The sequence below is a fragment of the Acomys russatus genome, chromosome 10 (assembly GCF_903995435.1).
Source record: "Acomys russatus chromosome 10, mAcoRus1.1, whole genome shotgun sequence".
NCBI lineage: Eukaryota > Metazoa > Chordata > Mammalia > Rodentia > Muridae > Acomys > Acomys russatus.
Genome location: NC_067146.1, coordinates 63,962,340 through 64,034,428, shown reverse-complemented (window position 1 = coordinate 64,034,428; position 72,089 = coordinate 63,962,340). Strand labels below are relative to the sequence as shown.

General features: G+C 40.9%; 1 protein-coding gene and 1 pseudogene across 1 annotated transcript; one reads left to right on the top strand and one right to left on the bottom strand.

Annotated features, from left to right (window-relative positions):
• The first annotated feature begins 550 nt into the window (after positions 1-550).
• On the top strand, positions 551-6,793 carry LOC127194164 (60S ribosomal protein L15-like; annotated as a pseudogene).
• Positions 6,794-57,827: 51,034 nt separating this feature from the next.
• Positions 57,828-60,475, bottom strand: Gprin3 (GPRIN family member 3). Its single transcript, XM_051152262.1, has one exon. The coding sequence runs from the start codon at positions 60,436-60,438 to the stop codon at positions 58,132-58,134; it is 2,307 nt and encodes a 768-aa protein (XP_051008219.1). The 5' UTR covers positions 60,439-60,475; the 3' UTR covers positions 57,828-58,131.
• Positions 60,476-72,089: the final 11,614 nt, after the last annotated feature.

The following is a 72,089-nucleotide window of genomic DNA, read 5'->3' as shown; positions in this document are numbered from 1 at the left end:
TCTTTCAACATATTCTTATTTGATAATTTGAAGGTATTGTCTTATACTTCAGCCAAATTGCTTTTCTTAGCTAAATTTTCAGCAAGGATGATGGCTTCTGGAGGAAGCTTCTTGCTTGTTTTTGCAATAGGTATCTGTAGTTACAGCTTTTGGTGATGCTTCTTGGTATTGAAATCATCCCTTGTTGGGTGGGTGTTTGGGTCTTTGTTATCTATTGTCCGATTTTGACTTCAGTCTCAGAGTCACTCTGGATTTGAGATTTCAAACTCTTATCATGGCTTGGTAGGTGCTATGAGTAAAGTTGTGATGGGAACTTCAGCATCATACTCCATGCATCCCCAGATGAGATCAGTGGGAGCAATGAGAAGAGGCAGGCAAAGGATACTGACTCTGACGTTCTCTTAAGTGGGGTTTGTGATCAGGCTCTGTGTGGTTCTTCTCCCAGGGTCACTGAAGAGTGATCTAGCTGAAAGGGAAGGTTAGGTGGGAAACTCGACTCTGTGAATATCTAATTGAAGTTGTATTTGGAACTCTGGACTCGAATTCCAAGATGTTCTATGGAGAGAAGTCAGTGGTAGGTAAACAGGTAGAAAATTGTTACTTATCACTTATCTTCTATGTTGAGGGTTTTTAAACTTTTACCATTTAAAAAATTAACACATTTTAGTCTTTTTGATCAGTTAAAAAGAGTTTTAGAGGTTAGGAAAACAGCTCACTGGGTAAGACATTTCCTAGGCAAGCAGGGGGACCTAAGTTTGAATCACAAACACCCGTGTAAACTGTGTATGTGTTCATAAAGCCTTCTTCCAGATTCAGGGAGAGACTCTGCCTTAATGGAGTAAACTAGAAAGTGATAAAGCAGGACATGCAACTCTCTCACCTGGCTCATGGGCTCATGGGAATACCCATTTACATATATCTGCACATACACCATAATCTTACATACAAAATAATTTAAATGTATTTTTATGTCTTAAAATATGATTACTTGCTATTTCTTTTTACAAGTTTTTATTTTTACTTTTGAATTCACAATGATTTCATTTTTTAGAGGTTCGAGATGATCTTACCTTCAAGTGCTGATACAGTTACTCCTAAACAAATGAAATGTTTGGTAGATATTTTAATATTTTTCAATTTTGCCATGTATTAGATCATCTTGTGTAAGTGAAGGTTTTTCAGTGATAAACATCTTGATTAAACTTGAGGTTTGCTGTACTGGTTTGTGTTGGGGACAGGTCATATAGCCAATGTTCAGCCATCTTGTCAGAGCCTAGGTTCCTATTTCTCTAGCAGTCTGTCATTTACCAGAAACCAGCTGACCCTGTCATGGCTCGGCAGTTAGACTAACGATAAGATTTAGACAGAGCCACCCTGTTGTAGTTTAGCAGTCAGATTAGATAAAGATAGCAAAATATTTGGTGTGGCAGAACGTTGTGACCTGCTTGGAATTCCTCGCATCTTGAGATAGTCTGCAGCTGAGTTGCTATAGCAATATCCTTCCCTGCCCCCTGCCTTATAAAAACTCTGTGAAATTTTTCAATAAATGGGGCTCGATCAGAATCCAGACTTGCCCAAATTTCTTTGTGCCTCCTGTCCACCCACTTGTCTGCCCCCTCCACAGGTACCCATTGAAGACCCCACAGGCTGGGTCAGGTTTGCTCTTATATATTGTAATGTGTAGTATGGGAAGAACTTTCATCACTATTTTCTTTCAGAATAATGAAACTACATTTATTATGATTGATTATCAGGATTACAGGTTGGAATTCTAACTCTTGTGAGGTCAAGAAGGTGGAACCCTCATTATTGACATTAGTGGTTGTAGAAGAGACGAGTTCTCTTTTCTGCTGTGTGAGGTTAAGAGAAGTTTAGGGAAGCAGCATGTGCACAATAGCCCATTTCAAGACTTGACTGTGCTGGCCCCTGATTGCAGATTTCCACCTACCCACTACAAGAATCACATTTCTGATTCTATGCCTCACTAGGGTTCTTCTCAAAGTCATTCCCTGAAACTTTATTATTCTAACACTGTACCCCCTCTTTCTCAATTCTGCTGGACTTGCCACATGGATTATATTTATGCTTTTAGATTAAGCTGCATGAAACAAATCTTCAAAATCTGTCTTATATTCTTAGAACACGAGTCTCTCTATTCATTCAAGTTGTGTAGACTGTTTTAAGTATGTAGGAGTTACCATGGGTTTTGTTTTGCTTTGTTTGTTTGTTTGTTTTTCTATTTTCCCTTTATTTGTTCTTTAAATTTATTTTGATTCGGAAGAAGATTGCTGGAGCAGCTGTGCATTCATGTTTAAAGGACACCATGTCTTAGCACTTCTCCTCATCCTCTGTCTCTTACATTCTTTTCGCCTTTGTTCCAGGATGTTGTCTTAGCTTTTTGGAGTGGGGGGCAATATAGACATTGATCTAGTATTGAACACACACAGTTACTTATTCTCAGCATTGTGAACAGTAATGAGCCTCTATTAACTAATATCCATTGCAATAAGAAGCTTCTCTGTATTTTCAGTGGGAGTTGGTTATAACTTAGTATTGCCCTTATTCAGAGAGAAAACAAGGTTGGACTCAAGGATGTCTCTCTTGTCCTGTATCTTTCTTTCATAGGTTTGGAGGTAGGGGTTGAAAAGAAAGAAGAAATATATAGGCATGATAGGACAAAAAGTAGATTACTGAATCTACTCCTCAACTTAAGACCTTAATTGTTACTTACAAATAAAGTTACTTTTACTTCATTGGTATAGATTTTTGTATATTGATGTAAAATAAGTTTAATTTTGATACATTGGTATAGAATTCAAATTTAAGATTAGTCTTCCACATACATTATAGATATTTCTACTCTAGTGGGAAGTATTGTACCCATACAACTCAATTATAATACAATGTTTACTTCCAATACCTTGAAAGTGCTAATGCAGGCAGTTTAGGATAGTTAAGTAATACAAGCTAATTGTTAGTTGATCAAATATGGTCATGCCAATTACTAGTCCATTTTTTTTCACAAGAATATACATCCTAGGTTTAACAGATAGATATGATTCTATAGATAGATACAGTAAAACAGTTAGATAAGGTCCTCAAAAGTCTCAGAGACCTATGGAATCTGACATTTAAAGATATTTTTATTGTTTTAAAGATTCTTTGACAATAAACCAGGTTAATTCCTTGCAACACTGAGCCTACCTCAAATAAGATGATGAACATCAAAGAACCTCCTTATGGAGATGGCTTAAAATGTGGCAAACCAGGCACTGGGTGAAATGTCCTCATTTCTGCCACAGACAGAATTCTGCCTAAAAATAGGCAAGCTTGGATGCAGCAAAGTCCATGGCCAAACTCTGCCATGACAGAATAAGCAAGTCCTCAATAGTTCCTGCCTCACACATATATCTGTCAGATATACTAGGCCAGAAGGCTGAAGATGATGCTCCAACATTATAGAGAGTTTTGGGTGACTGATCAGGCAGTTAACTGTCTCTGTCATTTTTTTCATTTTGGAAGCAGCTAACCTGCACCTCCAGTTTACTCAGGTAATTAAGTTTTATTCTTTCTCAAGTCTCTGATGGAGTTAAAGACCAAATAGTTTAGTTTTACAATTAAGCTGAGTTGTTTAAGGGGTAAGTTAATTTTAGGTTTAGATAGATGTTTTAAGTTGATAGAGATGAAATATGCCAGATATTGATTTACATTTAAAAATTTAGACTCACCCAGATAGGAAAGATGCTTTCTTCAAGGTTGTCAAATACAAATAACCTAAACTTGATGAATGTAACATTTATATAATTCCTGGCTGTTTCATGGTTCTTCTTGTTGTATGTAGTGTATTGTATTTATGTGTAAAAAATTTTTAAATGTAAAAAAATATTATAAAATAAAAATGTCTACAGAAGAGAGAAAGAGAGAGAGAGAGAGAGAGAGAGAGAGAGAGAGAGAGAGAGAGAGAGAGAGAGAGAGAGAGAGAGAGAGAGAGAAGCTTCTCTGACCAAGTTTAAAGGAGCAGCACAGACATGGATTTAGACAAATATTTAGAATCTTACCATCAAGAAAAACAACCTCATTCCTTTCCTCTGGTGGCAGCCATCAGTGAGGCAAGATGGGTGCATCCAGGAGCTATGGAGGAAGAAACAGTCTAACGTGTTGTGCTTTCTTCTGAGGGCTCACTGCTGGAAATACTGACAGCTCTCTGTGCTGCACAGGGCTCTCCGCCCAACTTGGCCTAATAAGGCAAGAATGCTGGGATACAAGGCTAAGCAAGCTTTATGCCATAGGATTCTTGTCTGCTGTAGGGGCTGCAAAGGACCAGTTCCTAAGGGTGCAAGTTATGGCAAGCCTGTCCACCATGGTGTTTTTTAAAAATATTTTTAATTTTTTGCATATACATTTATATTATTACACATATATACAATAAATTACCTGTTGGTGTAAATGTTTATTATTAGGCCTATACTTATTATTACAGCAGTATTTTCTAACCTGCTAGCAATCAGTCAAGACACAGATACCTGTTATATTTTAAAACAGCCTTAGTTAACGTAGGGCAGGGCAGATATTAATCCCCTAAACTACTTCCCTCAGTGGGCCAGGAATGCAGTCCCTGCCTCAATCCCATGCCATCTGCTTCTAATAATTTCTATCACATTATCTCCCATCCATAATCCCATATACTTGCTAATGTTCTTCATCTGGGCAGAATCCTCCATCCATGCTGGCCATGTGCTTCTCCTTCACCTAACACATGATGGCAAGACCTCTCCTCTGGTATCTCTTCCCAAGCTTCTTTTTGTCTCCCCAAGCCTGGAAACCTTACCCATGCCTATCCCATTTGCCCTGCCCAGGTGTGAGAGGCCTTTTATTGGTCAAACAGGTAAGGCTCTTTGGCAAGGTGGGTCACAGAGACAGTAAGCAGTAATTAGCATCAAAATACGTCAGACCAATGCCCAACAACTACCTATTGCAAGAAGAACCATGAAACAATCAGGAATTATGTAAATGTTACATTCTTAGTGTTTTGGCTATTTGTATTTGACATCCTTAAAGAAAACATCTTTTCTAGCTTAGTGAGTCTAAAATTCTGAATGTAAGTCAATATCTATTATATTTCGTCATTGTCAACTTAAAACATCTATCTAGACCTAAAAACATATTTACCCCTAAACAACTAAGCTTAATTGTAGAACTAAACTATTTGGTCTTTAACTCCATTAGAGAGTTGAGAAGGAATAAAATTGCTTTCCTGAGTATACCAGGAGTGCAGGTTAGTAGCTTTCCAAATGAGAAGATGACAGACACAGTTTGCTACCTGAAGAATCACCCAAAACTCTCTATAACGTTGGAGCATCATCTTCAACCTCCTGGACCAATATATTTGACAGACATATTTGTTAGGCAGGAACTATTGAGGACTTGCTTACCCTGTCTTGACAGAGTTTGGCCCACAGGAAAAATCGAATCAGGATTCACCTGAAAGAGGGAGTGGGGATTGAAAGTAGGATACAGAGATGCGAGAAATAATGAATCAAGTCAGGACATTTCTGATCAAGATTCTCTTTAATGAGGACAAGTAAGACTTTATATAGTAAGGTCAATAGGATCTATTCTGATCCCTCTCTCCGTAGCTCCCAGGCAAGAAGAACACAATAGCCTGAATAGCTCCCATAGGGAGGAAGTCCCCCTCAGTCACAGTCATAGAGGAGGGGAGTAAGGGGAAAATGGGAGGGAGGGAAGAATGGAAGGATACAAGGGATGGGATAACCATTGAGATGTAACAAGAATAAATTAATTAAAAAAAAAAAAAAAAAAGAACTTCCTATTACTGAGTAGCTCTCTGAAAGAATTTCCTTAACCCTCCAGGTGTTTCTCAGTTTCTCAGTAGGGACTTCCCTACTTCTTTCAAAGGTAAATAGTCCAAGGATGGCCTGGAACACAAAGACCTCCTCTGGCAGAGCTCAACAACTAGAACTTCACAACATGCAGTCTAAGCAGAAGATTTCTGACAGCAGAGTTTGGCATGGCTCCTCACATTCTGCCTGCATCTAAGCTTGTCCTTTTTTAGGCAGAATTCTGTCTGTGGTAGAAATGAGGACATTTTTCCCAGTGGCTTGTTTACCACATTTGAAGCCATCTCCATAAGGAGGTTATTTGATGCTCATCATCCTCTTTGAGGTAGGCTGGGTGTTGCCAGGAGTTAATCTGACTTATTGTCAGTGAATCTTTCCATATTCTGTATGTCTCTGAGGTCTCTGAAGACCTTATCTAACTATTTTACTTTATCTTTCTATAGAATCATATCTATCTGTTGTGCCTAATATGAATATTCTTGTGATTAAAATAGACTAGTAATTGATATGACCATGATTTGATCAACTAGCAATTAACTTGTGAATCTTATTTATTATAAACAGCCTGCAATACCACCATGCTGTTAAATGGCTAAAATTTGCATGAAGGCTTCAGTCTGTTGCTGAGGAAAGAGCTGGATGCCATTGTGGGGCGTTGAGAGTCCTAAATTCTTACTGGGTTGGTGAAGATTTCACATATAAAATTTTTGAGGTTATCCTCATTGATCCATTCCATAAAGCTATCAGAAGAATTCCTGACACCCAGTGGATCAGCAAACCAGTCTACAAACACAGAGAAATGTGTGGGCTGACATCTACTGCTGGCAAAAGCTGTGGCCTTTGAAAGGGTCACAAGTCCCACCATACTATTTGGTGGCTCTTGACATGCAGCCTGGAGAAGACACAATACTCTCCAGCTCCACCATTATCACTAACAAATGAATGTTTGTAAAGTTCATATCCCATAAACAATTTAGGACCATAAAAAAAATTGAAGAGGAAGAAGAAGAAGAAGAAGAAGAAGAAGAAGAAGAAGAAGAAGAAGAAGAAGAAGAAGAAGAAGAAGAAGAAGAAGAAGAAGAAGAAGAAGAAGAAGAAGAAGAAGAAGAAGAAGAAGAAGAAGAAAAAGAAAAACACCAACAAAAACAAATCTTTTGTCTTTATAAGTTAGTGACTCCTAATTCTTTGTAGTAACATGAAGCTGAATAGTATATATAACCAGAGATGATATTGCAGAATTCTATTAGGCTCTATTTTAAAATTCTTTAAAAAACAAACAAACAAACAAAAAAACCATATTCTTCTTTGAAATGACTATACCAATGTAAGTGTCCATCAAAAGTATGTAAAGGCTTTCCTTTCTTAACATCTTTACTGGTCCTTTTATTAGTAATCATCATTGGAGTGTGGTAGCTAAGCTTGGCCGTTATCTTAGTCTTCTATTGCTGAAAGGAGACATGATGACATGGCATCTCCTACAAAAGAAAACATTTAATTGGGCTTTACTCACAGTTTCAGGGGCTTAATCCATTTTTATCATGGCTGGCAGCATGGTGGCATGCAGGCAGACATTGTGCAGGAGAAGTAGCTAAGAGTTCCACATCTAGACCCACAGGAAGCAAGGAACCTCAAAGCCCACCCCCACTGACACACTTCCTTCAAGAAGGTCACACCTACTTCACCATCTCCTAATCCCTCACAAACAATACCACTCCCTGATGACCAAAGGATTCAAATATATAGGCCTATGGGGCCCATACTTAATCAAATCACCACAGTCATTATCTTGACATACCTAAGAGAGACTATTTTCAGGAAAGGAGGGAGCCAACTGAACACTAGCAAACATGTACATATCCTCTTTGTGGATGTGACTACATGTTTCAATTCCTGCTGCTTTGACTAAAGTACAGTGCTTTGGACAGAGCCATTGTGTTGCATTCTCCTGTGTCAAAGGATAGAATTTAAACTGGTGGAAATCTGAAGATTACACATGATACAATCTGAGCTGCATTTAGAGTTCCTTCTGTTCCTGCTGAGATCAACAAAGCATCTTCAGTGATCTCCCAAATAGATGTTTCTCATCAGACAAGATATGGCCTAAGGCATTACTGTACCTTCTACCTCTGCTGTAAAGAAAATATCAGCATCTGTGCATATGAAACAAGAATGAAAGGGGTCCGTGACAGTGTAACTGTTTTAGCAAATGTTCTGTGTCACCTGCCCTTTTTGCACATTTAAATTCAGGATGCTGAGATGCTGTATTTCCCAGTACTGTTAATAAAATACAAGCATTTGATGATTTTAATTCTGTTTGAAAGCTTACAATATTAGCTGCTTTGCTTTTGGGAACATTTGGAAGAATGAGATCTTTCCATGAAGGCTTACTTACCCTTTTACATACAAAACTAGTTCCCAATCCACAGCAAACTTACTAAACACATGACAAGATTATCAATAATGGCAGTATATAACATCCCTTCTTGGTTTGAATATTTTCTTGTTACAACGTGTGTGTGTGTGTGTGTGTGTGTGTGTGTGTGTGTGTGTGTGTGTGTTATATAATTATTGAATAAGGAAATCCAAATGCAAATTGAATTAAGGTCCTAATAAAATACCACCCTGTAATGAATGTCTAAATGCTCTTGACATACTGATTTCAATTTTCTCTCTCTATAATTTTGCCCAATTTAAATACTTTGAGTTAGTAGTTCTCAACCTTTCTAATGCTATGACCCTCTAATACAGTTCCTTATGCTGTGATGGCCCCAACCATAACAGTTTTCTTTCTTTCTACTTTATAACTATAATTTGATAGTTATAAGTCAAATGTAAATATCTGATATGCAGGATATTTGATATGTGACACCTGTGAAAGAGTCTTTTGTCCCCCCAGAGGGGTTGCTACCCACAGATTGAGAACCACTGATGGAAATGAATATAATAACATAGCATTTAACATCTGTCTTTTCTGACTGGATTATTTCAGTTAGTATACGTTTGAGGTTCACACATGCTGTATCATCACAGTCTTTCTTTCTTTCTTTTTTTTTTTTTTTACAGGCTGTGTAGTAGTCCATTGCATGTGCATACCACATTTTATTTATTCTTTGTTCATGGATACCTTGGTTTGCTGATGGATACTTTTATCTCTTAGCTGTTGAAAATTACAGTGACTCGTACATGGCTGCGTAAATACTTTTTAGAGATATTTTGAATCGCTCAGGTTATATTCTAAGAAGTGAGATTTGCCTCCCCATTAAATGATACATTCTCTCTCCCAGCAGAATGTGAGTTCCAATAGCAAAGAGATTCTTCATTGATTCCACAGTGCTTGGCATTTACCAATCACCCAAATAATACATCCTCATTTCTGCTGGGATGCAAGCTCACTGAAGAGAGCACTCCTTTCTGAACTGGTCATGTCAATGATCTCAGTGCCAAGAATTGCTTTTGGACTTGGGTAAGCTCTCACATACTTTTATATGAATGAGTTAATTGTCTATAGTGAACAGAACAGAGGATAAACTCTAACCTGCTAGTAAAACTATAGATAAATCCATCCCTACAGCAAAGCAGGACTTTTGCCCTCCCAAACGTATCCAAACATGTTCTTTACATTTAGAAGTCACAAGAAGAATAAAAATATCTTGATAACCCTCTATTGTTTGTTCTTGAATGAATGTTTTCATATTTGCTTCTTTTTCTTTCTGTGTGTTTATGTTGCAAGATCATGTGAGCATTTGGGGCATTGGTCACAGTGCATCTCTTACATATTTCATTCTGTACCTTATAAGAAGGGAATTCTCTCCCTCAGTCACTATTCAAAACTCTACTCAGATAATTTACCATAAAATACAACCTTTAGGTAACATTGGCCCATATTTAAGCCCTCAACTTTCCCCAACATATTTTTAATTAATTTTCTTTATTTAATCACTTTACAGCATGATCCCAGGCCCTCTCTCCTTTCTTCCCAGTGCTGCCCTCACAACCCCTCCCTCATTCACCTTTTCTTTAGGAAAGGGGAGGCCCCCAAGGGGTACCAACCTACTTTGGACCTCATGTCACAGCAGGACTAAGTTCATCTTCTTCCACTGAGACCAGACAAGGAAGCCCAGCTAGGGGAAAGGGATCTGAAGTCAGAGAACAGAGTCAGAGACAGCGCCTAGTCCCCTTGTTAGGGGACACACATGATGACCATACTGCACATCTGCTACATATGTAGTGGCTCTAGGTCCAGCCACTGCAAGGTCTTTGGTTGGTGGTTCAGTCTCTGTTGGCCCCCATTGGCCCAGGTTAGTTTACCCTGTAGGTCTTGTGGTGTCCTTGACTTCTCTGGCTCCCTCAATTCTTTCCTCCACTCTTACATAAAACAACTCTGCATATAGTTTAAGGAGCATATTTAGCAGGTAGATTTTTTCTTTAGAAAGTAGTATGGAGAACTACCCTTCTGGGACAGGAGAAAGTGAAAAGTACCACGGGTATGCTAAAGGAAAGAAAAATGTCTAGGATTCTACACATTTCGGCAGTCTCTGGTCACCATGTTCCAGTCCCTAAGTAGTGTAATTCATATTTATTGCTTCCCTGGACCCAGCAAAAATTTCAAAGTGACAACAAATTTGTGATGTATATCAAAGACACATGGAGAGGCAGTTGCTAGTAGTCTATAGACTTTTCATAATTAGTTCAATAACATTCATTGGAAGATGCAATTTCAAGGCATTGTACATTTGCTCAAACTAATACAATGATTAAGGTTTGGACAAGCATGTCTTTGACAACAAAAACTTCTATATAGCTCTCAAATCTTACCTGCAACTAATATCCTACAATGTTTCATACCATGCCATGATTAAAACTGTTGGATTCTCTCTAGAGAAGCTCAGCTCCATTGAGCATGAAACTGGAAATATATGCACTGGAGTGGAAGAGGGTGAAGTGCAGGGTCAAAGGAGCTCAGGGCTCTGAAACCTGAGCCCGGCAGCAACGAAGGCCTGAGCAATCTGTAGCTGCTTCATGGACATCTGGTAATGGAGGCTAGCTTGTAGTTTCAAAACCTAGAAAAGCAGAGTCAGGAGCCCAGTTTTAACTGCTGCTTCGGCAACAGCTGGCCACTTCCTCCTGGCAGTCTGGGACTGTGGTGGGTGGAGCTGTGATAGAAAGATGGCCTTGCTGACCTGTAGATAGATGGTAGAAGCTCACAGTGGGCAGCAGCATGTAGCTGACTGACCACTAGCCAAGCCCCAGGGGTTCAATGATGAATTCATTGGGGGAAAAGGGGAGCCCATCCTTCCCCAGAATAAATGATGAGTCTTAGCCTGTCATGGTAAAATAGTTGATGCTGGTCTGTTTATTTCAAGTGAAACAGGGACTTATAAACCTTGGGCAGTGGGAGGAGTTTTGAAGGTGAATGTGTTTGATTCTCTGGGGCTAGAGGAGCCAGGGATACTTCATTTACATGCAATACCACAGCCCTATTATAAGAAGGGGAACACAGTACTTAATTACCCTATAGGTGGTAGAAGAACTCTAGGTATGGTTAAAGGTCATTGGTTGAAAGCCAAGACCTTTAGCATAGGGTGGGTGTTTCAACGAATCCCCAGGTGTACACCGAACAGGTTTCTTATCAGGGCTATGTGACCCTCTTTAGAGAATCTGGAGTTGCCCATATGGGGTGGAGAAGGAGACCAAGTGAGGAAAGGAGTCTGCCATCTTGAACCAAGCTAAAAAACTATCCAGAAATGCCAAACATTGGTCTTAACATCAGAGTCCCACAAAAAAGGGTATTTTTTATTAAGAGAATGAACTATCTTATATAGGAATGGATAATAAAGTGAATGAATCAAAGCCCATTAAGGGAGATACTCTTAGTCTCCAATGGCTGAGATTTGGGTAGATGTCAATGAAATCATTTTACCACTGCCAATGTAGAAACAGCCCGGAATAAAGAGCGTTAGCCACATATTAGACAGTTCCTTTTGTGGTAAAATCTTCATGTCTAGGTGAAAAAAGGCACAAAACTTTTCCTTTCCTATCACTTTGATTCAACTCTACTTCTCTATAGAGGTCACTGCTCTCTATGCAGGAACTTGCTTTCTATGTTCTCTTGTATTGGGGGCTATGGATGGGGCTATCACTTCTCTGGCTTTTTCTTCTGGTTGTTTATGATATGACACTGAAATGGAGCCTTCAAAGTCCCTGTTCTGTAAATTACCTGATATTCATACTTCTTCCCTTTATTTATTCTGCACCTGAAGGCCTAGCTGATAAATCATCATTGCTCTCATAATTAAAAATTTTAAAGTATATGTAAACCATCACATAGCCACTTTCCTGGACGTGTAACCCACGTAATCACAGAAAGTGCTTGGAAGAGCCTATGTTGATTGCTCTGCTGCCACCACCGTCTTGAAATTCTTTATTTCGGAATAAACACATTTTTGCTCTGTATTCCATTAACCACAGAGGAAATTCTGATTTTCTTTGAAATTGGCTTCCCAGGAAGCAGATTCTGAGCTGGAGATTATCATAGATTATTTGGACTGCTTGTGGTATCATCATGTGGGAAGGGGAGGAGCACTGAGCAGAAGGAGAAGTTCAATAGGCATCTCAAAAGTGCAGTGATACTATCATAGACTTTAACAGTTATTCCAAATTCAGGTATAGAGCCGTGGTGTTTTTCTACAAGTGCTTTGGATATGGTATTCCTCATGGAGTAAATATGGTTTGAGAAAGCTGACTGTATTCAGTCAAGGAAATTCCAGAATCATCTTACAGCTGAAACTTATTTTTCAGCAATTAAGGGAGTCTGGACTGCATAACAAATCATGAACAAAAGTCGTAAAGATAATAGCTAAGTGATTAGTTCTTTAAAAATCTTCCTGTAAGCTCTCTGGGTACTTTGTCATTGTGCCTTACATTAGTAATGTTTGTGTCCTCTTTTTTTTTTTTTTTTTTTTTTCTGGTATAGCTCAGCACACATTCCCTCTTTCTGGGAACAAAAGAAGGCAACATGGTCCTTATATTTAAATTGGCATTGATGCCCTATCAATAGAGATATGAATAATATGTATTTTCCTTTAGTAGAAAGTTTTTTAGTAGCAGGTGTTGAATGCTCTCTCTGTTCTTTTTCTTGATTACATGTATAGATCTCCAAGATGACAATTTATAATCTAGAAGCATTCTATCTGTGTGAGTCAGTTCTGGAAAAAAGTTTTGAGGGACAAGTGTCTTTCTGAGTTAGTATGTGATAAACATGATGGAGCAGTGGTTTCCAAGCCCAGCTCAACCCATCTCATTCAATATAAGGCAGCTCAACCCAACCAATTTTAATCTAGAAGAGTGAACTGAGAAATAAAAGAGGGAATCTGAGGAAGCAGAGTGTAAGTATTAGGCACCACTGGGTGGATAGGAAGAACTGCTTCTTTAATAATCCTGAAGTTCTAGGCCAGGTGGCAGGAACCATCAGGCTTTAGAACAAGCAAGATGGAGGTATTATATGGAAAGTGAATGGACTTGAGAATACTCTTACTGAGAAGGTGTTGAGTGATAGGTTTTAAGCCTTGTGTATATTTTAAAGATATATAGTATTGGTCTTAATACCATAGGGTCCCAGAAGAAGATTATAATGAGGGATGATGGGAAGGCACTGAAGGGGAAGAGGTGTCTCATACTTTTGGGTCAACAATGGAGTTTGGAAAAGAATAGGGTGAAGCACTAATGTCATCTAGTGGACAAGGAGAGAGAAAATTCTGGAAAGAGTTGTCTGCAATATATAAAAAGGAAAAGTATGATTTAGCCATGATATCTCTGCCTTGTAGTGAGGTTGTACAACTAGGCATGAGGAAGAAGGAGTGAGCAATCAGATGGATCCAGGAAGAACAGAGAAGAGGACCTGTAGCCCTGAATTGGCAGAGCTAGCAATCAAAACCCACTGCAGAGATCTGAGGAAGGAACTATAACCTAAGTAGGTCCTGAACCTACTAAAAATGGCAGAGACTTACTCATTATCTGGACAGTCACCCTATGCTCCTCTGTGGCTGGGGTGGTGGCAAGGACTCAGGAAAGCATTAGTCTTTGGGTGCCATATAAGGCACCCTCAAGCTTTCCCCACCACACAGGAAAATGCCAGGTTTTGGCCACCATGTCTAGAAGATCAAAGAGACTTTCCTATGGAGGAACATAGGGCACTGACCTATCAGGATGGAACAGTTGATCCTCTGGTATCCACATTTGGGCCCAGATTCTGGTGGCAGGCAGTGAAGTTGGGTAGTTCATTGCTGAGTGAACAGTGTTGTCACTCTTGAAGCAAACTCCAGGTGGAATGCGTTGGAGTCACATGTTCTTTGGAGGTAGCCTCAGGGCTGGTGTCAGAAGCTGGTATTCTATCTATCATAGTGTCTTATTTAAGGTTACTATTGCTGGGATGAAACACCATAACCAAAAGCAAGTTGGGAAGGAAAGTGTTTATTTGGCTTACACTTCCACACAGAAGTCCACCATTGAAGGAAGTCAGGGCAGGAACTCAAACAGGGCAGTAACCTGGGCACAGGAGGTGGAGTGCTACTTATTGGTTTACTTTCTATAGCTTGCTCAGCCTGTTTTCTTATAAAGCTAAGGACAACCTGTCCAGGGATGGCATCACGTACAATGGCTGGGCTTGCCCGAAATCAATAATTAAGAAAATACTGTATAGGTTTGCTTACAGCCCAATATTATTTTTCCTTTAAAATGTTTTAATATATTTTATTAATTTATTCATATTACATCTCAATTGTATCCTCTCTTGTATCATCTCATTCCTCCCTCCCTCCCACTTTCCCCTTACCCGCCCCCCCCCCCATGACTGTGACTGAGGGGGACTGCCTCCTCCTGTATATGCTCATAGGGTACCAAGTTTCTTCTTGATAGCCTGCTATCCTTCCTCTGAGTGCCACTAGGTCTCCCCATTCAAGGGACTTGGTCAAATATGAGGCACCAGAGTTCATGTGAAAGTCAGACCCCACTCTCCCCTCAACTGTGGAGAATGTCCTGTCCATTGGCTAGATCTGGGTAGGGGTTCGAAGTTTACTGCATGTATTGTCCTTGTTACAGCCCACTCTTATGGAGACACTTTTTGTTTGTTTGTTTGTTTTGTTTTGTTTTTAGTTTAGATTATCTCTTGTTGAATGACTTTAACTTGGATTAAGTTGACATCAAACTGTCTAGCACACATAGGAATCCCTTTCTGCTCCTTCCTGCTCCTCCCTTTCATTAAATGTCTTAAATTCCATAATCAACAGATCTTTCTGAGGGGTTTGAGGGGCATAATCTAGTACTTGATTTTGAATATTATTTTACTCTAAACAAACTTTAATTGCTTTCAGTTACTTGCTTCAGGCTTGACTTTGACAATGTATATAGAAAGCTAAAGCTTATTTTTGTAAATGAATTACATTTGTATTCATCATGACTACAAACATAGTTGTGAACACATTAAGGAATTTGATCATTTATAAGGATACTGGCCACTAATTTTCATGTGGTAATTATCTTTAGCAGTTTATAAATTTAGTAGCTTTTTAAGACTAAGATTTAAACTTAAAGAATTATAACTTTGAATTGAAAATTCTTTAGTATAAAATTAAACTTTAAACCATAAATGCAGTCAACAGAGACTAAGAACCTCATATTCTTCATCTTTTTACAGTGTACTTTTATAAAATATCACAAGATTTTAAAATATGACTCAGCTTCTGAAAATAGCTAAAGCTTAGCAAAATTATCAAAGATATAAGTAGTTATACACACATCTTTAAGTCAGTTTCTCTTAGCTTGAATATACCATTATAACCTTAGGAACATACAACTCTTAATCAGATATTTATTGTTAGTAAGTTCTATTTTAATACAGAAGAATTCAATCCATGTTATATGTAAGGTGTGCTGTAACATCCCTCCTTCAAGAAAGTCACATCTAATTTATCCAAATAGTACACCAACTTGGCACCAAGTATTGAAACACACGAGCCTCCAGGGGTCACTTAAACCACCATGTCACCTCAGCTCAATTCACACTCTAGTGTGCTGGCTAGTTTTATGTCAACTTGATACAAGCTAAAGTCACTTAAGTTGGTGAAGGGGATACCTCAATTAATAAAATGCCTCCATAAGACAACTGAAGACAAGCCTGTAGGGCATTTTCTTAATTAGTGATAAAGATGGACCCAAACTGGGAAGTACATTTCCCCCCTGAGCTAACACGGTACTGTTCTCTAACAAACCATCTGGATAGCCATTAAAATCAATGGCCACCAGAGCCACAAATGGCCTCAGCGCCTAAGGGTCACAAAGTTCTTTGAAGAAAACAGACTTAAAAGGTAGGAAAAGGAGACTTGAAAAAGTAAGGAAATTCAAACTCACAGCTGCAGGACAGAAGCCCCACCAGAGATCACATTACCTAGGCAACTAATCTGCCCCACAAGAGATAGGAAAACAGACTTTCCCTGGGCAAAGTGGTGAACAAATAGAACAAAGGAAGTTAAGCCATGGGTAGTCTTGGCACCTTTTTCTGTAGTCTGGCACCTTTTGGACATTAGACCCCCTTATGTTATTCAACCAATAGATGATTGCCAAACTAGGATTCCCCCTGCTTAGAGGCATTGGGAGGAAAGAACTTATAAAAAGTCCCCAGATCAATGCCCTAGGGTCGCTTCCTGATACTTTTGATTTGGTATCGGGTGCGATCCAGCTCAAGCTAAAACATTAAAGATTCCTCTTGTATTTACAGCAGTTTCGAGTCTTTCTTGTTCTTTTTGGGGATCTTGAGATCTGAACAACATCTGGCACAACGCTGCCAGGTTCCTGCTGTGTTGAGTTCCTGTCTTGACTTCCTTCAGTGATGAACAGTGATCTGGAAATATAAAACCCAAGTTGCTTTGGTTACGGTGTTTCATTACAGCAATAGAAACCCTCACTAAACCACCTATCCAACCCATCTCTGTCCAATATAACTCCTCAACTGATCCTATGTTACTCAACCCAGCACAACTTAAGCCAGTCCACTTCAACATACAACCCACACCAACCTACCTTGTCTCATCTCATTCCCCCATCAACCCAGTTCTGCCTTAACTCAGCTTCCTTCAGTCCAATATACCTCAACTAACTTTTCTCAAACCAACAAACACCCCAGCCCAACCTACCTTAAACCAAGTTTCTCTACCCAACCCAATTTAGCTCAGTCTACTTCCTTTTAACCTAAAGCATATCAACCCACCCAACCACAAAGCAACCAGTCTACCTCAGCTGAACCTTCCTCTGTCCAACCTACTTCAGTTCAGCCTCTGTGAACCCAACCCAAGGAATTCTCATCAAATCTCCAGAAAACTCCAGGATGCCATTTTCTTCATAAATTTTGGTCAGGGTTTTCTCTCTCAGTAATCTGCCTTCCTACAATGTGCAGGTTTCAAGCCACAGTCTTTTCCCTATACCATTATTTGCTCTGAATATTGGTTTTCTTTTGTCGTACCCTTGAATTAAAGCAATAGCTCAGGAGAAATCCAGCAATTCTTTTTAAACTGATGTTCTATAATCACTGCACTCTGCTAGGAACAATGTCATTTGTCTGCTAACACCACTATGAAGTAATGACTTCCATTCTCAAGTGAACCTTAAACTATTGTCTAATTTAAATGCTGGGTCAGAATCCCATCCAGTCACCTCATAAAGGTTCCTTTGCTTCACCTCTTCACAAATATCTTCAAAGCATCATTAAATCCCAAAGAAAATCTACTCCCCCCCAAATATGGTGCCTGTTTGTCTCTACCAATGGAACCTGTAGTGAATGTAAACATGTTTTTGTTTTGATCCCAAGTGTGGGATAGGTATTGGATATAAACATATTTTTGTTTTGATCCCAAGTATGAGATGGGTAACAGACTTGTGAAAGAACAGGGGTTGTTTATCCACTTAACCATCTCAGTGTGGGGTTGGGGGTGGGGGTGGGTGAGTGGGGGCTTGGTTTTTGCCAGCTGAAACACATCCTAGTACAGACTCTGACAAGGGATATGTATATGAGCTCAAAACAGAAGGCTGGGGCTTTTTGGATCTTGGTATTGTTTGGCTGTTCATCGCTCCACTTCATGACGCTCCTAGAGAGAACCACTCCAGTGAAGGCTTCGGTGCTGTGGGCTTCAGCTGCTGTTCCAGGTTCCAGCAGCAACATTGGTGGGTGGAATTGCTGCTCTGCTGAAATCCTGCTGACTATGGTAGAGAAATTGCTCCCAGGAACTGAATTCTAGAAGGTCTACTTCTCCTGTTCTCGTTAACCCCTTTTCTCTCCCATTTAGGGTAGGTGGGTTGGAAGGGAGACATAGGCATCAAAGAACCCCAAATAAAGTTGGTTTGGAAAAGGTGAAGCCTACAGGAACCATTTTTTTTTAATCTGTTGAATGGGACAAATGGCCATCTTTGGTGCCTGTTAGCATACCAAAAGTGCATGTTGACCTCCAGACTCACCCAAGTCGGGGCTTTCAGTTTTTTATTCCTTTATCAACCTGCCATTTTGGCTAAGTGCCAGCTTAGTTCTTTCTTTTGTCTTCCCCTCAGTCTCCTTTGGCTAAACAGTCTTCTTTGTCTCTATCATTCTCCCTCCCTCCCTCTTCTCACAATCCGGTTCCGTGTGCTGACCATATTCAATGTACTACATTCTCCCTCTGCTCTGGACTTTCCCAGGTAACTCTGGATATATTGTCCTTCATATCTACAACAAAAGCTTTCCTCTCCGCCATACTTTGAAATGATCAGGATCTCTTTTTATATACTCAGGTTTTTATCCTATTTAATCTTAGCAGAAGAACTGCATTTTTAATTTTTGTAAAAAATAAAAAGGGTCTATAGAGAAGTCCCCTCTGCCTTCCTTTACCTATAAACTCTTACATAGTTCTCAAAGTAGTTATGAATTTTTTTCTTTTCTTTTTTTTTTCAAATTATATTTCAAGTCAGCCTTTGAATGCCTATTCCTCAGAGCTGTGAGACTCACTTCCCTTATTGTCCTGAGGTTGTTCAAAGGCCCAGGGAACATAATTGAGCCTGCTCCACAGGGACTCCCACCTGTTATGGTTGCTGTTGATACCATAGAGCAAAATCTGGGGGCTGAGCCAATGCCTGGTAGCTCTATCTCTTCTTGTTCTCTGAGAGGTAGGGCATGACTCTGTTTCCATCCTCGTGTCCTTCTTGCTCCTCCTGTTCCTTGTGATCACGCCATCTCTGGAGAGCATCCACTGATGAGCATTTCTTTTCTCAAGACATTTCCTAAGCTAGTGTGTATTTCATCATCTTCTCAATTTCAGTCTCTCCTCTGGAAGCTACTCAGTGCTGCCTCCCTTCCTCTTTCTGTTTCTTCCTCCCATGAGGAACAAAGAATCAGCAAAACAATTAAGTGAATGTGGGGGGTGGTGGCAGAGGGGGAGGAATGGGGACACACAGAAGAAAAGGATGCAGGTTATCCTGATGAGATTTAATAGGCTGTCACCAGAGGTCTAGGGGAGGGGAATAGGCAGATGAGGGAGGGAAAATGGGAATGGGAAGATAAGAGGGAGGGCATAATAATAGGGATGTAATGTGAATAAATTAGAATAAATAAAATATACATTTAAAAAGTCCAGGTGGAGGAGGGGGATACTACAGAGACTGATGCACCAACCGAGGATCATGCATGGTGAGGATCTAGACATTCTTCTCAGATGTAGTAGATAGGCAGCACTGTCTCCTGGTGGGTCTCACAATATGGGGGAGTACAGACTACTTCTGACATGGACTCTGGCTCCCCAATGTTGATCACTTCCCCCTGGCTGGTCAGTCTTACTAGGTAGGCCACAGAGGAAGAGGATAGTGGTAGTACAGATGAGACTTGATGGGCTGAGGTCTGATATTAAGAAGGAGGGCTCCCTTTCTGAGGACTAGGGGAGGGAGAGAGCGTGGGATCAGGAAGTGATGAGGGAGGGAGCCACAATAGGGATGTAAAATTTAAACTTCAGAACAAGCAGGTAACTTATATTGCTAACTCTACTACATGGAAATAGCTCTGAGAATGGCTGAGACATGAATGTCTATGCATAGATAATACTTCTTGTTGGTTACAGAATCCCTGTGACTTATTATTAGATGCCACTCTTCATATGGCATGAATGAAAACTTACATATATCTTTCTTCTACTCATACAAAGAGCAGAGAACTAACCTTAATTATTCTGTGTACCCTGCACACCTCATACATTTATAATTTTAGGACTCCATAATGCTTGTGAGAAATTTTAAGTTTTCAGAACAAAAGAACTGTACATTGAAGCTGGATCAGACCTGACAGGATTCATTCCTCTCACCATGCTGGATGCTGACATCCTGTATCCTTCATGTTCCAGCACCAAGAGTTTCAATTGTTGTTCCTCATCAAAACAGGATGGCTCCCAGAACAGTTTTGCAGAAAGCTTCTGATCCCAATTAGTCCAGCATTTCAGACTGTCCCATACAGGACCTCTATTTAGCTTGGAATTTCTCAACATTTAGAAACTGGACCACAAATGCTATTCCTAGCTTGTTTAACCATTTCCCCCAATTTTATTTGCCCCCCCCTACAAAAGTATTATTCATCCCAAATCAGGCTGTAGAAACCTTAAGATAATGATGCCCCATTTCCCTTAAGAGGGGTTGGATAAGTTTTTGGTTGCTTTCTTGGGCTATAGATGTTTATTTTCATTGGGAGTTGGTTATAAGTTACTGTTGGTCTTATTCAGAGAGAAAACAAAGTTGGACTCAGGGATGTTTCTCTTTTCCTTTATCTTTCTTTCTTAGGTTTGGAGATAAGGGTTCAGAAGAAAGAAGGGGGGATATAGAAATATATAGAGATGATACAACAAAAAATAGGTCATTGAGTCTATTCTTCAACTTAAGGCCTTAATTGTTACTCACAAGATACTTTTTAATTTGTTGGTATAGAAATTTGTATATTGATGCAAAATAAATTTAATTTTGTTTTTGGTTGTTGTTTTTCGAGACAGGGTTTCTCTGTGTAGCCTTAGCTGTCCTGGACTCGCTTTTGTAGACCAAGCTGGCCTCAAACTCACAGCAATCCACCTGCCTCTGCCTCCCGAGTGCTGGGATTAAAAGCATGTGCCGCCAAGCCCGACAAATGAATTTAATTTTAATACATTGGTATAGAATTAGAATTTAAGATTATCCTTCACACACATTATATATATATATTTCTCCTCTAATATGAGGTCAAATAGAATACAAGTTTTACCTCCAATACTTTGAAAGTGCTATTGCAGGCTATTTAGGATAAGTAAGTTATACAAGTTAATTGTTAGTTGGTCAAATCATGGTTGTGTCAGTTACAAGTCTATTTTTAGCATATGCATCCTAAGTGTGACAGATAGATATGGTTCTATACATAGATAAGATAAAATAGTTATATAAGGTCTTCAAAACCCTCAGAGACCCACAGGATATGGCATTTAAAGATTTTTTTTATTGTTTTAAGGATTCGTTGACAATAAGACAGGTTAACTCCTGACAACATCCAGCCTACCTCCAAGAAGATGATCAGCATCAAAGAACCTCCTTATGGAGATGGCTTCAAAGGTGGGAAACCAAGCCCTGAGCAAAATGTCCTTGTTTCAGCGACAGACAGAATTCTGCCTAAAAATGGGCAAGCTTGAATGCAGGCAGAGTCCATGGCCAAACTCTACCATGACAGGTCAAGCAAGTCCTACATAGTTCCTGTCTCGCAAATGTGTCTGTCAGATATACTGGGCCTGAAGACTGAAGATGATGCTCCAACATTATAGAGAGTTTTAGGTGACTGTTCAGGCAGCAAACTGTCTCTGTCATTTTTTTTTTTTACCTTGGAAGCTACTAACCTGTACTTCCTGTATACTCAGGTAATTAATTTTATTCCTTCTCAAATCTCTGATGGGATTGAAGACCAGATAGTGTAGTTATACAATTAAGCTTAGTTGTTTAGGGGTTAAGATATTTTAAGGTTTAGATATATGTCTTAAGTTGATAGAAATGAGATATGATAGATATTGATTTACATTCAGAAATTTAGACTCATTAAAATAGGAAAGATGCTTTCTTTAGGTTGCCAAATACAAATAAACAAAACAGTATGAATGTAACAATATAATTCCTGATTGTCTTGTGCTTTTTCTTGGTGTATGTCGTTTATTTTATTTATGTGTAGTTATATAAATGTATATGTGAAAAATAAAAAATATTTTAAAGAGACAATTCATTATCCTTGCTCTTCTCTCCTCTTTTCAGCTACTAACATCTTGGTTGGATAGTAGGACTGTCTTTTCTCTTGAGTATCTTCAGCAAGTATCTGCACATACCAAGGAATCATAGTAAAGCCTTTAGCAAGTGTCCTTCACTCCCCACCTTTACTTTCTCCCAAGTACTTCCAGTGTTAGCTTTTACTTCCATGTCTTATGCACGCCTCTCAATTCTTGGCACAAGTCACCGAATTGCATTTGCTAAAGTCACTTGTGCCAATGAGAATGCTTAATTATAACTCCACTAGACTGTTTCCCTACATTTAAAACTGCTGGCTAGCCAGTCTTTCTCTTAATCCAGCCAAGGTCCTTCTTTCACAGAGGACCCCTTCTATGTTGGTGAGTCCCTGAGATTGACCAGAAATCACTGTTTTCCTGCTCTCATCACCTCCCATCAAGTTATTTCATTCAGTCTAATTTTGTAAGTGTATAAACAGCTCAAAATGTTTATCTACACATTTACTAAGTTGAACTTTATAACTTTAAATTCACTGCTAAGGCTTAAATGTTCATATTTAATGGTCTACTCTCATTTCTGTTATTTCAGGGGCAAGTTTATTATGAAAATACTCTAAGCTGGCATTCATGGAGAATTCCCAGACTATATGTACATGCTATCATTATTTCATAAATAGTGGAAAACTACATATGTACTGGATATTCAAAGAGCAAAGATAAACTCTTTTTTTTTTTTTCTCAAATTGTATTAAGTTGTCTCTGGTAAAGCTTTTCATCAAACGTATTTGTGAAGCAGCAAAAAGAACAAGGAACAGAGACATCAATATTCTGAGAGAACAGGTTGTGTGACTGTGCTGGCCTTGCTCAGTAATTATGGAAGATGGTGCTTTCCATGGTCAGTACACACCGATTGCATTCCCCACAGAAAACTAAATGATCTGTAGTGTGACCCTGACCTTCCTGCATCAAGACATGGACATTGTGCCTTGCCACTCTCTGAGTCTGGAAGGCCCTCTTGGTTGTGTTGGGAACAGAAGGTGGCAGATCACTCTTCCCAGTATGCAAGTGTCCCTTTACTGCTCTGGTGATGTCTGCTCTCAGCTTCCAGGCTGTGTAAGGAGACTACTCGTGGATGCGTTGGCTTTATAAGAGGAGCCAGCCAAAATCAGCTTGCAAGTGGCCATATGTATGTTCAGTCCAATCTCCACAACTCCAGTGGCTGTTGTTCCTGATATCTTACAAGAAAGAATGAACCAGCTTACATTGCCATAAACTCCAAACTGTGACAGATAACAATAAAACTGACTTTTAAAATCTATGAACTCTTAAAGTGGTTTATAATGACAACAGAGAACCAGAATACTATCAAATGTCTGCCTGTATGAGCACAGTTTGGCCTAAGATTTGCTTTGCTCATCACCTGCTACTGATGACATATGGGCTTGGCCCTTATATCATGACTTCTAAATATCATTGGCCAATGGAGTAAAACAAAAAGAACCAAAGAGCTGTGCATAACTAGCCTAACATGGACAGATACGGTACATTTCTCATTGCTAGTGTATTTAGAATTTCATCCTTAGAACTCAGATGGCCAGCCTATATTATACACTTTGTGCAGTAGCAGAGCTGTGGGTTTAAATGCTCCCATAAGTTGCTGGTATTCTGATATGGTCAAGGTCACAAATCAGCAAGCCCATAGCCCTTTCAGATTTTCCTTCAAATGGACAAATGGACAAATGAATACTTAGCATACAACGGAGAAACAAGGACCACCACCAACCTGTGCATCTTTATCTTGAATTGCTTATTTGCTGTTTCAGCAGCAGCAAGCTAGAACAACACAGCCTTAAATGAGTTCATGTATCTGTTCCTACCCAGATTAAAACCTGGACCAGATGGCCCATTGCCATCTACCCATCTGAACACTCCATAGGCATCTCAAAAGCTTGATGTGAAGTGCGCACACCTTGTTTCCTCCTTTAGCTAGAGTCACTGCAGCCTTCTTTCTCAGTAGGTATTAATCTCCATCCTCCTGCTACCAGATTTCTCTCTCCCCTAACACATCAAATGCCTGTTATACTTGAGATCCCTTAATATGACTTTAGCAACTACTTTTAGGAATGATTTTTCCAGCACTGTTAATCTCTCCTCATCTGGCTTTTCTAACATGTCCACTCAGATAACAGAGTGATGCTATGCTGGCCATGCAGTTTCTCTTCAGTAGGCAGACCCAATACCCACCCACTTCTCCGGCAGTCTGCGCTCACAGTCTGGAACATATGTCCTCCTGCTCATGCAGCAAGGTCTGTCTTGCCTCAGTGACTTTGCTTCTGTCCTTTTATACTCATTAAATCTTTTCATGTCCGTTCGCACTTTGTTCTCAGCCTGGCTAGCTTCTACTCATTCTTTGGAATGTTACAGCTTTCAAAGGCTCCTGCCTAGGCAACAGTCCAGACCAATTACAACAGAATGTATGTGCTTGGCTCTCAGGGCCAGTACTTTCAATAGTTCTTAGAGGAACTTCCGTGGTCGCTACGCCTTTAAAGTCAGATAGTCCTCATCTCTTCAAGGATGCCTTTCCTTGTTTGACATTCTTTGTCTTTGCAGAGTGAAATGCTCTTTTATGAAACCACAATGTGCTAGAACATTTCAATTATAACACTCCACAGTGCATTACAATGAGGTCCTTGCAACACTGACTCCCTAAAGGATGTGTGCTTCTTCAGAGTAGGACTATAATCCTACTGAGGGTTGCATTTTCATCATGTATCTTAGTAGCCACTAGGTACAAATGTTTAATCACAGCCACCCACCCACCCTTTTTTGAGAGAGAATGAATGGAGAGTAATGAGCTTATGCTAGTAAACATTTGCACATTATCAACTAAAGAGTGAAACTGCTACCCTTTATTATTCTAGTGCTACTGATTTCTTATTAGACCCTAAGCACACAGGCAAGCCTGACACAGTGTTTCAATAAACTGTCTGCTTCAGGATTTGGTACTAAAGATAACAGCATCACTTGTGGATGTCTAACAGCATCCTCTCACAGAGGTACCAAGGCTCCCAAACTGTGGCTTGAGCTTTGAGGTGGCAATGGGAGGCACAGTCCGTTTCACAGAGTAAAATGGAAAAAGAGAAACTGTTCAGTCTTACTCACTTACTCTGTGTGTGTGTGTGTGTCGGGGGGGGGGTGGTTGAGGGTAGGAAGTAGGGGTGCTTTTTCTGCCTTCTACTGTAGCTTGACAAAAACCTTTGATTGATTGCACCAGATAGTCATGATTATTTACTTTTGGGAACCCAAACAGTGCCAAGAGAACAGTAATAACCCAGAGAAAAATGCTGAGTGGAACTAGAAGCTTGGCAGACTCACAGACAAAGAAAGCCACTCCAATGCTGCTTTAGCTCACTCACCTGCTGTGATGGTTCAAATGATAAAAGTTTCCCTTAGTCTCTGGTATTTGAGTATTTGGTCCTCAGTTGGTGGCTGTTTGGATAGATTTATAGGTACGGGCTGTCTAGAGGAAGTATGTCATGGGTATAGGTGTGGGAACGGAAGGGCAGGTATTTAGGGCTTAAAGACTGGAGCTATTGCTAGTTCCCTCTGCTTTATTCTTGTGTTTCAAGATGTGAGATTTCAGCCCCCAATTTCTGCCACCATGCCTCCCACTTGCTGTCATGTCATCCTGTGACAGGGTAAGACAATACAAAAGTTCCTCCATCTTGTATTCTTTCTGAGGCCATTTTAGGACAGTCACTAGAATTTAGGCTTCTTGATGGAGACTCCTGTGGAAATTTCCCAACTCTATTCTAGGAACCCAAGTTGAATATACACCAGCTAACTTATGTTAGCTTCTGTTAAACTGTTTGAGTCAACCTTGGCCCTGCCCCTGCAGTTGCAGAGCAAGATACCAGGATGTGGTTTTTGCCTTCAAAAACCCCTTATTCTGAGTACTTACACTATACTTGGGTCCCAGATACCTGTGTGTGGTCCCAGATGGCTGGAAAAAAGACTTCCAATGGCTGTAAACTGTATCTGAGTCATCCTCTCTGGAGGCCACCCTATAACAGACCTACCATGATGGATGCTTATCCTCCTGGAACTGTAATAACCTTGGTTGCCTTGGCCATGGTGTTTTATTGCAGTAACCGAAAAGCAAGTAGTAGACCTGGAAACCCACACCAGGCAATGATTAATATCACTCACTCACTTCCGAGCATCCATCTATTCTTTGAGTTTCTGGAAACTTAAACCAAAAAGTCTCTGTGCCAAGAAATTGAATGTAGCAGTGATGGCCAGGGCACAATCAGAGAAATATGTTTCTGGATAATCAGTTGCACTCCAGGCATTGTGAAAACTCCTTATGTGTATAGTATTTACGTGCAGCAGTGATTGTTCAACTCATTGCCCTCATTTTTATTTCAGATGAAGAAACAAGGTTAAAGATCAGTCAACCTCTGTGCAAGGCTGGTAAACTAGGATTTAAGTCCATATTTCTGATTTAACTCACCTTGCTTTCCTTACAGGTGAGTCTAAACATATATATGTCAGAGATAAAAGTGAGTGGATGATATATGTTACATAAAAATAAAAGGCCACAAGAGTGAATGAAATCTAAAATGACCCTTCTCACCATGGTGTAAGAGCAGACACTACAGGAAGGCTCATATGTGTAATGGATGGACTATGACGAAGAGACTTTTTATACTGTGTTTTGTACAGTAATTGCTCTGTATTTGACTTTGCCCTTTAATGGTTTTATTGTGACATGTATTGTATTTCCGGAAGCCTTAGGTAGGAGTCAGAATATGATGTATTCTAAAAATACATTGTTGAGTTCAAGACTATTTTAAGCAGTAGGGCTCTTCTTCCTGCCTTTTCCCCAAAAGTGAGACATAGGTACACAAAGATGAGGGTCTCTTGCCTTCTGCCAAGGAAGCACAGATTAAGACTGAAAACAGGTGTGGCTCCTAACTGGCCGGTGCTTGGCAATAGGGGATTTGTTTATATTAACAGGCCTTACTAATTGTGTTTTCTCTGCCATTTATCTTCCCCAAAGTTGTCACTATCAGAAACAAAGCTCCCCCTTTCTTTGTCTCATCACTTCTCTGAACGTCTGCTATGCTTTGCTGAGGATGCTCTAGAAGATGGACTCCAAAGTCATTTTTTGAGGATTACTCAATCATTGCATATATCATGTACAAATTTACAATTTCAGTGAACTTATACTTGATTTTCATTATTACTCTGTCTTTTATAAGGGTTCCTTCCAATTACAAGCCAACAGAGGTTGCTATTGCCCCTGACCTTGCAAAGATAATTTCTGTAAGTCCTTCACCCAGCTTTCCTTCCTGTTAACAATTGCCTGTTCATTACATTGTGCTTGACACAATCATCAAAACTCAAACATTAACACTGATAATTATACTATGTATTAAACAATAGATTTTGCTAAAATTTCTCCATCATACCTTTTGTTTGTTTGTTTGTTTGTTTCAGAATTGAGGAACTTGAATTTTATGAGATGTAGATGGAAGCAGAAGATATTCCAGGAAGGAGTGCTCTGAGTAATGACAATATGTATGGTCCAGAGTTCCTCAAGAAGAACATTTATTCACAATCCATTACTCTATTAGAAAATGGAGAATTCTCCAGAGCTGTTTCTTGGTCATACAGTCAGCTGTGATGTTGAGTGGTTAGCTAGTGATAAACAGTGATGGAAAGAGCTGGTTCAGCACCTTCCTGTTGTGCTGTGATTTCCTGCTGTACTCTAGACTGTTCAACAGCTAGCTCCCAGGGCTAACATGCTCTCCAGAACTGTTTGTTTTTTACATGTGTCTGACTTTTCTGACTTTGGTGTAACACTCTACTACTCAGAGAAAATCTTGCTGATCTATGTATGGTGTGTTTCCACACACAGCACTTCCATTTGCAGTGTAAAAGCCTGCTATACTCTGCTCTTCAGAAAATTATGAGTGTAGTGTTCACTTGGCCTTCTGTCTGCAAGACATTTGAAGCCACCTGCTAAAAATACCAAATGCACATGGTCAGCATAGGACATAATACCAGACAGACATGTAAGGCAAAGGTTTCTCCTGAAAACAATTGTATCAATAACATGAATCTGAGTCCGTGGGAGACATTTCAACGATAGAAAACTTCAAACACAATTAGCTGTATGTTCAGAATCAAATGAGCATGTTGCCATAATGGGAATTACATCTCCAAGCTGATGTTGGTTTGTATGAGCCGTCATGCTACTCCCTTTTGCTTTCTGCCTTATCCTGAAGATGACTCATCTCCATATTAAAAAACAATGAATCAGAAAAATCCCCTCATTGACAGATTCTTTTCAAAAAGAAATTTTCTTTGTGTGTGGTAAGATTTACTCAGTAAGTTTCAATTATACAGTATAATGTTTGTTGAATATGATTACTGATTTAGAACCCCAGACCTCATTCATCCCTTGACTCGTATTTCCCCATCTTCCTTACCTATGACCAGTGCCAACTACCATTCTACTCTAAACACCTATGAGTTTGGCCTTTTAAATTTCCATATATAAAGAAGATCATTCAGTACATGAATGCTTGATTTTTATAAAAAAAAAAAAAAGCTACTATCAACTTGCCTTAAAATAAAAGATAAGGGCATTCTGGTACAACTCACTGCAGAGGCACAGCTAGGGTGAGATGCACTGTGTGTCATAGAAAGAGAGCAAGGCAAAGTTCACCTTCACTATTTCCTATTGTTGATAGGACTTTGAAGTTACACAATTTTAGTGACATTACTCATAAAGGCACTGTGGTTGTTTAAAATCAGTGGGGATAATAATGAGAGTAATTTGTGGGTAATTAAGTTTTTGCTTTCCACCTGACAGTTATGCAAATGAGAAGTAGATGAACTACATGGTCATGTGATGGCTCAATTAAAATTAAGAAACATTTCTGGGAGGACTTTGAATAATGTGGGTAGGTGATTAAAATGCTAAATTAAATATGCTTTATCTTAGTTACTTTTTTATTGCTATGAAAAGACACTGTGACCAAGAAAACTTAGAGAAGAATTTATTGGGGGTTTACAGTTTCAGTCTACGACTACTGTCATGGTGGGGAGCATAGCAGCAGGCAGGCATTCAGGACTCTGGAGAAGTGGCTGAGACTTACATCCTTATCCACAAGTAAGAGTCAGAGAGATGGGGGGAGTGAAAGGAGGGAGGGGGAGGGGAAGAGAGGAGAGAGGAGAGAGAGAGAGAGAGAGAGAGAGAGAGAGAGAGAGAGAGAGAGAGAGAGAGAGAGAGAGACAGAGACAGAGAGACAGAGAGAGACAGAGAGAATGGTGTGAGAAGTTTGAAACCTCAAGACCTAGCCCCAGTGACACATTTCCTCCAACAAGGTCACATGTCCTAATCCTTCTCAAATACTTCCGTCAGCTGGGGGTCTAGTATCCAAGCATACAAGTCTTTCTTATTCAACCCACCACTCTGCTTAAACATAGTTTTATTGGGATAGATTCTCAATGCTATAATATTCAGTGTTTAAGGTGTACACACTGTGAAAACTCATCATCTCGTATCTACAGAGTTGTACAGTCATAGCCATGATTTACCTGTAGACTGTTTCTATCACCATGAGCATAAGTTTGCGCTTGTTCCCAGTCACCCCCTCTCCATGCCCCCACTATTACCCACTCAACTGTTCCTCTCTTGCCTTTCTAGGACGTTTCACATAGACCAAATCATATAGTAGGTATTCTGTATTGATCTTCCTTCTTGAGTATAATGTTTCAATTTTAAATTGTCACATGAAACTACACATTATTGGGGAGATTTGTTGTTTTGATATATGTGAATATTTTGCAACGTTGAAATTGGGCTAAAAGTTCATACTTCTACAAGTATTGTTGGAACTATAGTAGAAGGTTCACTTATGGGCAGCGGCTATCAGCACTTTATTCCTGTGTTTACCGAAGGTATCCATTTTGTAGTTACATTACACTTTTAAAAACTATTCACTGGCTGATGAATATTTGAGTTAATTTCAGTTTTTTAAACCACAGTGAGTCGTATACCCATAAATATTTATGTATGTATATATGCATTTTATTTATTTATGCATACATTTTATTTTTCTTGGGCAGACTTTGAAGAGCAGATGTTGTAGTTTGAATAAGCATGGCCTCCATAGGCCCATATGTTTGGGTGCATGGTCATTAGGGAGTAACACAAAGATTAGGAGGTTGGAGTAGGTGCAGCCTTGTTGGAGAAAGTGTGTCACTGGGAGTGGGCTTTGGGGTTTAAAATGCTCAAGTCAGGACCAGTTTTTCTCTCTATTCCTGTTGCCGTTGGATTCAGAGTTACGACTCCTTCAGCAACACGTCTGCCTGTGTGCCACCAAACTTTCTGCTACCATTATTAGCCACCATGCTACTAATGGACTAAACCCCTGAAACTGTGAGCTAGCCTCAATTAAATGCTTTCCTTTATGAGTTTCTGTGGTAATGTTGGCTCTTCACAACAAAAAGAAACTCTAACTAAGATAGAACTTAATACCAAGAATGGTGTATTGCTGTGATAGCAGGCCTGATCATGCTTTTGTTTGGAGGAATATGGAACACTTTGGAATTTTGCACTAGAAAAGCAATTAGACAGTTTAAGTAAGAACTAATAGGCTATCCACGTAGGACCATGGAAGACAGTGATGCTGCGGGTGATTTGAACTGTGAGAGCTGAGCTCAAGGAGTCTCAGAGGGGAAGAATATTGGTAAGTGGCCTAGAGAACATTGTGATATCTGGCAAAGAATGTGGCTGCTTTTTGCCTTTGTTAAAAAAAAATCTGCCTGAGGCTAAATTAAAGCATTTTGGATTAATGGCGTTGGCAGAGGAGATTTCCAGGCAGCCAAGTACTGACTCTGTTGTGTGGTTATTAGTGGTGACTTGTTTGCAGGTCTATAATGAAAATGAACAAGCTGACCAAGGAAAAGTCTCAAACGTACAGTTTGAGGAGTAAAGGAGCACCAGGAAGTGTAATAGAGATAAGTCCAGTGCTGGAGGAAATAGAAAGTTTAGAGAAGAGCCTGCCCCTAAATGAGATAAAGGGAGTGGTGACCTCAGGGCAAGACCCCCCTACCACCCCCCCCAGGGCCTGTCATGGTGGTTCACACTTCTAATCCCAGCACTCAGAAGGCAGAGGTGACTGGATCTCTGAATTCCAAGCCAACTTGGCCTACAGAGCATCTTCTAGGACAGGCAAGTTTAGGCAGTGAAGGAAAGCATCAAATACCAGAAAGCTAGTTCAAAAGTATATGAATGAAGGTGCCTTGTTCTAACCCCAGCAAGCAGAACTTGACCGTTTTGGCCATGTAGGTGGTTCTGGATTTAGAAGTAAGGATAGAAGAAAGAGATTACACAATTTCCTCTGCACCTAAGAAAGCTGGTGAGGCAGAGGTCAGGAGTGTGTCAGGGATGTCCTTGCATGGAGGCACAGAAAGGCCATTGTCTGAAGCTGTAAAGGCAAAGCCTCAGTTGCACTGAAGACCCCAAGATGTTGGAGATGCCAGCGTTATGGGACACCTGCCAAGGAGAGCTGCTAATTGGGAGTCGAATCAGACCACAAGAGAGAAGTATGTTGCAGTCAACAAAGCTGAGAGGAGTTGGAGATCTGAAGAACATTTGACATCAGACATGGAGATGCAGAGTTTGGCATTTGCACTGCTAATTATAAGTTTTTCTTTGGTCTAGTATTTCCCTACCATGTTCCCTTTGCTCCCCTATGGAATGGTCATGTATATTATGTGCCATTATGTGTTGGAAATATGTGATCTGTTTTTCTATTTTTTTAAAATTTATAATTTACAGATAATTACAGCTAAGAGATTGCCATGAGTTTCAGAAGAGACTTTGAACTTTTAAATAGTGTTGGGACAGTGATCGACTGTGGGGACATTTGATATTGAACTGAGTGTGTTTTAACATTATGATATAGATACAAGCTTTTGGAGACCAGGGAATAGCATGTGGTGGTTTAAACAAGAATGGCTCCTATAGGCTCATATATTTGGATGCTTGGTCTTTAGGGAGTAACACTCCTTGATAGGAATTAGGAGGTGTGACTTTGTTTGAGTAGTTGTGGCTTTCTTGGAGGGAGTGTGCCACTGGGGGTAAGCTTTGGAGTTTCAAATGCTCAAGACAGGACCCGTGTCTCTTTCCTGCTGCTTGTGAATCCAGATGTAGACCTCTCAGCTTCTCCAGCACCATGTCTGCCTGCATGCTACCATGCTCCCTGGTACTCGTTCTGCCATGTTAATAATGGACTAACCCTCTTACTGTCTTAAGCTAGGCCCAGTTCAATGCTTTTCTTTATAACAGTTTCTGTGGCCATGGAGGCTCTTCACAGGAACAGAACATTGACTAAGACAGCAGACATGCTGCATTATAGAGCAAGTCTGATACACCTACAATACAACAACACCTAAGGCTCAGGGAACATCTGAGTAGAGAGGGCAGAATCATTGAATGAGCCCAAGGATCAGGAAATCTGCTGTGAAGTTTGTCTCCTAGAAACAACAGGGAAATATTACTTAGAACACTTCAACAATATGGTTGCTTAAACAAGAGCTGGACAGATCGACACCAATAGCTATGCCAACATGAAAGGGTGAAGTGTCACAGGGACCCACCCCAAACAAAGAGCAATGAGCAATTAATGACTACAGAGGGGAGAATTAGTGTCTCCCAGAGATGAGGCCCCTAATTGATTATCCAATACCAATTGTTTAGCCCTGAAATCATTTACATATATGAAACACTAAAGAGACTAAGCAGGTTATATATATAAATTTATGTATTTACATACATATAGGTAACAATAACAGAAAAATAGGTCAGGAATTTGAGAGGGACCAAGTTAGGGTACATGGGAGGGTTTAGAGAGAAGAAAGAGGAAGTTGGGGTGGTAGTGGTGATGGTGGTGGTAATATAATTATATTTTAATTTTGAAAAAGATAAAAGAAAGTCCAGGAAGGAGGTTAGAGGATAATCTATACCATGCCTCAAATTTGATCATCATCAAGGCCTTATTTTATCATTTTTATCTCTGTGGATGATATTGAGAATACTCATTTGCCACAAGATGGGATATATCACAAATTAGTGTATGTAGAAGGGAATCTGGGAAGGAAAATGATCTTACCCCCCTCTCTCTAGAAAATAAAGATGGGTGGGTGAGTTCTGGAGGAGCCTATAAAATAAGGGTTGAGAGCCATGGAAGAATCCATTGCTTGGCCAAGGTCCATGGGTTTATTTCAGCTAACACAAACATATTTTCTTCATTCTGTGCTCAACACAGCTTAGCTCATGTGGAACACATTTATGGGCTTAGTTGTCCCTGAATCTTGAATAAAAATCAGAGCTTCCAGGCTGGGAGACATCCTCAGAATGAAGATTTCAACATCATTTTAATATCTCAGATGACCCTGCAGACAACAGATAATATCAAGGAGACAGGAGAAAGAATAATTTCACTGGTGTGGACATTTTTGTAGTTCTTCAAAGATTTACAGTTATAATTACTACAGACAAGATTAAAACAAAAGAACTAACTAATCAGATAAACTTCAGTTGTAGTAAAAATGTATAGACATGCAAATTCACAAAGGAGAAGGAACATAAAATGTTTGAATAACATAATTATATTTCTCAAGTATATTAATTTAGGATAAAATTAGCACTTATATATTTAATAATATTTACACTACCATAATTTAATCCGTTGAGAACTTGTTACTTTAGTTAGATGTTCACTGTGATTTATTTGTAGGGCCCTTATGGGTCATAGCTCATCACTTTCTGTCATCTTTAGGGATCAATTAATTTTTTTCATTCAGATGGAGGTAAATGATGAAAAGTGATAAAACTAGCACTTGAACATGAATATGTTTTCCCCCCATGATGGCCTTTTTTTTTTAAAGAAGTGTGTGTGTGTGTGTGTGTGTGTGTGTTTGTGTGTGTGTGTAATGGGGTTGCATGTGTGTACAGATGTCCACAGAGGCCATAGATGTCAGATTTCTAGAGCTGGAGTAACAGGCATGTTGAGGTGCCTGACACAGGACTCTCATCTTCTTCAAGAGTAATATGTATTCTCTTCACTGCTCAGCTAACTCTGCAGATGCTCAGGTCTGTTTTTGTGACCATCTTCCTATTGGTCTTCAGTCCTTCTAATCATTTTCAATATCAGTATCCTATAGCTGTGGCCACTAATCTACACAAAGCCCTGGGTAGACTGCAGCAGTTGGTTAATCTGGCAGCACGTGTATCCATCTCAGTTCTAAAGATGAACATTTTGAGGAATGCTCATGGAGGTGAGGGGCACTGGGAACCAAAGAATCTCAGGCTTATGTCAGAATATCTCTGTGGAAAAACAAAGATCCAAGCTTATTTCCTTTGTCTACAGAGTCACGGTGCAGACTTGACAAGACAGATGTAGCCTGAGCTGAGTGGGAGCTACTGCAATGACCACAGTGATCTGGAGAGCATCATAGGATAGCCAGCAGGACAGAGAGCAGACAGGATCTGGCTTCTGGGTTCCACCAAGGGGTATTGGGGACAGGCCACCTGGAGCTTTGTAGCAGAAGGCACCTGCTGCTCAGTCAGTTTTGGGCCAGTTCAGGCTGATGCTATTTTGGGCCCATGGTAGGGCAGTTTACACCACTGTGCAGAGAATCTTCCCAAATCATGGAGAGTTAGAAGACATTTAGTCAGGCCTCAAATTCCAGAGATGACCTCTGGAGAAACGTAGTGAGATTTTCCTTCACTTGAGTCATGGAAACACGGGTCTCTTTATACAGGTTATTTTCTTTTCCTTGTGTGATTGGCTGTCTCTTTAGAATATCTGTTAGAATTCAATATGAATCAGATGACTATTTGATTGATGTTTTGGTCACTTAAGTATCTTGTAAGAGACAGAAAAAGATGTCTGAAAACAGGAAACTAAAAACAGTTTTAAAACTGATACATAAAAAATAAGCTTGTGTGTATTAATACAGCAAGTGCTATGTTTTGGCATATTCATGGTGCCTATCATTTGAGTTAAGCATGCTTGTCACCTCTAACATTTGTTATGCCTATATACTGAAATTCCTTTCTCCTGGCCATTAAAATGTGAGTGCAGCACTGTTTTCTATGGACACTGAGCCAGAGCCCCTGTTCCTATTCAGGGACAACATATTGTCTGTTCACCCATCATCAACACGTCCAGGCTGGAGAGATGGCTCAGCCCTTGCAGAGAACCTATGCTTGAATGCCAGTATTCACACGGTGGCCCACAAACTATTAGCTTCAAAGGAAACTCCAGTTCCCCAAACTCCAAAAAAGCATCCAGTGAGCTCAACCTGGACTATAGGAGTGTTTCTGGAGGTCAGATGAAAGCCAGCATTCCTCAGAAACTGATTCCCTCCTCCCCACCACCAAAAGGTCTCATTTCTCTCACCTTCGGGCAGAAAGGACTTGCGGATACCTGTAGTGCCTGTCAACATATCAAAGCATATGCTTTCCTCCAGCTTCCTTAGGATCGTGAGTACCTGCTACATAGTTCAAAGTCCATGCTAGTACCCCAGCCCTTAGTATCGTGAGTACCTGCTACATAGTTCAAAGTCCATGCTAGTACCCCGGCCCTTCTCACCTCCTCCCCTACCCTAAGCTCACTCCAGCTCACAGGCTCCCCACCCCCAGATACTCGGTTTCTTTCCAGCTCTGCTGTTCTCACTACCCCTCTTTCTGGTCTACTCCTGCCTCTCCCACTGTGCTTTCTCTAGTCTCCTCTCTTGAAGATATCCTAGCTCATCTTCAGTCTACTTTCTTTCTCTGTTCTGACTCTTCCAGGTGCCTCTGGCTGTGTTCCCTCTCTCTCTCTCTCTCTCTCTCTCTCTCTCTCTCTCTCTCTCTCTCTCTCTCTCTCTCTCCCCCCCCTTCTCTCCATTCTCCTTAACCATACCACAGATCAGCCATGCCATCAATTTACACAACCATCTATATCTCCATTTCCAAAGGATGTGACACCATCTTTTGGCCTCTGCCAGCACTACATGCCTGTGGTACACGGACATGCATGCATGCAGATAAAACATCCACACACATTAAAAACATTTTTTCTTTTAAATCAACAGTTTCCTACATTTCCTTACCCTTATTCCTGTCATCCTCAGCCTCTGGTAACCACAATTGTCTCTTGACTTCTGGGAATTCAACCTCCCCCTCCCAACTTGGGGCCAATCAAATCATGTTTATTGAGTGCCTGCTATATGCTAAATATTGTTCAGGGTACTTGGGACACACCGGAGAATAAAACAAGGAGCCCTTCCTTCCTGGAATGTACAGTCTATCATGTATTGCTACTTCACACGCCTGTGACCTTGGACAAGTCCCTGCACCATTCTGCCTACTGGACACCAAGCAGCGTGTCCTGCAGATGCTGACTGAGTGTGTACCCTGACCCACCACTGAGACAGCAGTGAGGGCTGCAGGTCGATTTTTAATAATCAAGTACACTGGGGAGAAGGGAGAGGAAACAAGTTAGAGGAGCTGCTGCTGCTTGCTGGTAGCCTTGTTGGCCACATCCTTGGCCTTCTCTGTAGCTGCCAGTGCTGTCTCCTCTGCTTTCTCTTTGTCCTCTTCCACTATCTCAACAAGTGTTTTGGAAGGGGCCTCACTCTGTAGCTTGGCCAAGATGTCCTCAAAACCCTTCACTGTCTTGGTCACATTGCTTTTGAACCTGGTAAAACCAAATTCCTGGACAGCTCTGGAGATGCCAAATAAGCTGGAGGACACCCAGGCTTCCCGATGGATTTCGGCCCACCTGGAATTGTCAGAGTTCACACAGTAAACACATCCTTCTTCCATCACCATCAGCTGGGCATGTTGCTCGGGTGCTTAGCCCTCCTGGCTTGGCATGATGGTGAAGTGTTTCCTGGGCAAGACGTGTTCCGAAGTTCCTGGAAGGAAGTGTCCCCTGCCTTCTGGCAATGGTACCTGAATCCCTATAGCAAACATGTCTTAACCGAAGACAGTGCACCGGGAGATGGCCCCTGACGAGTAGCTTCTGTCACAGAGACTCCTGACCAAGACCAACAGGATGCCTCATTGGGCAGAGCGACTGTTTCCTGACAACGTTGCTAACTCGGTATGCATCCTGGAGGACACTATTGTGGGCCCACAGAACCAGACCATTACCACTTTTACCTGGAACATCAACTTTTTTTTTTAAGCCTTAAATGCATTGTAATAAGCTGATGTTGCCTTACTGCTCCATTTCTCAATAAAAATCCAAATCTGGGGTACCAGGAACAAAACAAAACAAAACAAAATGACCACACAGCATAGCTGTTGGCTATTCACACAGACCCAAGCACAGAGAAAGCCTGTGCTCTACGGACTCCCTTAGTGAACTTTGTATATGTTCCAGGAAAGTGTCTAGGTCCCTACCTGAGGAGATCCAGCAGCCATTCAACTTTTGCCCCTTGGCATCCCCTACATCTTTGCCTGGACACTTCCTCTTCAGCTTCCCTGGGTACCACCACTGTGGTCTCTGAAAGGGGTGCTTGTGTCTTCAGCCCGTGTTGCTAGCTTCTCTACTCCTATGGACAACCACATCTCAGGACTCCATAGCAACTGAGGGTAAATATCCACAGCCCTGGGACCTGAGATCAGACACCAGAAGAAAGATGGGGGAAGCCATGGAGAAGGCAGCAGCATGTGAAGCCTTGCTGCTGACAGGGAACTCAGAGGGAAGATGATGTGTCCAACTGGAGCTAGTCTGTGAGCTCAGGGTGCCATCTTTGTGGCAATGTAAAAACTAGCCATTGCGCCCAGGCAGGACACTTTACATGGTCTGGCACTACCATCCAAGGACCAGGACCAGGACCAGGACCAGGAATCTGGCCTCTCAGTATTAAGTTCACAGTTTCTTGTTGTTTTGATTAGCTCAGAGGCTCCTCCTTCACCACAATGGCATTTCCAGCCTCAGTAACTGTCACAAAGGCCATCTACCCCCTCTCAGTAGAAGCCTTCCTAGATTATGCTAATTTTAGGTGAAAAAAATCTGAACAAAAAGATACCAATCTCTGAGCAAGAAAATCCACCAATGCCTAAGCTCCCCCAAGCTCAGGACTTGAAATCCCATCAACCATCACCCTGGAAACCTCTGTCCTAGAAAGCTCTTCCTCCTAAGAAATCCTGTACAAAGGCTGTATCTGCTCAGGTCCCTGCTACCTTCTCCCAGGAGCAGAGGCAGCCACTTCTGGATCCTTCCTTCCACTGCTTGGGCCCTCCAATAAATCTCTTTTATGAGATTTGCTGCCTGGTATGACTTTCTCATCAGAAGAAGCTAAGAATAATGAAGAGAAGAAGGGAAGTGAAGAAGTCCGGTGGGGCTGAAGCTTCCAAGCACAGCTGGGGATATCCTCCCCAGGAGCTGCAATGCTTCCGCTGAGGAGATTTCCTCACAGAGCTGTATGGTTCCTGGGCTCCTATGTCCAAAGTCTCTTGCCCTCAGCACAATGTGCAGATGGGAGTCTCTGTTAATTATCATCTACTGCAGTAAGAAGCTTCTCTGCTGAGGGAAGAGTGATGGTCTCATCCATGAGTTTAGCAATATGTCATTAAGTGTCCTATTGTTTCTGTGTTCATTTAGTAGAATAATAGGTTTTCCACAGGGCCCATGATCTAGTCTAGTCTCAGGTTCTTGGCATCACTAACAGTTGCAGGTATGGGTTCCAGAGCAGGCAATGTATTAAAAAGCAGCTGATTACTACTGCACATTTGTGCCGTCTCTGAAATCTAGATGCCTACAAGTTTAGGAAACATCTACAGACATTTTTAGGCGCTGTTTCAAGGATATAAAACAGGATGTTGTGAAAACTGGCAGTGAAATGACTTAGTTACTTTCATACTGGGATGAGATGAGTTATCATCTGACTTTACGCAACACTGCCTGAATGATTAATCTGTCTATGTGTACAAATGAACAGGAATCTGACCCCAAATGAGAAGGCATGGACAAAATGAAGGCAGAGATGGCAAGCTTATCCTGCTTTTACTTCTCCATTAGATATCTGGGGCTCAATGTGAGGAATCAGCATTCAGCAAAATTAGTTTCTAAGGGACTATTGCAATAGCTACAAGACCAGTTCCATATATTAGGGTAAATTTGGGCCCACTGTGCAGTTGGTAGTGATAAAGAATGAAACACAGCCCACCTCAGTTGCATTGAGGTGTTTGCTTCATGCCAGGAAACTTCTAGAATCTTATCTGTAAGCACATGCCTGGCCATATCAGTACTGCTGGATGTTGCGGGGAGGATGATAGAAACAGTAAATTGAATCTGAGTATTAAAATTCCAGGGGCCTTCACAATATCATGAGGAGGGTGCTCCCTGTTCCAAAGGCTGGGACTGGCCTCTGAAGCGAGTCTAGCCCACTGGACTACCTCTGAAGCGAGTCTAGCCCACTGGACTACAGGTTTATGCCTGATGCAGGACTGGTTTACAGGCTCCATCTTTGAGTTCTGGCCTGGGTCTAGAAGTCTGTAGCTCCTACCAGGTGTTAGAGTGCAAAGTCTTACCAGGTGAGGCCTGGCCCTGGGCTGCAAGACTAAGCTTCAAGATAGCAGTATATACATTCCTCTCGAGTCTGACTCTTCAATGTTGGAGCAGGACTGATGGTACTCAGTAGCCTGGCCAGTGTCTTAGTCTTTGGGCGCTCACCCAGAAGCAGGGATCAAGAGCCTTTGCCCAGGACTGGATTTTCTGTAGCACATCTGTCTGATACTGTGAGGTCTTAATTCTTTCTCCTACTCTGGAATGGAAAGCAACTCTCAAGTATGAATGCGTAGTCTTTGAATGGTTGATTCCTAGCTCTCTGAGGTATTTTTCTCTTCTCTACCTGCGCCGAATGCCTGGTGCAGATGAGGATACTGAGCACCTCAGGGTGAAACAAAAGAAAGCCCTAAACTGAGCACCCTGAAGAGACTCAGGTTTACCCCTGTTCTACGTAGACTCAAATGGCATCTTTACTCAAAAAGTTTGAATGTATTGGTTTTATATTCATAAACATTAAATGTTACAAGGTCATTTATTTCTACACTGACATCTGATATTCTGCTACTCTTGCTGAGAGTAAAGAGTGAATCCCTCACAAAAAGAAGCTTAAAATTATGTGATGGTTGGCTCAGTAGGTAAGACCATGTACTGCTTTTGCAGAGAACACAAGTTCAGTTCCCAGCATCTACATAACTCACACAACCTGTAATTTCAGCTCCAAGGGATCATATGCCCTCTGCTGGTCTCTGAGGACACACACACATACACACTTAAATATTAACAAAACACATTTTGTGGCTGGTTCCAAACATTACTTAGGAATTCAGCATCTTGGATACTCATTTCTTCACATTTTATGTTACATTTATATCATCACAGTGTTTTGTGTTATTTCCTCATATGTTATTTTTGTTTGTTTTGCTTTATTTTTTTTTTCAAAACACAGTTTCTCTATGTAGGCTTGTATGTTCTAGACTCACTTTGTAGACCAGACTTGCTTCAAACTCACAGAGATCTGCCTGCTTCTGCCTACCCAAGTGCTGGGATTGCAAGCATGCACCAACGTGCCTGGCTCTCATATGCTATCATATAAGCTCATTTATAAAATGTGTTTTTCCTTTCAATGCTCACTCATGCAATGCTTTTAAAAACAGCACTATGTATTTAAAACTGTCATGTCTCATGATGGCATGCTACTACTAAAGTGCATTACTTAACAGTCATCAGTGTTATGTATGCCATATTTAATGGCAACCTGTGACTCCTCAATAACAGAGGAGTTGTAAGCATTCTGTATGCTATGCTAATTCTACCTTGTGTCTTAAAAACTGAACTCAACAGGTAGAATTAGGGTGTCATCTGCCTCCTACAGTGAAAAGTAGTGACTCAGTGGTGGCCTGTCTCACAGGAATTCGATGTGTAATTGACATATCCACGAGCTGTAAAAACTGTGGCAATCACGCAAGCATCTGCTACATGTGTTTGGCTTGATTTTGGCCCTATGATGATATTTTGCTTAATTCATTGGGTTCTAGGATTCAAATTCTGTTGTGGACCTAGTGTGGACAAATTCTATCAGTTACAGGTAGAAATGGTAATATGCCTGGGACAGTTCACAGTAGGTGTGGCCTTGCCTGACATGGTTAAAAAATTGATCAGCCAACTCATGCAGCACTGCTTGTTTCTTTAGACCTTCTAACATTTTGGCTGTAGAAGAAATACGGCATGATTTAATAATAAAAAATTATTCAAAACTTCCCTTACAGATTTATCAGAGTAAAACCAAGAAATAAAAAAATAGATATATTTAAGCTTCATGCTGTGATAATTTTATACAGATTGCATGCATTAAAAAATGATTTATGAGGCTGGGTATTGTGGCACACACCTTGAATCCCAGCACTAGAGGCAGGAAGATTGCTGTGAGTTTGAGGTCAGCCTGGTCTACAAAGCAAGTCTAGGAGAGCCAAGGCTACATAGAGAAACCTTGTCTCGAAAAATCAAAAAGAAAAACAAAAACAGAAAAACCCAAAACAACAAAATAAACAAACAAAAAACTGTTTTATCTCAGACTTTCATCTACATCAGATATGATGGCTTCTACTTTGTTAAAATACGTCTTGCTTGAAGACAGCCGAACCCATTTTAAAAAATGAAATGTGTTGCAAGACATTTGATCTCAATGTGATCCCTGAGATTGTAAGCTGTAAAAACCTATCTTTGATGCCACAGTGATCACTGAGATTGAACTGTAAATTCCTGTTTCTGATGATTGAGCCCTAACACACCTTTAATCCAGGAACTGTCTGTTTATTGTAAACTGGTTATTGAGGTGTGGCTCAGCCAGCCCTAGCATACACCTTTAATCCAAGAGCTATCTGTACACAGGATTTAATAAAGTTATCCCTAGGTTAAGAGGCAGAGCAAGAAACCAGCTGATAGGGATTAAAGAATAGGAGGGACTTTGAGTTGAGGGGTATTTAATGCAGTGTATAGAAGTACAAGGGGTTTTTGCAGTTTTTAGCTATTAGGCTTTACTCTTGGGATTTTAGCTTTTGAACTCCTCAGCTCCATGGCATTTGGCTTTTTCAGCTTTCAGCTAGCAAGACTTTGGCCTTGTTTTTTTCCCACTTTTTTCTCCTGGGCCTTTCCATTGGGATGTGAGCTGAGTAAGGAGTTCAGCTGGCAAACCAATGACTGGCCTAACTTGAGACACACCCCATGAGCAAAAGCCAACCCCTTGACACTATTAATGATACTCTGCTTTGTTTGTATACAGGCGCCTAGCATAACTGTCTTCTGAGAGGTTTCATCCAGCAGCTGACAGAAATAGATACAGAGACCCACAGCCAAACAATAGACTAAGCTTGGGGAGTTTTGTGGAAGAGTGGGAGGACTGATAAAGGGAGCTGAAGATGTCAAGAAGACCTACAGATTAAACTAACCTGAGCCCATGGCAGCTCACAGAGACTGAAACACAAATCAAAGAACATTCATGGGCTGGACCTAGACCCCTAAAGATATGTAGTAGATGTACAGCTTGGCCATGATTTTAGTCCTTTAACAATGAGAGTAGGAGTCATCTCTGACTCTGTTGCCTGCCTTTGCATCCCTTTCCTCTAGCTGTGTTGCCTTGTCTGGCCCTACTGGAGAGGATGCACTTAGTCCTGCTGTGACTTGAGATGCCAGGGTGGGTTCCTATGCCTTGGGGGCTTCACCTTCTCTGAAAAGAAGCAAAGAAGTAAAGGGGGACTGGGAGGAGAGGAGGGAGGGGGCTGGGATCAGGCTGTAAAGTGATTACATAAATAAATTAATGAAAAAACAACCTCTGGTGATAGAATTAAAGATGAATAGCTTCTAATAATTTTACTAATTATTTTAAAATATGCTCAAGGCTTATTCATATATTTTATAAGTTGTATTTGTAAAGTTCATAAAATTTTAACTTAATCATTAATTATTAAAACAGCAGTATGAATAAAAAGAAATCTCATCTGCTATAATATCATTTGCTAAAAGAACAAAAAAAAAACCTTAGATAATTTGTGAAATTACTTTAACTGTCATACAAATAAATCTCATACTCATATGGACAACAAGTAATTCCAGAACCACAAAAGTAAACAAATATGTTTATTGAAACGAACGTTACTTTCTTCTTTTCTTGGGAAAAGAAAAAAGATCCGACTTTTTGGAGGCTTTGTAAGCAAATAAAAAGATTCTTATTTCTTAATATGCTCATTTTCTTTCTTCCCTTACAGACAGTAGTTAGAGGAAATGAGCTTCACTTCCTTCTAGAAATAACACATGAATTTATCAGTAACAACAAATAATTTTCTGGCAGCATGACTTAGTAGAACTTTAGGATGAATATTAAGAGAACACATTAGGCAGTAAGCAGATAGGCATTAAAATATTATCTGGCATCCTGATAATCAGTGGTTTTGTTTTTCAGCTTGTCGGTGTACAGTAAGGCAGCCACGCTGGATTAGCTGGGCAGACGACAAAGTTACAGGCGAGACTTGATGCCATCACCAACTCCCTGTTCTTCACTTCTCTGCATTTTGACTCTTCCATCTATTAAATAAGCATGACAATAACCATAATACTGAAGTCATGGGGCTCTTATCTTAAGCAATAGGGTATGAAACTTGAAATAATGACTATAATGTAGTGAACAGTGACCTGTCATTGCTAATTTTTCAGCTTTGAAGACAGGCTGAAGTGTACCCATTTATCTATAAATTACCTACAAGGAAAGAACAAACACAACAAATTCTCCGATTTTGTGAATGAGGAGTATCAGGTACATATTTTCATGAACTGTCTATACATTATGACAATTTAGTGTTTATTCCACACCAGTTTTCTTCTTTGTTCAAAATCACTATCATATAATAAAGAAAACATACCACCAAATATTTCAGTAAAGTTGATTCTTCAGATGTGGGCACCATAGAGATGAGCATATCGTTCAATACAAAACTGAGTTCTGGCAAGTTTGAGTTGTGAATCTCCACTTGAATGAAAGGGTGCTGTATCAGTTTTCAGTTGCAATGAATGGCCACAAGCTGAATAACTTAATCCAACTCAAGCTAATTGTTCTAATTTCATTTTGTTGCTGCTATTAAAAAAATCCCGACAAAAATAAATTTAGGCAAGAAAGGAGTTTTACTCCAGCTTACAATTGCCATTGTGGGGAAGCCAAGGCAGTAACTTCAATTGCTACCCATATTCCATCCACTGTTTGTGTTCAGCTTAATTTCTTGACTATTATATAGTTCAAGACCCTTTCCTAAGGAATAGTGCCACCTGCATTGGTCTGAGTCATCTCACATTAATTAGTTTGTGATAATCCCTCCCTGAGACATATCCACTGGCCAACTAAATGAAGACAATCTCATACTGAGACTGTCTTCCTATGTGACTATACATTGTGTCCAGTTGATGATTAAAGCTGATCATGACACTTACAGTCTCACAATTTCTGCAGGCCATGATGTGGCTCACTTCCTTGCTCAGGTTTTGCTTGGCAAACATCTAGGGTGAAGATGATGAAGGAATTATCTCTTCGCTGAATACATGGGTTCTTCTTTAAGCTCACTGGTTGTTGGCAGACTTGATTTCCATAGAACTGGAGGTAAAACTGGGTTCCTTTTCTCTCATAGCTTATCAGCTATGGTCTACGTTCAGCAGCTAGAGTTGGGCAGCACTTCTGCAGACGTGAGCTCTGTAGGTGGGTCTTGGGGTATGTGGCTTTCTTCCAGGCCAGTTAATTGGAAATTGTCTCTCTGACACTTCACTCTAAGATAAATTGGAGAAAATTATTTTTAATGGCTTAAAATGATTGTGTAAGACTCAGATAATTGTATTTTAAGGCCAACAGATTTTCACCTCGAATTAAATGTAACAGTCATTGAATAATTAAGAGAAGGCATGCAAAGTGGGAAAAAAGAAATCTTAGGGGCTATCATGAAGTTTTGCCCAACACTGTGATCAGGAACAAAGCAGACTAGATTTGCTTTCATTCCCTGTACAGGACCTGATATTATTGACAGCTCATATATGTGATAACTAAGGGGCTGCTAGAGCAGCACTGGGTACAAATGCCTTGGGGCTAAACAGGTCACGTGGCTCAAACACAGCAAGTATATCCTTAGTGGTCCACCACTTGATTTAATTATAGATCCTCAAACATTACAAATGTGTCCTCAACTCCAAGATTAAACTTCCCCATCTCATGTAGCAATCATGTGAACAAAAATGTAATGCTTTTCTATGATTTGAGGACTTTCCTATTGCCTTATACTGTGGTCTTAATATAATATAACTTTTATACCCAAAGAACCAATTGTGACTGAAGACTTTGTGTCCAGGGTAGAACCTTTGAGAAGTAGAGCCTATTTTCAGGCCTTTATGTCAATAAGTGTGAGGTAGCTGTCACATTTTTTTTTCTTTTCTTTGGTAGTATTCACGACAGCGTCGTTACAAAGGATCAAACCTGATCTCTCCCCTCCCCCCTCTTTCTCTCCCTATTTCAACACTTCAATGCACAATCACATCCTTGCTCTTATACACCTATTCATCTTGTCATTGCCACGATGTGTTATAGCTGAGAATGGGGCTCACACCAGTGCTGTGCCCTTGCATCTCCATACGAAGTGGCCTAGGTAAACCTCTTCATATGTAGCCAGGGTCAGGTATTTCAATAGCAAATCATAAGGCTAGTGAATGTATAGCCCCATGTAGATAAAGTGATTGTGACTCTTTTGTCATAATATCAGAGGTCCTATTTGTGACAGTCTAGGGAAGGTAAGGGAGGGAGGAGAGCCGAGGATCTGCAAGGTTCATGATATGCTTGGGGTGCAGTTTCAGAAGTGCCAAGTGCTCCCTTCTAACTAGCTACCTTGGCTTCTGTAGATACTTTGGAAAATGTTTCCTCTGCAGCCTCATGGACAGATTCAGCATACCACCAAGGAACTCCAGTTTGTAATGTCGTTTCTCTTGACCTGTTGACATAGACTCCCAGGACAACCAGCAACGTGAAAGTTGTCATCTGTCAGCATTAAACTATGTAGACTCAAGACTTTTCTCTGCCACTTGTCATATTTCAAAGAAAGTGATTGGTGCTCTTCTTGTGCTTTAGATAATAATGGCAATCACATGACTTTTCTAGCAATATCATTTTTAGAAATTATATCTGTAGTCACTCCACCACTGCAGCAACAATTGGTCAAAGTGGATTGCCATCATGGGAGTGATCAAAGCGGCCTGAGGCTGCACACACCCTGCTCCCAAGCCCTGGCCCCTCACGGACTGTCAGTGAATTTCCTGATCAGGTGCGCTGCAACAGCTTTAAGTGGTGTGCTTCCAGGACTGTCAGAGCCCCTCCTTCCCGCCTAGGCTGGTGAGATGGAAGCAGACCACTCCTGTCCTCAGTGGGACCTGTCCATGGCAACCTTTCCTGCATCAGCCTACAGCTGCTGACTCCCTTTAGAAACTTTGTATGCTTTGTAAACCATCAAGGCAGAAAAGTGGCCAGACCCGTGTCTGAGGAAGCTCCAGCAGCCCAGTCAGTTCCCACCCCACCCAGCCCCACCAGACCTCTGTAACTGCCACAAAGTTCATCTCCAGCCCCTCAATTAGACCCATCCTGGATCATGATAATTTGAGATAAAAAAAGTTTGGACAAAAAAAAAAAAAAAAAAAAAAAACCCGAAACAAACAAACAAACAAAAAAACACCCACAAGTCTCCAAAAGAACAAAAGCACACCAATCCCTAAGTTTCCAAACTCAAGATTAGAAATCCCAGCAACCCTCACTCTCGAAATCCCTGCCTGGATAGCTCTGCCCCCTAAAATATTCTATATAAAGGCTGTCTCTGCCTAGTTCCCTGCTGTCTTCTCTTGGGAGCAGAGGCAGCCACTCCTAATAGAAACAAAGAAGAAAAGAAGTAATGAAGAGATGAGGAGAAGAGAGGAAGAGAAGGGAAGGAGCGGAGAAGTGGAGCGGGGCTGAGGTTCCTGAGCTCCTCAGCTCAGCTGGGGATAGTCTTCCCTGGGAGCTGCAGTGCCTTTGCTGAGGAAGGCTCCTCTCAGGAAGCCCAGTGCATCCTGGGCTCCGGATTCCTAGGGTACCTTTCCTCTAGGCGATAACACTCTCACTGGGGATACTTCCTCCCGTCAGAGCTGTTTTCCTGTACTCACATGTTTTAGGATATACCCCTCCATCTGAGTATCAAAACAGCCAACAACAATATCTAAGGCTTAAATTCTGATGTGGTTAAAGTTTTCAAGTTTGTTTCCCCCTTTCTCTCCTTTTCCAAGCTGGCAACATCTTATATTAATATTTAACTTTACCTTATAAATCATAGTTGATGTGACAAAATTAATCAAAATCTTTTTTCTGTGTTTCAACGATCTGACAACTGTAAATGGTTGAAGTATTACCTCTCCGCGTGCCTCAGAAAATAAAAGGAAATAATTTAAAAGTCAAATTTGATGCCTCATAGTCATGTTTAAAGCTATTCTTAGAAGATGTCTAGATTTACAAAAAGTATAGTAGGTAGAAGAAAATGGCAAAACTCCAGGTTCTTAGCAATAGAGTGATAAAGTTCTATCTAAAGAGAAAGCAAAGCTCAAAGGAGGTGGGGGTGAAATTGTTTTGTCTATCTCATTTAATTCCTACAATTCTAAGAATTATTGTCATCCTCAATTTGTAAATGCATGCTCTAAGATTTGGGAAATTAAATTACTCAGCCAAGGAATCCAGCTTATAAAATTAAAACTGAGATTTGAACCAAGCAAGGGTCTGTTGGTACCAAGTCTGTGTATTTACCCTGAATCCCTTTGATAAATTTAATTTACATGTTTGAATAATTTGCCAGAGGGAAAAGGACATGTTACTGAGAGCTAGTGTCATTTTTACACAAATCATCTGAGACTCAGGTGTATATAGAAGTGTCCAGATTAATGATTGGTATGTAACCATTATATTTGGCTTTTATGATAGATTAAAAGAATATAGATAGCAAGCAAGTACTTTATAGACCTCTATGGACTCTATCCTTCTTGTAAACACATTTAATTGAGGTGTGTAAGGTGGGAATAAAGTGAGTTTAGAGAAATACTATTTTGGAGATGCCAATCCTTCTTCCAAAGGAGTGTTTTAATGATGTTAGTTCTCCACTGTATATTTAGAAAATCTGGCTGCTGAACAGTGTTAATGCAGTATCTACAAATTAGCTCACTGATACTTTACAATGGTCTAGAAGAAAATGAACTAATGTTGGCATTTGCAAGTCCATTAAGAATGTGTCTTCTGGTGCTGGAAAGATGACTCAGTGATTAAGATCACTTACTGCTCTTCCAGAGGATCTGTGTTTGATTCCCAGCACCCACATGGCAACTCAAAACCATCTGTATTTCCAGTTCCAGTGAGTTTGCTGACCTCTTATGGCCTCTGTGACCACTGTTCACATTGCACAGACCCATGTAGACAAAACACCTGTGCATAGAAAAAACTTAAAAATTTGTCTTTCCCAGTATCTGAATGCATGTGTCCACCAAAGAGTCATGTGAAAATAATAACTCCCCACGTGGTGGTAGGAGATGGCATATTTGACAAGTGATAGGGAATGAAAACAGCTGGGAGTAGTGTCACCTTTATAAAAGGAGTCCTTACTACTTCTGCTATGTGAGGACTCACGAGGCAGAATTATTTTTTAACTAAATGAGCCACCCATTAGACATTAAATCAACTTCCTTCTAATGGGCTTCTCAGCCTCTGGATGGGTGAAAAATACATTGGTGAGCCACCAAGTTTGTGATGTATATTAGATAGCCCAAATAGACCCATATAGCATGGCACTCTGAAAGCAAGGTCTGTGAAGGGCAGATCTTTCTTCAATAACAAGAGGTAATTTTAATTAAGCCAGATGATGCTGGAAAGACCTCCTCTGTGCATTTCTCAAACCTAAATGGTTTGAGAATGGTTGGCAGAATAGCCACATAAGAAAATCAACGATCCAGTGTAGCCATCCTATGTCCACTACCAGATAATGTCTCCTCGAATGGAGATGCTTGAGGCCTAACTCAGCCAACAAGGAACATCTTAGGATACAGAATTGGGTAATAGCAGCTCCAGGAGCCATTTGTCATTGAGACAGCATATGATAAGATGTACTTGTTAGTTGGAAGAACTGTATAGCTTTGAGAGACCTTGGAGCAATCATTATTTAAATGATTATTTGTTTAAAGTTTATTGAAAATTGATTCAATCTTTTTCTGTAAGTTCGAGTATATAAACCTTATACTTTTTATTTACAGTTCTTTGATAAAGACAGACTTAAGGAAGCAAAAGGGATCAAACTATAATGCTCATTTAATTAATCTTCAGGCCGTAATCAAGGACAAGTTTCAGCTTCCTTTCGCCTTCTGGAACTCAAGATGGCAGGATCTGATAACCTATTTAAGAGCTTGGAGGTTGGTAACAGTAGTCTTGGTCGACAGGCAGCAGAGAGTGAACATGACTCAATGTAGGTGCCCTGTTCTATCACCCCATGTCCAATTCTAACAGTACTAAGCTGTTATCTCTCCCACCATGAAGGCTTGTGTACATGCACACACACATGTACACACACACACACACACACACAAATGCATATAAACACACAGATATATTTTCTCCCCACTCTCTCACCCCATCAAATGTAGGAGAACCAGTGCTTATGACAATCAAGATGCATTGTTGATCCAGTGGGAATTCTATTCTAGTCTATGGAAGAAGCATCTTTTTCATGGTTAGTACTTTTGGCTTTACTGCACATTCCTAATAGAAAAGTGTCGGTTAGGAAATCAACCAACTCCACACATCCTGCACTAAAGGAATATATCCATAGCAGAGGTGACAATAGTAACAACAATAGAAACATATGACATTTTGTTTCACATTATATTTATTATGGGAAGTGAGATGCAAAAAAACATCTTTCAAAATTTTTGTGGACAAAAGTAGCTAACCAGTTGAATCTCAGCATTTTAAACATCCATTAAAAAACCAAATGTAAAATGAAGGTTGGAGTCTGCTTGTGAAATCATCTTTATATAAACATGACCTTCTATCTCCATCTGGGAGAAGAAGGTTTACTGAACAACGTCCAAGAGATGAGAACTTTTTTAAGGAAGCTATTTTATGATCTTTGTAGAAAGACATGATGCCATAACTCTCATACTCTGCATGTTGAATATCGCTGTTTCTCCACTGATTAACTGTTGTAGCTCATTTTTATCTTTCTCAGTGAATGTACACAGATAATTGTCACATTGGCAGAATTCTTTGGTGATATTTAAATTAATACGCATTTTCAAAAGTACATACATTCGCTTATGCAAGAGCAAATATTGGTGAACATCAAGATTCCAGGAATTCCAGGTAAACTGGCCAGCCACAGTTGTCACGTAGTGTCTGTACAGTCACGTCAGTTTGCCTTTACCCATTTCTAAGGTGTGAAGATGGCACCTTCATTTCCCAACCCATGACTGTGTATTCAAATACTATTCATAACTAATGGAAGTCTCTATTAAGGGATAATTCTGGTATTTCTATTTGTAGTGTCAGCCCAGAGGCTAGCTGATACACTTTTTAATGTCCTGGGACCAGAGTCAAATTGTCCTATCATTTAGGAATGTCAGTTTTTGTTCTTTATTTAACAGATAATTTTCTTTGAGATGAAATGAGAGAAATTTGATCAATTCCTTCACAAAAACTGTAATAAACTAGATATTTTTCTTCAGCATTATTACTAACTGGAGAATGGTACTGGCCTTGGCATTACTCTGCACAGAGTACCTGTGTCTTCCTTAAAGAACTCCTGACTGTCTTGGTCTATTTTACTATAATTTGTTTTCATTTTGATGTGTTATTTTTTTTTTTTTTTTGGTGTGGGTACACATTGTTTTAATAATCACAAGAGAAGGCCTGTGATTGTGTCTCTCTTAGTGATTATGTACAGTAGAGAAATCCAGGCCTACTTCAACAAAAATATAAGCTTTCTGCCAGGCTGTGCAAATAAATATTGGTAAGGGTTCAAATTCAGCTTTCAAAATATAAATGGTTTTCCTCAGTGTGTGTTACTTTCAGATATAGTCCTGTACTTAGCAAGTAGCATTAATACTCTGAAGCTGTTTTGATAACAATGAGACACTAAATAGGCTGAGTTTTCTTACACATAAAATCTTCCATTTTGGTGAAATATCACTTAACAAGGAGCAATAAGTTCATTATTAATAGATACAAAGTTACAAAATTATGGAAAGATGTAGGTAATAATTAGTGGTTTTGTTGATTTATTCTAATGTAGTAGTATGAATAAAAGGTGTTTTGTGTTCACATCTATTTGGATATGCTATTTACATTTGGCTATATCTACATTTTATGTGTAGAAAATAAAAATACATGTTGATCATCCCTTTCGAGGCATTTGAATAATTATTTCTTCATACTGCTTTCTGGCAACTGCTTAGAAAATTTAGATAATTCATACAAAGTATGTACACAGTCACACCTATGGTATGCACACACTGTCACACAATTAACACAGAGGATGTGTGAGGGATGTAAATGAACCCAGTGGTCAAAGAACTGACCTTACTTGTGACTAATGGCATGTGAAATCAGCTCCGGCATACTTAGTAACATGCCGATGTACCGAGCACTGCATTCAGGCTTTGTGGGTATTATCCTGGCTAACTCTTACAGATGATAAAGAAACAAAGCAAAACCAACTGCAGTCCCTCCTTACCTTTTCCTGAAAGGATCAATTATGGCAGACACACACACACACACACACACACACACACACACACACACACACACACGCATATACCCTTTTGTTGACTTTATTAACTTGCCTTCATCTATACCTACTTGGTGATAGGAAGCAGCCTTTAAATAAGCTATAACATGCTATTTTTTTTCCTACACATAAAAGTGGCAAAGCAATCACTCACAGACTGTACAAACTTATAGAATGTATGGACATATCACAACCAGCAACAGTATTACGAACAACATATTTTTCCACACGTTAGTAGAGCAGAGGTAAATAAATATAGATAATTAGTAATTAGTATTCCAGAGGTTTTCTTGAGTTTCCAGGCCAGGTTGACTTTTCTCATCTTTAATAGGAGGTATCTGTAGATCTCCTTACAGTAAGCATTATCAGTCTTTACTCTCTTTTAAGGACAGAGGCGCAGAATTAGAATACTGCCATGTTCCAATGTATCTATATCATTGAAGACATGATAGAAAGTGACTTACTCCAAGACATGGCCTAAAGCGAATGCTAATGAGGCTACACTAAACTCTGCAGGAATGCCTCTGAACAAAGACAAGCCCCCTTAGTTCATCCAGTGTGGTTTGCTCCACACTCCAACTTCACAAAGCAACATTAAAAGTCACATGAATCCAAAAGGAACTGTTTAACTCAGAAAAAATGTACAAGTTTTTCTAAAGAAGAGACAGCTTAATTTTTAAAAGAACAAAAGTGAATACTAGCAGCAATATAAAAAAAAAAAAACCAAACAAATAAAAACAAAACCACAAAACAACCCCCCCCCCAAAATAACAAAACCAAATTATAATTTCCTCCCTAGGGAGGAAGAACCTGATGATCTTTCCACATTGAGGAGACCTGCAGGTTAAACTTCATCTCCCATTTAATTTTCCCCAGCACTCCTAAACCATGAGGGCATCTCAGCATCATCATTGTTTTGTTGGTTGATCAGCAATGTCTTTTCCTGAAGTGTGAAATACACGACTCACTTCCCAATACTTTGCAGCCAATTAACTTTGAACTTGAACTCAGCAAGATGCTTAGTGAGTAATTAGCATTCAGAAATTATCTAGAACATTCTCTGTGAGGCATACTTTGAGACTCCTTTTGCTAGAAGGGCTCATGTTTTAGTACTTTTTCATTCAGAGCCTGCTTTCCATTGTGATATCTAGCAATTCACTAGGCCAAGTTAGGTGAATTGCACATGCTGTGCTAGTGTCCAGGAAGAGAAATTCCTGTAAGTTCAACCGTTTTTTTTTCTTGGACAAAGTTTCTGGTTGAAGCTGGTCTGAGTTTGAAGCTAGCAAGACTTTCAGTGGCTCCTCTTCTGTCATGGCTGGCGTGAGACAGAGATGGGAGCTAATCTCTGCTCATGGCCACTTCACACTGTGCTCATGGCTGCTTCTCTCTGTGAAGCATCTAACCAGGCTTTCCAACAGAAAGCAGAAATTGTGCCTCCACATGTCCTCTGAGCTACAGTCAGTCTTCCCAGAGTAAACTATAATGACACAATGTGTGCCCACAGCTGGTACACTTGCTGGTCTAACAGCCTCTTTTGGGCACTGTATTGCTTGGCTTTAGAGTCATAGTCAACAGTCTGTATTCTCAAATTGGTTTCTGAGAAGAGGAATCTTAGAAAAAAATGTGTAAATAACACGTTGTTGCACCATTCTGGCCCCACTGTCATCTCATCGAGTCCGCAGTTATTTGGATGTCCTTTATAGTTATTGTCACCTAGGTTTTTTTTTTTTTTTTTTTTAACAGCCAAAGTGGTTTCAGGATTGTCTGTTGTTTGTCTATACACATGATTACAGACAGCCTGGACTGACTTGGAGAGAGGTTATTCGGTTGTGGCAAGTGAGTAGCTTGTGAGTGATTACTGTTCAAATATAGCAATAAAGACTTCTGGCAGAGACCAGTGTGAGACCGAAACCCCCCACCTCAGTTCTTCTATTCATGTTCTTGGTTATTGCAAATCAAACTTGTTTGATTTCCGTAGCTAAGGAGAATACTTTCTGTTCCAAAAGAAAGATAGAGCTCGTGGAAATCTGTTTCATTATTTACCAAGCTATTTGGCAAAAATGCTCAAAATCACGTGGTTATTTGTAAGCCTATGTGTCTGCACAGATGACATCTATGATCACTCGTCAGATGCAGAATTTTGTTAGGGGATGGTATGGTCCCAAGGATGGCAGGAGATTCACAGACTGCCAGTTTCATTTGCCACAGGGCAGCAGCCGACCTGCATTTGGAGAGAACCAACCAATGAGGCTGTACACACATCAAGGGACACAGCGAATAGAAAACACAATGCTCAGGTGTAAGTGTGATGCAGGAGGTACTGACATGGACAGAAACAAGGTTTCCGATTCATCATGTAGGCAAAGCAGGGGTAGTGACAATGTCGTAGCCCACTGAAGATACTTCAGAGTTCTACTGTGTCACCACACTGGGGAATTCACAAGCTTATTTTTCACACACCACTAAGAGCAAAGCTGGAGAGAATAGACAGCCTAATCTCCATGGCAGCATTGTAGATAATTAGTAAATATGAGTCTACATAAGACCATGACTGGCCAGTATTCAATAAAAGCACATAAACCTATACACAAATGGTACTCTAATACATTTTTTTTTCCTTTATACTGATCAGAAAAAGTAGACAAGAGATATAGTGAATTATGTCACACTAGAAGGGGATCCTTTAAAAACACTTTCATGGTACAAGTAAAAGGAAACTGATTTCCCGCGTATTTGCAGTAAATGTAATAGTAAATACGAAGAAGCCTATACAAGTGACATTAAAAGCACACTGTCAAACATCCCCTACTAACAGAAGTTGAAATCCCCCTGTGTTCTGTTTTTGGAGTGGCAAATACACCACACCCAGAATGATGGAGTATCCCCAAGTGAAGCAAAACAGCACGAACTGGGAACAGCAAACCCCAAGACTCTCAGATCCAAACAAATGGCCATTTCCTTATTCTTATCATTCTGTGTTAAGACAGCAAGCTCCTCTTAAGGATTGGCTTTCAAAGTTCGCTCTCTATATAGAGGCTTCACAGGCACAGTCAGTCCAACTTACCTCAGCTTTATACCTATTCTATAATACAGGGAATACAGCTATCCAAAATAGTGTGCACTGGATGATTGTGAAAGAAAAAATATCGAATATCAAATTACATTCATGATAGCTGAACTTGTCATGGTAGGAACCCATACAAATCTGTTTTTCAACTATTTCATTTTGGAAATAGATACACACAGGCCTCTGCTTAACTATAACATAACAAAATATTCATTTTATGCTGTTGATTCCAAATGAAAGATCAATCAGTATTTTATTATATGTTACATGGGTGGCCTGACATCAAAACAAACAAATTCAAAAAGATGTTCTTAGAAAGTCATTCATAATAAATAAATTACAATGGAAGCTAGGGTGCCTGTATTGTGGTCATAGAAACTGAACAATCACAGTTTAAATAAGGATTCTAGTATTTTCTTGGTAAGTGGTATACCATCTTTACACTGTAAATGGTAAATGAACTTTCAGACCCTGAGTTTTTACTTCCTTTATTACTGATGCCAGAAATATTTTCTATTTCTTTCTTTAATAAAACATTTATGGTCTATATTTCAAGATCTAAAATGTATTAGGAAGGTCTAAATGACATGTGAAAGAAATTAATGATAGCCACAAATAACTCTCAAACCATTGTATATCACACAGATAAAGCAAGAACAGCAAGAATTGCTAGGAAAGCCGCTATGTACCACCCTAGGGGAAAAGGCAAGAGGTCCCAGTGGTGTTCTGAAAGTTGAATCCTGTGTCATGGACTCACGTGAAGGAAAAACCTCAAACAGGGTTTTACTATGAGGTTGTCTATGGGTAGGTACCATTATACAAACGGGTTCCCAGCTTAATGCCATTTGGTGAGGCATTTCCACGGCTGTTTTTAAAAGCACTCAATTCTGTAAGAGGCAAAAGGAACCAAGCAAACACCTCTTTGTACCATTGTGTGATGTTTCTAGAGTCTTGTATAAATTAAGAATTTAGTTTTGATACCAAAGAAAAGAAAATTTAGTAACGAACTATTTCTTCTTAAGGTTTTGATTTGAGAGGCACCACACCAAACTGAGCAGTTCTGAGTTCTAGAGTTTGGGACAGATGCTGACAACTCTTTCAGTTCTTGGCTTCATTTAATATCTCTGTGTTTACTCCGAACCCACATTATTATTGGTCAGAAGTCTCTCTTCTCTCCTACTTGAATGTAGGAACAGCCTGTTGCAGCACTTCACGGTAGAAGACTGTCGGGGCCCACCATCTGGAGTGGGCCCTGTGGACAGCTGTTCCTGTGTATGCTGGAGGTTACTTGCTCATACACAGCATGGGTGCGACCATGTGACAGAAGATCCCAGTGTGTGCAAGATAGGAGACAGAGAAAGTCCCGGCAAGGGAGTCAGAGACAAATGAATACTTACACTAATAGAGAGAGTTTTACACTAAATATCTAATCATTAATATAGCAATTTGATCAGTAATTTGACAGTAATTTCTACTTTATAAAGCATCCTTAATAGAGGCCAATTAGTAAGAAACTGAAAATGTGCCTTATTAAAAACTCCGTTATAGCTTCCAAGTATAACACTGTAATTATTGTTCTCCAACTCAGAGGGTGCTGTCACCGTGGCCTACTTAATGCAGCTATACACACAAGTTAAATTGCTCTCACAGAAATCAAATGCAGTGCAGCTCGGGTTTTAGAGCTCAGGTATGACTTTTATGTTTATAATTTACAAAACAGAAATAAATTGACAAAACCCAAAATAGATATTTGGCTATACCATTGATAATTGAGTCTCCATGAGGGTTTTGTGTGTGTGTGTGTGTGGGGGGGGGTTCATGGCAGGTACACTTCTCCAGCTCACCAGGAGTGGTTTCAGCAAAGGCAGTAAGCGGTTGCTCTTTCTTCCTCGTCTTAGTCCAAGTGTCTGGAGATGAATGCTAGAAGGAAGGCCTTCACTAAATGTTTGCCATGCTCCTCCTCCACAACATCCCAATGTGCAAGCTGCTGCTGTCACCCCAGCTCAGTGGCCCCACAGATCTTCTCTCACATTCCATATGTCTCTTTCCCTCTGTAGAAACCAGTGGGCACCCAAAGCTCCAGCTGTCATTTCACGAAGATCCCTAACACTTAGCTGTGCCTCTTAAAAGTGCTAAATCTGAAGGAATCTAGGTTGTACATGTAAGCCCTCGGAAACTGTTACCAGAAGACACGTTTACAATACAAGATTTACTATTATCCTTATAATCTCATGACTCCAGTTGCAAACATTTCCTCTAGTGGAAGAATATACCATTTTAATTTGGGTAGAAGGACAGAGATATACTTTGATTTCAATGCTGGAAAGTGTACAGATATAAGTTCCTGTTTGGTACAGGCAGCATTCACATAAAAAGGGTTAGCTTTAGGTGTCTGTAGCCAATTGTTATTTGTTTGTACATAGTTTTGAATATTTTAGTTTCATCTTACTTGTCCCAGGAATAAATCAAATTTGCATCAGTTTTTCACATTAAGGCTTATAAACTTTTGTAGTACTAATATCCTTACTTCAGTAATACCAGAAATTACCACAGTGTTGCTATTAGTGGGCTTTGCTAGTTGTAATATAAAGCAGATATTTTAGTGGAAATACTACCCTGTAATAGACTAAGGTGAAAATACCAAATGACTTGTGCGCAATGAAAATGTGTGTGTGTGTAAACAAAAATGTATTTTTAAAAAAACCTTAGTGAAGATTATTTCTTCTGAATTAGGGGTACAGACCTTCTGCAAGCTTTGCCTGGCCTCTTGTGTTCTTTCTATCACTGTGAAACAGCATTTTATTTATGGAGGACCCAATAACTCATAATAGCTAATTCTTAAACTAAATACTTGCCTTTACTTCTAGGTCTCTCAGAAACCAACGACAATCCCAAAACAAAACAGAAAGTCAAACTTCTAAGCTTTGACATGGATAGACGCAAGAAATACCCTAAGTCCTACACCAGCGCTGTTCCCTTTCAGTCTAGCACAGAAGATGGGGCAGGACGGACACAGCAGTTGGGGCGCCGGAAGTTTTGCAGCATGGACTGCAGGACGCCCTGCTGTCGCCCTTTGAGCTTCTTACTGGAAGAAGAATCTGAGGAAATAGATCTTCGAGACTGGCCACTTTGTGTTTTAACTAACTTCTCGTGTTCCCTAATTTGCCTTTGTAAATGGTTCTGGATGGCAACTCCCAGAGACTCTGGGTCCAAGGAAGCACCATACACTTCCCAGGTCATGCCCTGGTCATCCCACACCACGTCCCTCACTCGCTTGGACTGTTTCAGCTGCAGCTTGGAGTCTGCACCCAGCTGTTTCTTCTTCTCGCTAGGTGTGAGCCCCACCTGGGCAGCAGCTGCTGTCACATTAAGCTCCTTCAGGAACTCGCTGACCCGGCTGGCTCTACGCGGGCTAGCTTTGACAGAGCGAGAAGGGGTCCTCTTGCCAGAGCCTGGGCTTGAATCACCTGTGCCTTCAGATGGCAGGCTCAGGCTCGTGACGGTCTTGGTCTGCCTGTGTTCTTCCAAGGTGTTCTGCAGGCTCTTCCTCCCTGGGGAGGGTTCAGGATTGACCTCTGATGCCGCAGCACCTTCATTTCCTTGAGATTTAGGATTTAGCAGTAGGGATTTAGCATCTGGGGTGCTGGTGGCCCCAGGTGCACGCTCTTTCACGTTAAGAGGAGAAGAAGCAGGCTTCTGGTCCTTTGCACCTCTTTTATCAGCAGGGTCTGAGCTCTTTAGCTGGTCGTTTTTGTTGGCACCTCCACGGGAGTCGGGCAGTTTGCAGCCTGGCTCTGGTTTTTGGTCATTTGTAGTTTTCGCTACAAACTCAGGTGGAGTGGTTTCAGAGTTCCCCAATCGATGACTTATCTCAGCCTGACTCCCTGCCACACGGGAAATCTGGCCAATGGAGCTAGCTTTCTGGGAGTCAGGATTCATACCTGTAAGCTGTCTGGAGGTTGCCTCTTTGCTTGCTGAAGACGTCCCATCTTCCACGGTATCCTGGTTTTGACTGCAGGCCACATGGATCGGTGGGGATTTAAGGGCTTCGGCTGGTTTGTTCCCTGGTTTGCATCCCCCTTTGAAAACTGCAGGAGTGGCAGCAGCTGCCTGGATGTGCACCTGTGGTTCAATGACCGGGCGTTGCCTTGACTTCTGGGGCTCTTCCATGCTGTTTGAGAGTTCCAACAAGTGGCCTCCACTGCCCTTGCCGTGGCAAATTACACGGAGCTGCTCTTGTCCGTGCTCCGGCTCAGGGGCAGGGATTTCCTTTAAGAGCGCGGGGAGGATGCTGGGGCTCGTAGAGACAGACCTGCTCTCCATACTTGCCACTGCCTGCACCTCGGCATCTTGCCAAGCCCTGCCAGGGAACTCCTTCGGCTCGCTTTCAGCTTGGCAGGTCATTGTACTGGCTTCTTTGAACCTTGACACCGGATGCTCAGCGGGCAGCAGCGACTCTGCACCTAGAGAACATGTGGCATCTCTGCTGGTGAGGAGGGATACTGGAGGCTTTTCAGACCTTTCATCTAGGCTGTCCGAGTTGGTACCAGAGGGCTGTTTGTTCTCTGGGCATGCCCTTCCTGCTGGAGGTTCAGTGAATCCCACTGTGGCATGGCTGATGTCTTTCTGCCCTTCTCCCTCAGGTCTGTCTGTAGAAGCGCATGAGCGAGTTCCTATCGCAGTATCTGAAGCCTGTACAGTACCCTGAATATTTTCTGGAGACGAAAAATCACAGAGCATTTGACTTTTGCTGCTGCAACACGTGACCCTGCTAGGACAACTTGACTTTTCAGGTTTCTCACTGTTTGAGTTTGCCTTTGATTTCTCCAAGGAATCTTCAGGTACCAGACAGGTACTAGTATTTGGTGGGTCTCCTCGGACAGCATGGTGAGTGTGCTGAATGGCTGCCCTTGGAAATGGAGCAGATATAAGTTCCTTTCCTGCTGTAGAATTCGAGCCTGGTGCTGCCGGCTCCTTGCTTCCTTGAAGCTGGGAGTCAATGGGAGTGTTGTGTGTGGGGCACACTTGCTCCACTTTATTGAGGACACCAGGAGATGCCATGTCTTGCTCACTGGAGTCATGCACACAGGCTTGCATCAGGGCCTCAGCAGCTGCACTGAGCCTAAGGCTGAGTTCTGCAGTCGCATTGCCTGGGGCACTGGCATTCTTATCTGGCTGAGCTGGTTGTGGTGAGACACTCTGAAGCTCCTGTCCAGCCTCTTCCTTTTCGGAAACAGGCACTATGGAAGCTTTAGTCACTCTGAGAGGGTCAGGTACAGTCCCCATGGGAGTTCTCTCCAAGAGCACTCCAGTGTCTGTTCCAAGATATTTGCCACTGGGAAGTAGCTGGAACTCACTAGGAAGATAGAGGGATGAGTCCTTGGAAAAACTGGCCTGTGGAATCAAGAAAACAGTACCATTAGTATTGTATACCTTTTTAGGAGGAAAACAATACTGCACTTTTATAAGATCACATAAGCTCATTTTCTGCTTGAAACTAGATTGGTGTGGTACAGACCCATTTTCCCAGATTTCAGAGGACAAAGGCAGGAGAGTTCCAAGTTCAAGGCCTGCCTGGGCTGGAGAGGAAGTGGAAGGTAAGCCTGGGCAAGGCAAGGCAGCGAGACCTTATCTTAAAAGGCACAGAAAGGGCTAGGGATGCGGCTCAGTAGCAGAGCAGCTTCCAGCACGTGCAGGGGACATAGGTTCAGTCCCCAGGACTGAAAAGCAAGCAAACAAATGACAACAAAATGACACACACAAGAAACCTACAACAACAACAGAAAGTCTCGTATCTGTTTATATAAAAATCTATTTGAGGTAGAAAGACTTTGAAAAGATAGTCTAGCTGTACTAATATTATTTTGACTGATTGGTTTCTGTTTATTTTGCAGTGATGTCTATTGGATGAGTTTTAATATGACTACCTTTCATAAGGACTTCAGAAGTCATCATGGTAGTCTGATTTGTCAGAATCATAAAACCCTGCAGTGATACCTGAACTACATCTGTGAGGTACTGAGTGGGGCTGGAGGAGATGAAGAAACTGAACAGAGTATCCAGAAATGGATCTAGATGTAAATGGGGCTTTAGTTTTTAATAAAGGGGGCACTACAAGTCTGTTAAGGGATCTCATAGAAAGGGCTAATAAATAATATAGAAGAAAAGAAAAGGAGAGCTTGTCTTTTTAATCATATTTCAGATGAGAAAATCCTAGATGTATTTATGTGAACTAAAGCATTTAAATGCAGGACATAGATAAAGATCATGTAAGAAACACAATCTAGAAACCATCAGTGTACCAGGAGGAGCAGTAGTTCCCTTTTATGACAAGATATAAACTAAGGGGGGAAAAAAAACAATGGATAGCTAGATAAAATTCAAAACTTTTGGGTAACAAAAATTCCATAAAATATATTTTAGAATACAGTGAGCTTAAGAAACGAAGGGCAAGTTTGTCATCAGATAAATGCACACTGGAATTGTAGTTTAGACCAACTGCACTTGCAAAGGTGGATGGGCAAGAAAGAATCTTAATAGTTGCAGGTGCAAAGGCATCTCACTCTAGCTTTCCAAGGGCAGCAGATTAGTTGTTAAAGCATGTCCCTGACCCAATGAAGCTGACTCTATCAATAGGATGATAAGTGGATAAATGATGTGTTCATTCAAGTGTTACTTGTAGGAGCAAAACCTGGAAAAAAGGCTTAGGGAAGCAGTAGGCACTATCAGGACTTACTCTCCTGTAAGGGATAGGCATTGTAACCACGGAAATAAAGGCATAATGAGGTTTCAGTTCTCCCCTTGGCAAGAACTTTCTCAAACATAATCAGGGAACAGAAAAGAGAGCGCACGCGTGTGCACATGCGCGTGCACACACACACACACATTCATTCTTGTGCAAAAGACAAGCAAGCATTTCATATGCCTGCACACACGGGTTTGCAGAGGACTGCACAGGTTTTTCAATCATTTAGGATGAGACCTTCTAAGTATTAAATGAAAAGAGATTGTGGGGTTGGAGACAGAGAGGGGAGATATATGAACTAGGTGGGAAAATGCTGATTTAAAGCAAAATGTATCTGAAGTGACCTTTTACCATTTTTTTTAAACAGTAAGAGGAGGTTTGTTTGTTTGTTTTTGTTTTTCCCCTAAGTTTTGGTGGATGACATGCACGGATGATGTAAACACAGTCACACTCACACTGGAAGATTCACCATCAAATGCTCAGTTCAAAACTCCATTCATAGAGAACTCTACATCTAGTTATTTACCCTGGTCTGCTATCACATGAAATCTAAGGATAAATTAAATTTATCTCTCTGATTGTTCATATTAGCGTATTGAATACTTTTCCGCCTCCAGTCTTCGCTGTCTGCACACGATCCCGTTTCTCTGGGTACCCGTCCTATTCCTTCTCACTGTAGTGCCACCAGCTGCAATGCCGCAGCTGCATCTTTCTCTCCTTTTCCTGCACTTGTGTACGCTGTGCCTTTTCTCTAACTCTCTACCTCCTTCATCCTTTGGAAAACAAAACAAAACAAAACAAAACAACAACAACAACAACAACAAAAACCAGCCCCTGTCCTGCAATCCCCCATTTGAATTTCATCTCCTCCCTGAAGGCCTCTAAAGCCATTGAGTCATGGTCTTTATCTTTTAATACCATTCACAGGTTGCTCATCTTTGTTCTTTGCATTGTAGTTTTCACATACCACTTGGCACTGTTAGTTGTTCCTTACATTAATGCCTCATTTCTCCACAGATATTGTGAACCCCAGGAAGGCAGGAGGAAGAAGATGGATTATTTTCTATTCTCTCCACAGGATAGAAAGCAGGATCTTGTATATTAAAAAAGTCAGCTGATGCCGTTTCCTTGTAAAATGTACATTTTAAAACCCCTGGCAAATGTGACAGTAATAGGATATTTTAATTTATAAACTGAAATATTAATGAAAACATAAAAAGTGTTATTTGGGGAAGTAAGAAAAGGATGATGTCTTAGTTATTAAACTGTGTGTTTCTATAATCCACATTTAGACTATTAAAATTAGGACACCTGCTATGAAAAGCTGGTAGGTCTCATAAAGCTAAGAGAACAGCCCGTCTCCTGTGTTATGTGGCCGGATCCAAGAAATGAGTGTGCCAAGTAGAATTGTAAAATAGGAATGGCTTGAAGTTTATCATCTGACAGTTAAAAGGCTTCAATAAAAAAATAGTTCACAATGCTTTCATAAGTCACTGTGTTGTTCCCATTTTCTACATGCAGTGTCAGACTCGTATTGAAATGTAATTCTCTTCATTAGTTTTGTTAATAGAGGTCAAATTAGCCATCAATTGAAGACTAAAGAGGAAAAGACAAGATTGATCAGCTAACACATGCTAGCCCCAAATCTCTTCTTAGTAGACAAGCAATTGACACTGGTCTCAAATATAACTCCTAATGGGATCATCACAGCGTTTAAGCTCTGAAATGTTCCCCACTTTCTCTTCCTTTCTGCACCAAATGCCAGAAGCTACTGTCTCTACTACATCAGATAAACAGACATTAAAGCATAAGTGTATACTCTTAGCATCATCCAGAACCCAGCACTTGGGAGTGTAAGGCAGAGGATTTTGAGCTCCAGGTTAGCTTAGGCTACAGGACAAGGTCTCAACAAAGCTAAAGAAAACAGACAGCATCAATGCCCCCACAAAAGACAGCATCTGGATAGAATTAGTTTCTTCCCTACAGCCTCCATATCCTGGCCCCTCTCTAAATCTTCATCTCTCCCTCCTCCTTCCTTCCCTTTCTTCCTCCCTCCTTCCCTCCCTCCCTTCCAGTATCTTCTCTTCCCATCATCTTTCTTCACCTTTGCCCTTGCTTTTATTTTTCTTTCTTGATTTAAAAAGATTTGCTGTGTAGCTATTTCCTCCTAATAATTAAGAGTTCGTTGAAGCATTGTCTCCAGGAGGGCAGCAGGGGAAGCCCCCAAGGCTTAGGAAACAAATGAAATTTAGAAATCTCAGGACTATGAGGTTCAAGAAGGCCAGGAAGCTACAAGGTCCCTCCTCAGGAAGAGAGACGCAGTTGCTAGGGAGAGGTGACTGTGCAGTGCAGCTGCTGGCATGTTGACCGGAGTGCTGCAGGGATGGAGTGCCATCACCACACCTGGGTGTACTTTTTGGTGATGCAGTGGCTTTGAGTCACTCATGCTCCTTTAAGTCATTCCAGAAGCCTCACTGGCACATCACAATGCATGTGGATGGAATCTTTTATTTGGTCTGTTGCCTTTGATACAAAAGGCAGCTCATAAAAAGCTAGATTTCTCTTTTGCATTTTAAAAATGCCTATTTTATTTTAATTGAAATATTAAGTGTATCATTTTCTCTCTTCCTTTTCTTCTCTATAACCCCTCCTGGGTCCCCTCTTGTAACTCCTCTCATGTCACGTTCCTCCTTTGTTCTCTCTATATAACTCCTCCCATGTTTTAGTGCTCCTTACTCCCTCAGGTCAGATCCAGCTCAAACCTTCCAAGTCTTCTGTCCAGTCACATGGTTTCTTCAACAGTAGGGACTTGATCCACCTCTGGAACATAGCTAAGGGCCCAGGAACAACCTATATGTTTTGGAACTCTCATGGTCTCCACCCTCACCAACAACTTGAATAGAGGTTTCTCAAGCTTGGTTCTAAGGTATTCTTGTTAGATGGTCTATTGTTCATTAAGAGAGCATTGCCTGTCCAATTGGCACAACTTCATTTAAGCTACACACACACACACACACACACACACACACACACACGAGAGAGAGAGAGAGAGAGAGAGAGAGAGAGAGAGAGAGAGAGAGAGTGTTATATAATTTTGGTAAATATAAAATGTTTTTCCTTAAGGCTTTTTCAAATATCCTTAGAGTTATTTATCCTTCCTCCTCATTCTGTGTAGCCCTCTCTCTCTTTTCTCCATTTTCCCCATTCCTCTTCAATATCATCTATATTCCAAAATGTCAGTGACTAGGTGGCATGTAGAAGAAATCAGCATGGGCACAGACATTCCAAGTGACAGGGTCTTTGATTTAGGTTTAGGAGAGTACTGTTGTCTGAGTCTGAGGGTCTTGTCCTAAGTGCTGGCAAAGCAGATATTCCTGCCTAATTTCTAGTCTTCTAAGGCAAACTGATCTTGTACACACAAGATGGACTTGAGACAGCCTCTCTGGAGTCAGAAATCAGTTTTTCTATGTAGCTTTGTTTGTGTGCTCAGGTAACCAATAGCTTCTTGGGGCCTTGGCTTCAGAACTGGTAACAAATCTTTAGACACAATAAGAAGTACCCAGTGGACGACCTGTAAGAAGCTATAGTGTTTAAGTTTTATTCTGTGTTAGTGAAAAAAATATTCTGCTAAATGCCAAGAGAATGTGGCAGGTGTAAGGATTATTGCAACGGAAGAGAGAGTGGACCCACATCTAAATAACACAAGAACGTGTCGCAACTTGTTATTTTTATCCAGGCAGCAGGCTCAAGTGGGGGAAGGAGGCAGTGGATGTAGTTGTAAAATAAATTACAGGGGACACTAAAGTAGAAGTTTGTTGAGTTACCTATGGTTCTGGCTGAAGGTAGGTCCAGCTCATCAGAGACTAAGAGCCAGGGACGTTGTCTAAGCTGCTTTACCTCTGTAAGCATCGCCTGAAGCTCAAAGTCAAGGCTGGGCTGAGAAGTTCTTCACAAAGGTTTAGGGAATGAGAGTCCCTGTCAGTTGCAGCAGAAACTATGGAGTTTCATACAAGATCCTATAGCTTCAGGAATTCTCTCTAAACTGGGCATCAATCATGAATCTCCAGGCCTCTGAAAGCGAACTTGTCTTTCGGTATAATGGAAACTGTGCCCATGGCACACATTCCTCTCATCTTTCCAACCATGACACCCTCATTCTGACAATGAAGCGGGACTATGGTGTAAGCACTACCCACCCAGGAGTGGTTCTCAACCTGTGGGTCGCCACCTCTTTGGGGGAGGGGGAGGGGGAGGGGGGTCAGAGATCAAATATCCTACATATCAGATATTTACATTATGATTCATGACAGTAGCAAAATAATGGTTATGAAGTAGCAGTGAAATGGTTTTATGGTTGCGGGGGGTCACCAATCACAACATGATAAACTGTACGAAAGGGTCACAGCATTAGGGAGGTCAAGAACCACTGCTTTACAGGAGGAAGAAGATTAAGAGTCAGGATTCAGAAGCCACTGCAAGGCTGAACACCTGTAGTTCTTTTTAACTGAATTCGAATAGTGCTTGTGATTGGTTTTTTTTTTTCCAATTGCCTAACTTCAGAAAGACAGGACACACACATACACACACACACACACACACACACACACCAACTCTACACAGGAAAGGAAGCCTTTCTTTTGCAAGTGGCTCACAGCACTGATCGGCAGAAATGCAAGTAACACTGAACTAGTTGGTGACCTTGTGTCATTCCTAATTGGTGACCATAGGGTAAGTGAGGCTTGCTGACTCCCTAAACCTCCAGTGCTCATTCCACAGACAATGGGTTCACTGAGTACACCATGCCCACTGTTTTTATAGCAGACACCCACACTTAATAAGGTAGGCAGCAAAGTACCTCAGCCCTTCATGGGTTTTTCCAAACCTGAGGTGTTGGGTGGTGTGAAAAGCATGAGGCAGGAGGAACATAGAAAGGGTGGATTTCCAACCAGCATGCCTTAGGCAGCTACTATCTTTGAGCACAGCACAGTGGCTGCTTCTCTAGACTAGGGCTTATGCCTATGCCATGCCTCTTTAATGCTACAACCCCAGTGTTCTAGAGACCTGGGGAAGCATCTCAGTCTTCAGTTCTCTGACAGTGGATTTTAGACTTCAGGTGGCCAAGATAGGAGGTAAGGGACTGGAAGTGTCCTGGCATATACTCAGTAAGATTTTCTAATCCCTTTCCCTGCTGGCCTTTGCCTCTGTCATTGGCACACGTAGCTGAGCTCATGCAGTTATGCTTGGCATTGTGTACAGGTGAGCCCGTCCGCAGAAACACCCACAGTCTGTGAAGAGCCCAGCATCCTTTCTTTATAAAGCTCAGCGCTAACATCTCCTTAGCTTAGCACTGGGCTCTTCCCTTGAGCATGTATCTAAAGCAAACCTAAGAGCAGAATAGAAAAGGGCTGCCTGGCCAAGAGGATGGGCAGCATGGATGCACTTTACAGTAAAAACCAAACGCTGCTTCCCTAAGTGGCTCCCTCCAGATTCTTCTTTACGAGCTTTATCGGAGGAGACAATGGCTTTATGTGGCACTGAGTTCTACAGAAAGTGGGACTCTGCAGAAGCCAGGAGGTGACAAAGTATAAAGACCTCAAGCATCTTCCCTTTTATCAAACACAATTGAACATGACTCCTAAGTTACAAACAGGTTAGGAACATTCTGCAGAGTACAGCACACATTTATTTCTTCCCACATTCTAAACATGAGCTGAAGCTACTAGAAAAACGACAAAGTCATACAACACAGGATGAAAACAACCCTTATATCTGTGTTGAGGACTCTACAAGGCTGAGTACAACTTGTTAGAAAGTTGGAATGTTGCAGATCCACAGCTAACCTATCTTGGGCTATTTGGAGTCCCCTACATTGCTACTCCTTCCCATCTCTGCACTGACGTAACATCTCTGTGACTATCAGAAAAACCTTAGCTTCCATTGTCCTAAAAGCTAAGATTGTTATCAGACATCATATAAAACCTATAAAGACATTCTCCAGCTTTCCTGTAACCTGGCTATCCAGTGCCCTCACCAATGTATATGGTAAATGTCTTCATGACTTTTCTATAAGTAGTTCATGTAACTATTTCTTGTTGGAGCATGTCATTGGTACAACCTAAATCTACATTCCCAGATTGGGGTCACTCATTTCATTCAGAGTAAACCATTTCATACACTTTTTGAGGGGAGAACTATGTTTTCTGGCAACAGTCTGGCACCCAATGTTGGGCCACAAAGGTGATCCAGTTCAATGGGGGTGACACACCCAACTGGCACCAGGTACTAGGATGAGTCCTGTGTGGCCAGCCATCTTTGATGCTTTTCAAATGGTGGTTGTGGGAGTTCTTTCTGAGGTCACCTTCCCAGTTTGGTCAGCGATGTGTAGGTTTATTGGGAACTGGTATTTAGATGGCATCTGACTTGCTTTAGCACATTCTTTTTTGGTTTTTTTGGGGGGGGAGGATTTCAAGACAGGGTTGCTCTGTGTAGCCTTGGCTGTCCAGGACTCGCTTTGTAGACTAGGCTAGCCTCGAACTCACAGAGATCCTCCTGCTTCTGCCTCCCCGAGGGATGGGATTACAGGCATGCACTACCACATCGCCGTGCCCTGCTGGTTTAGCACATTCTTGTCACAGAGTTCATATGAGAAGGGTTGTCAGAACCTTTTTCCTCACATTCAACTGTTTTCTTCTGTTACTTGTCCAACATCCAATTCTGTTCTGTCTTCCTTCTCTTGCACAGCACAAGAAACCATGCCCTTTAATTTAGACACAGTCTGCATTCCTAGTCATAAAGATACCAAAGAAAAGACTCATCTTATCTCCAAGGCACAGGATAGAGGAGTCAGGGGCAGCACTTCAGGATACCTAATAGTTTCACAAGGAAGCCCAAGAAAACAAATCTGTACTGACTCTTTGTCCCAGTGACTTTTCTCTTGCCTAGCCAACCTCATTTTTACAGATCCTAAGAATGAACCTTCCTGATCCCACCATAAAACCTCAACTGTGATGTGTGGCCAACTAGTGAAAATGTATGAAGCTCCTAGTGTTAAAGCTGCACCCACATTAAAGGTCCTAGACAATTGATTACAATACAGGACTGCAGGGAACTGCAGTGCTGCAGACCTCCAACCAAAATTATCTCGGGCTAGCTTCCATCAACCCAGAGGCTAAGAGCCTCACTGGACAGCAGCTGACACCCACAGGCGAGCTTTCTTCACTTTTCTGTCACTCACAAACCCACTGTCTCCACCAATGTATTTGGTAAATGCCTCAATTTATGATTTTCTTTGGGTCTATGACTATTAGCAGCTCAAACAACTACTTTCACATTGGACCCCATGGTTCAGGGACATATGAATCCATATCCCAGGCTATGGTCACTCACATTTGGCTCAGCATCAAGTATCTTCTGTTCATTTTGAGAAAAGAGCTGTGTTTTGCATGCCACAGATACTTAAGCGTCAAATTGGTTGATTGCTCAGAATAACTCCTGGACACTGACGGTCCTGCTCCAAGCTCTGCAGAGGCAATGGCATTTAAAGCAAACAGCTCCGATCAGATTAAAGACACACAGCATGTTACTTTTACAAGGAAGTAGCTTAGTGACCAGGAGAAGGATCCTGGGCAGTAACAGCAAATTTGGTTGAGGGTTGTGAAAAACACAACATTTTAATCACATTACCAACTTGAGCAGTTGAAGTGAGGTGTACAGACACTGTGCTGCCCTCTTCTTTGCAGTCTGGACATTTGGAAGGCCACATCTCTTCTAAGAAGATGAAAACCTCTGGGTCCTCTATTTAGAAGCACACACTTGTGTACACACCTGCTTACCGGTTCTTTTTTCTTTTTCTTTCTTTTTTTTTAGGAGCTCATCTTTATTGTAAAGGAGGAAAAACATCTACTGATTTTTTTATACTGCCTGTAAATCAACAGACAGAAGGTAGAGTATTAAGATACACATGCACATAAATGTTGCATATGACAGAGAAGGAACCATCCTAAACTATATATGAAAAGAGTTGGGAAGCTGGCTTGTTCAGTAAAGGTGATTACCATGAAAGCAGGGCAACTTGAGTTCAACCTAGAACACATATAAAAGTGCAAAGAGAGAATGGACTCCACTAAGTTGTCCTGTGACCTTCATACACATGTACCTGTGCCTACATACACTACACACACAATAAAAATGAAAAAATACAAAGAAGCGAAGACTTGAAGAAATGACTAACCCTGAATGTTTTCATGCTAGGCTCAAGAGTCATGGGAGTTGGCAGGAGAAAGAGGGTGGGCTAACATCAGAGTTCCTCTCTCTTAGGACAAGAATGCTCTAACCTGAAAGAATAAAAGGGTGCTTTGTATGGGGAGATATTATGGACCTGTTTTAGGGAAGGGTCCAGACAGTGTTTTCAGCACCTGCCATTTCCTGCATCCTTCAGCTTAGAAAACAGTGCTGGGGTAATGCCTCTGACTGCCACTCAAGTCTTCCCACCAGGGCACATGGATTTTCTCAGAGGCATCAGGAAAATGTCAATAAACAGAATTTACCTGCCACACAGACTATGATAGAGGCTAAGTAAAATAATAAAGCAAATGCAATGTAGCTTGGCACTTAGATGCCACAGTGGGTTATTATGACTTTAAAGCCATTATTTAATCATTTGCTCAAAACTCACCTATGAAGAAACTATGTGCAATGTATTTTATATGGCTCAATATTTAGATAAGTTTACTATCTATATTCTCAAGCTCTTATCTAAAGATGGTCATTTGGAAGAAGCAGTCTGCTCACTTGAAATTGGCATACCAGTAAGGCCTCTTCTTTTTAGATCAGTGCAGCCTAGAGATATTTGGGCCTTTTATCAGCAAAATAAAATACTCTGATTTTCGTAACCCCAAGAAATCTACCTGTGGATTAACATGTGGCTAAATATAAAGCCAGCATTTAAAAATCCTAAAGTATGTTGGTTTTTAATTTGAACTCTTGAGAATAAGCATTTGCAACATTTCTGTTTCCTACCTTCACCTTGTGTAATCAAGCTGACTCTTAGCATTTTCTTGGTTTGCCTGAAAGATACTTACAGGATAGTGTTTTTTCTTCTTCTGCAACTCAGCTTTGAAGTGCTTCAATTGTAAGCTTATTTTAATTGCAAAGATCATGCAAGGAGGATCTTAGGGCTAAGCAGTAGTTAAATAACAAACTGAGAGAAGTCAACCCAGCAGTCTGTATTTGCATTTTTTTTTGCATTTGCATTTTAAAATACCAAGTTAGATATGATCAAAGCTGCTCTCCATCCCCGATTTTCCGCAAGATATATTTAGCAGCAGTGAAGCACATCACTCAGCCTTCTTCACAGCATTCTTGTCCTTGGTTCTTCTCCCTTCCTGACCTTGCTGGCCCCTGCCTTTTCCCCGGCCCCCTCATCGCTGATCCCCAACTATCCATATCTTCATTAAAATGAAGCCTTCACCTTAGACTGCTTTTCTCTTGGCAAAGGCTTGCTCCAGGAGCTGAGGTAAGCAGTGCAGTGGGCAGATGCTTAGGAATGACTTCTGCCTCTAGCTTGTGTCCAGCAAGGATGGAGTCCCTCTTCTGTTTCTCATGCTAGCCCTTGGATCATGGACGAAAAAATGAGAAAATGTCTGAGGGCAACATTAGTGGGGATGGAAAAAGATGCTGTGAAGAGGAATTCTGCAGCTAGCTGAGTCCATGGGGCTCCTGTCCTCAAAATCCCAGAAACCACAGAAGAGACAAATTGCCAGGAAGTGGCCCTGGTCTTCCAGATCCTTCTGTTGCTGTGCAGCAGCTTTGCTCTGTGTGTCTGAAAGAAGAAGGGTAGGCTTCTTTGCTAGAGTTAGAATCCTTGGGGTTTGGCTTGTGGGTTGAGAGGAGAGCTGAGTAGGTGTTTTATAAAGAGGCAGGGGTGGGGGGAGGAGGAAGAAGAGAGGATGAGGTAGGAGAGGAGAAAAGGGAGGCGAGGGGAGGGAACCAGCACGCTAACTTTTCCTGATGGTAAAACCCTGCTAGCATCAGGAATGCAAACCTGCTTTGCTTTTATCCCCTTGAAGAGATTTAGTCCATTTAAAGAGACAAGACAACCCCAATGACAGGCTATGAGTGAGCACAACAGTATGTGGGTAACTAACAGTGCTGTGGCAATAAAGCCCACTTTATAGATGTTCCAATCAGTAGA

Coding starts and splice junctions, on each gene's coding strand:
- Gprin3 (XM_051152262.1), bottom strand. CDS start 60,438: ATGGGGACTGTACCTGACCCTCTCAGAGTGACTAAAGCTTCCATAGTG.